Consider the following 72089-nt stretch of genomic DNA (forward strand, 5'->3'; position numbering starts at 1 on the left):
TTCCAGGGATGTCTTCTACCCTATCTTTACTTTGCTTTCTTAGTATAGGTTATTTTTATTTTTATTGTTATTTTGGATATATGGCTGCTTCCTTGGTTTTGGGTACATTTGCTCTTATAGGTGCAACAATAAGTCTCCTCGGTTCGTAGTTCAACGGAAGAATTCCTTTCACCCTTCAACGCAAGGCTTCAATCACGTGGATTCCAACGAATGAGCGCATGCGTTGTTCCATCTAAGGTCATTTCTTGTTATCTTGTATACCTTATCCTTTTGAAATTCTCTTTTATCACGTTATTCTAAGGCTAATCCATTTACAAGCTAGTAGGGGAACCTCGTGGACTAACAGATCATGGGCTCCAACGATCCGAGATTAATTGGCTAAACTCTTTACACCGAATTATCCTCTATTCGTTAACTAATGGGTCACTCCATTAAAGCCCATAGTTGCATTCCCCTCACTGTAGATATATTTTCTCTACTCGATATAACCATGATTAGTAAGTTAACCCTTCACAAGCTATTCGTAATAATGGTTGGGTCAAATGTTTGTTTTACCTCCGAGATTACCTCTTGTTTCTTAAGTCTCATTGATCCTCTAATGAACAATTGGTTTGTGATCCGATCAACAAACCGAATGCCTCTCGAGCCAATGAGAGGGTGGAGCCCCTTGTTCAAGACCCAAAGTCAGCACTTAAGGGAACAACCTCTCTACTATCCATAAAAGCGGGTAGGAGTGAATTCCATCTTGCACCCTATGTCCTTAGCTATCTACCCATTCTTACCCCTGAAATGGAGGTTTATTGAGCTTGCGCTATTGAACCAACCCTCACCTATGCAAATCTAAGTACAATCCCAAATAAACAGGAGTTCATAGTTACTTAAGATTAATGTCAAGTTACCTAGGTCATCGCTTTGGAATAGTCAGGCTTAAATAGTAAACAGCGTTATAAAGTAAGAGTGACTGATTTCGCGGTCTAATCTTGTACATAGATTATCTCATCAAGATTACCATTCAAAAAGGTAGTCTTGACATCCCTTTTCCATATTTCATAGTTATAATATGTGGCACTGAACAAGAAAGGCTTGCCCATCACCCGAATGAGAGGGATCCTGAGGACATGAAAGTTGGATTTGGAAGTTGTTCCAAACATGACCTTTTCCATCATCCTTTATTGTGATAATAGAAATGTTGTAGCAAATCCCAAGGAGCCTCGAAATCACAAACGAGGAAAACATAATGAGCACAAATACCATCTCATTAGGGAGATTATGCAACGAGGAGATGTGATTGTCACAAAGATCGCTTCGGAGCACAATATTGCTGATCCATTTATAAAGGTTCTCACGGCTAAAGTTTTTTAGAGTCACCTGGAAAGTTTGGGTCTACGGGACATAAGTCATCTAATCTAGGGCATGTTAGAAATGTCCTAGAACTCGCAGTTCGTAAATTTCGTGTTAAACATTCTATTTATCAATAAAATATTATTGAGTATCTTATTTGATAAAGTTGTTGATATTGCATTCTACTATGAAAATCCAATAAACATATTCATGGCTATAGTATGAATACTTTAACTCTATGTAGTGACATAAACAGGATCAAGTTAATAGTATATAGCCTAAATGGTTTAAAAGTATATGGATGAAATTGGATATCTCATCTTTGTAACACTATTGGATGCGGCCCATTTTGTGTAGGTAATGTAAATGATGTGATCCACAGATCATTCATGTAGAGACATGTGAGTGGGGGCATCCTATGCAATGAGTTTGCATAAAGACTAGACCACAAAATAGTCCCTTTTCTTTATAATGACCGTTTACTGTTAAAACTGACTATTTCATACTAAAGTAACCTAAGATAACACGATCTTAATCCTGAGCTAACTATGAACTCCTGTTTATTTAGGATTGTTCTTTGATTTGCATGGATGAAAGTAGTCCAACAACACTACTCAATAAACCTTCCATTTTGGGGATAAGACCAGATAGATAACTGGGGACATAGCCTTGCGAGATGAAATTCACTCCTACCCATCTTAGGGTTAGCAGATAAGTTGTTCTCTTAAGTGTTGAATCCTGATCTTGAACAATCGGGGCCCCGCCCTCTCATGATAGAGAGGGATATGATTCGTAAGTGGTATTATGAATCAGTTGTTCATTAGAAGGTCAGTGGGAGCTTAAGGAACAATATGTATTTTCAGGAGAAACGGTAATTTTGACCCAACTGTAAATATGAACAACATGTGAAGGATCGACTTACTGATTATGGTTAACATGGACAAAAATACATCTACAGTGAGGAGGGTGCAACTATCGAGTTATAGTGTGTGTCTTGATAGTTAATGAAAAGTAATTAATTCGGTTTAAATAGTTTAACTAATTGATTACAAATCGTTGGAGCTCATGATCTGTAGGTCCAGTAGGTCCCTCTTCTAGCTCATAAATTAGAATAATAAATTGAATAATTTAGTGGATGAATATTAAATTTAGGGTTATGAATTTGAAATGTTCAAATTCAGTTTTAGGGTTTTTCAATTGATTGTATATGATGCAATTAAAACATTTAATTTAATTAAAATTAAAACGAGATTGGAGAATCAATTAATATTTAAATTATGATTTAAATATTAATTACATGAATTTGAATCATATTGGTGGAATTGATGTTTTATTAATTTAATATTAAGATATTAAATTAGTTTTATTTAAATTAATTAATTTTGAATCAATTATATAAAACTAAATTTTAAATAAAATAGTTTTATTTAAATGAAAAATCAATTTTTAAATTGTTTTCGAGTTAGTGGGTTTTTCCCAAAAATTGAAAAAATCCACTAACTTCGTTTATAGTGTTTTATCACCAAAATCCACCATGAGTTCTTCAATTAATACTAAGTATGAGCTGCCCTATATTTACCCATCTTCTAATGCATGAATTAAGTCTATATAAAGAAGCTTCATGCATGGAATTTGTGAGAACTCTGAGTTCTTTATCTAAGTTGCTAAAAAACTGAAACCCTACTACACCCTCTCTCTAGTTCATCTTCAATTCAACTTGATTAGAGTGTTTCCACCACACATTCCTTCTTGATCATAGTGGAGAAGATCTTGTTGGTGGCTAGCTTAAATTTGTGGAGATTCTGCTGAAAACGTGAAGAGAACTACAAAGGTATTGTCATGTTCAAACCCTCTTATGAAAAGCTCATGAGTAGCATGTTTAAAATTCCAATTAAATGTAGTTTAAGTGCTTATTGATTATGAATTCTTCTGTTACATGTTATATTACTCCTTCAGGGAAAGTGGGAGCTTTTATTGGATATATTGCATGTCTTAGTTTATTGTATTGTATTTGATACTATACTTCTCACTCGCTTTAAGACAAGTGAGAGATTGTTAGATTTGGTGTCCTAAATCTCATATACCTTATAGTTTGTAAAAAAAAAAAAGTATATATTTAATAAAATAAGAGGTATTTTATTTGACATTTAGATTGCATTAATTCATCCAATAAACTAAGATCTGAGGTTATATGATGTCACTTGAACAGTATGTGATAGACATATAAGTGGTTCATGTTCAAGTTATAACCTAAAAGGTTTGTAGTAATGGATAAGGTTGGGTACCTTATCCTGGTAATACTACAGATACGACCCACTTTGTAATTGTTACATGAGTTATAAATGTTACAGGCAATATGAATCATATTGTTCATGTAGAGACATGAGTGGAGGTATCCTGCATAAAGAGTTTATGCAAGATCGGACTACGAAATGATTGGTTTCTCTTTATAACACCGTTACTTGAAGAAACCAACATTTCACCCGGATGACCATAGGTGACTAGACCCTAATCATGAGTGAGTTGTGAACTCCTGTCTATGAGGGAAATCCTTTGATCAGTATGGGTGAAAGTGGCCAAGTTAGCCGACCTAACAAGCCTACCAATTTAGCGATTTGTCCGAGTAAGGAGCTAGAAACACACTTACACAAGAAGAAATTCACACCTTCTTGATCATAGAGAAAGTAGATAAATTGCTCCCTTAACAGCTGATTTCGGGTCTTAAACAATTAGGTCTCAACTTCTCACTAGCTTGAGAGGTGTTAGTTTATAGTTGGACTATAAACTGTTTGCTACGTGGTTTATGATCTTTCATGTGGTCTTCCTCTAAAAATGTAGCGTTTTTCGATAAAAAAAAAAAAAAAGACACACTCTATTTTCTTAAGGGCCACACACATTCTCTTGGCCTGAGAGGTGTTCACACATAGTTGGACTATGTTGTATTATTCATTAGAAGAATCAGTGGTACTTAAGGAGTGAGATGTAACTACAAGGGCAAAACGGTAAATTGGCCCATTTGTACTTACGAGCATCTGTGAAGGATCATCATATTCATAATTGGTTATATTCAATGGACACATAAATATATATGTGGTGAGAAGAGTTCAGCTGTTGGTCTTTAATGGAATCATTGACAGTTAATGGATGGTGAATCTCATGGCTAAAGAGTTTAGTCAGCTATTCACGTACTGTTGGAGCTTCGAGCCACAGGTCCATTAGGTCACCTGGGTAGCTTGGATAAAGTCGAGGACCAGTGTTTGGATTAATTTGAAATGTTCAAATTGACAAGAGGAAGTACAATTATATATGATATAATTAGAATGGTTAATTATATATGATATAATTAGCTAAATGTATGAGATACATTATTTTGGAGGAAATTAGATATAAATATGATTTATATCAAGTAGAGGAAAAATACTATAGTAGATATATGATATCAAACTATAGGATATAAATATAATATGATTATATTTATTAAATAAATGAATTGATTAATTATTTAATAATTAACCAATTTTTTCACGTATAACGTGGGAACGTGGGCTGCGAAGGTTAAGGTAACCACGGGTTGAAATTTGAAAATCATTTTCATTTTAGTGAAGAATTCATTCGTGCAATTCGAAATCTCGCACCCCAAAAGAAACCGTGAAAGATCGATCGCCGAGAGCTTATATGATAGATTCTCTTTCGTCTAAACGATCATATAATTCACGCGTTCCCTAAACGATCGTATACTACTTTCCTAAACGATCGTCCAGTTTTCCCTAAATGATCATGTAGTTTTACTATACGATAAGCATCCCTGCAATACGATAGCAGCGTTCTTCTTGTGCGCGCTTGTCGTCTACACGATACCCTTTCCTCCATCCTCTACCAAACTCACCATAGCCCACACTTTGAGTTTTTGATGCCGAGGTTACCTGGCTTTCCCTGGTGGTGGTGTTGTCCCCGAATCCTTGTTTGTGTACATTTGGATCGTGTAGTAACAGTTGAGAGACTCATCGAGTGCTGGTAGATCGGTGGAGTTTTCCGCTGTTGTGGGTTCACACAAAAGAAGATCGTCTTCCTCTGGTATGAACCCTTTTCTCTATATTTTATCGTATTCTTAGCATGTTGTTTATAAGTTTATTATGCATAACTGTTAGTATATAATGTATATCATTTATATTCCGGTCACTATGAAATCGAAGCGATCTAAGCCCGCTCATGGAACTCTCATATTGAGATCCTTCATAACCAACAAATTGGCACAACCTTGAACGAGGTTCCAACTTCTTAGGATTTGTCACTAAAAAATGTGTAGGACAACCCCAGATTTTGAAGTAATGTAAATTCAGTTTATGCCCCCTTCATAACTCAAAAGGTATTTCAGAAACACTCTTTGAAGGAACATTGTTCAAGATGTGAACTGCAATCTCTACTGCATATCCCCAAAACGAGTTAGGCAATTGAGCCTAGCTCATCATAGAATGAACCATATCTAATAAGGTTCTATTTCTTCTTTCTGATATACTGTTATGCATAGGTGTACCAGGTACTGAGAGTTGGGATTGAATTCCATGTTCTATCAAAGTCTTGAAATTCTAAATCTATGTACTCTCCGCCCCAATCAGATCAAAGTGTTTTGATTGTTTTACCTAATAGGTTTTCAACTTCAGCCTTATACTCTTTAAATTTTTCAAAAGCTTCAGACTTGTGTTTCATTAGGTATAAGTAACCATACCTCAAATAATCATCTATAAAAGAGATGAAGTATTCTTACCCTCCTCTAGCCTTTACATTCATCGGACCACAAAGATCCAAATGTATGAGCTCTAAGGGCTTTTTGGCTCTGTAACCTTTTCCACTAAAAGACCTTTTAGTCATTTTTCCTTCGAGACAGGATTCATATGGAGGTAATAAATCATCTTCTAACTTGCTTAGAAGTCCATTTTTTTTATCAATCTCCCGATCCTATCAAGATTTATCTGGCCTAATCTTAAATTTCAAAGGTACGTATCATTGTTACTTTGAGAAATTCTTCGCCTTTTAGTTTAAGTATTAGCAATTTTAAATATCTCATGATTTAAAAGTGCTTTTGATTCAGTTGGTCTCAACACATATAAGTTGTCTTATAATTTAATTGAACAAATAGTCACACCATTTTTCATAATGAATGCTTCATTTGAATTAAAAGAAACTAAGTATGATTATTCAATTAAACAAGAAATAGAAACAAGATTCTTTTTCATCTTGGGAACAATGTATAAGTTTTCTAAGAACAAAAATATATTTCCAAAAGACAACTTAGTAGCTCCCATTGCACAAGCTGAAATAACGTCTCCCATTCCAACTTTGAGTGTCATTTCACCATTTTCTAGCTTCTGGAAGGAACTAATTCCCTGTAAAGAAGAATACACGTGATTTGTGGCTCCTGAATCAAGTATCTAGGCATCATGGTCATTTTCCACTAAACGAGTTTCCAGAATTAGTAAATCATATTTACCTTCCTTCTCTTTCTTCTTCTCAGCAAGTTATTTGGGGCAATTGTGTTTCCAATAACCATCCACATTACAGTGGAAGTGTTTGTCCTTGTCAGCCTTAGCTTTTCCCTTACCTTTGCCAGCAGCGGGACCCTTCCCCTTCCCTTCTTTCTTTTTCTGGGTCTTCTTAGTACCAGAAGTCGAAGGAATGGACTTAGTTCTAGAGGATGAACCCTTATAGAACTTTTTGGAATAGGCAACATTTGCCTCTTCTTCTACTGGTCCCTTATCTTTCATAAGAGACTAAAAAGTTTGTAAATCATTTAGAAGGGTAGTCAGATTGTATTGTATTTTGTTCATTACTACATTGTTGTGGAACTGAAGAAAACTCTTAGAGAAAGATTCCAAAATAAAGTACACCTAACTTTGCTCGTCTATGACCGCACCATTCATTTCGACAACATTGAAATGGACCATTAGATCGAGAACATATTCTTACTGATTGGTTCTTTTAAATGTGCACAATATAAATGTACTTGAAAGCCTCGTGTCGGATCTAAGCAGACGGTTGTCCAAACATCTCTTGGAAGGACTCCATGATCTAACATGCAATCATCATGGCCTTATGCTTCTTGGTAAGAACGTCAAATTGACTTTCCAAGATGTAGAGTCAAGCCTTATCATTGGCCTTCGTCCAACGGTCATAAGTATCCTTCAATGTTTGAGATGCATTTCGAGCGGGGACTGAAGGATATTCCTGTTGGGTTTTATGTCCTAAAACTCGTAGTTTGTAAACATTAGAACTTATTTTGAGAATTAAATAAAGTTGTTGTTGAATATATTGTTTTTTAGAAATCCAATAAACCTAAGTCCCTTGACAATTATATGAGTACTTGAACTTTATGTGGAGACATACAAGTGGATCAGGTTCGAATAAATAGTCAAAATGATCTATAGTATATGAAAATGTTGGTTCCTTATTCTGGTAACACTATTGGATGCGACCTACTCTGTAGTTGTTACAAAGAGTTGTAAACTGCTACATACGAAGTGATCCTAATTCGTGTATATTGAGACATAAGAAGTGGGGGTGTCCTGTGCAAATGATTTTTGTGCAAGATCGAACCATGAAACTTGTCACTCTTACTTTATAATGTTGTTTACTGTTTAAGACTAACAATTTCAAAGCGATTACCTAGGTAACTTAACCTTAATCCTGAGCTAACTATGAACTTCTGTTTGTTCGGGATTATCCTTTGATCTGCAAATGGTGAGAGTAGACCAATTGCCTCTGCTCAATAAGCTTACCATTTTGGGGATAAGACCGGATGAATAGCTGGGAATATAGGGTGCAAGAGGGAATTCACTCCTAACCAATTAGGGTTAGTAGAGAGGTTGTTCCCTTTAAGTGCTGATTTTGGGTCTTACACAAGAGGCCTCGCCCTCTCATTGGCCTGAGAGGGATTCGATTTGTTGATTAGATCACAAATCAATTGTTCATTAGGGGATCAATGGTACTTAAGGAACAAGAGGTAATTTCGGGGGTAAAACAGATATTCGACCCAACCGTTATTATGAGTAACCTGTGAAGGGTTAACTTACTAATCATGGTTATATCGAGTAGACATAATATATCTACAATGAGGGGAGTTCAGCTATGGGCTTTATTGGAATCACCCATTAGTTAACGAATGTGGGTTAGATCGGTCTAATGAGTTTAGCCGATTAATCTCGGATCGTTGGAACCCATGATCTGTAGGTCTGCGAGTTCCCCCTACTAGCTCATAAATGGGTACGCTTTGGGGTAGCTTGAGAAATTAATTTGAAATGTTCAAATTAAACGGAACAAGAGAAAAAATATTTAAATATGATTTAAATATATAAAGATGATTATTGTGCAAAAAATAATTTAATATTTGATATTAAATTAATTATTTTTTAATTGATTTATGAAATTAATTTAAGAAAATCAAATTTTAAATTAAAATGATTTAAAAGTCATTTTGTATTTTAAAAATGAAATGGAAAAATCGTTTTTGCATGGCACATAATGGAAAAAGAGTATTTTCCATTATCATCATCTTTTATGCTCACACACAAATCATGATCTTCTCTATCTTGATTATCCAAGCATGAGCTGCAAGCCATACACTTAATCTCTTTACATGTTCATCTTGATATATAAAGAAGTTTGGAGTTGTTGGAGAAGGAAAAAAAAAAGAAAAAAAAAAGAGATGAATACAGAATTTTGAGAGAAAAATCGTGGTGAAGAAGAAGCTGTCTACTTCAACATGCTGCTGTGAGCTTCCATTGTTTCTCCACATCTACAAGCTGTTCTTGAGCCCCAAACTCTGCCTAAAGCTCCAAGAGCATAATAGGGAAGGTTTGAGGTGGTTCACGTTGATATCCAGTGAAGACAATAGCTGAACAACGATTTTCTTGAAGAGTTCTTCAAAGGTATGTTCTGAAAATCCATTTTTATGAACAACATGCTTTAGTTTTTGCCAAAATTAGTGAATTAGAATGTTTATGGATTCTTGATTCTTCCACTGCATGTTGTTTAACAGTAACAATTCCTTCATTAAGACAAACCCCAAATCATCAACATTCATAATCATATTCAGGTTAGATTTCCACGTGTATAGTTTTCACCAGTTAATTTCTCATTTTTAAGCAAAGATATGATTGTGGAAGACATACTGAAACATATAACAATTAATTGACCTTATTAGTTATCTTTATCATAACTCATTACTTAATTATACAATCAATTTAGCAAAAATACATGTAATAAAAAAACCATAATTAAACTATTGACTTCAGTTTTTGCAACAATACTTCAAAGATTTAGAGCAACAGCCACCGAAGGTTGATTAGCTACTCCTCCCCTAAATTGAAACAATCTCAGTCAATCACTAATACCAGAATAATTCTTATTCCTATAGTTTTTAGCTACCTTTGTTTCAGTCAATAATTCATTAACAGACTTAACTCCTCCCATAAGTGTAACCCTCCCATTTTTGGATCCCAGAAGTACGCTTCAATAGGTTGCCGAAGGGAAGACAACTGTTGAAGATTAACCTAAGAAACCCTATCCATTACTGAAGTTTGCATTGTTTCACCCCTATGATGAGGCCCTCCGAAGGGATGGTCGCTCTAGGAATGACACGCATGCGGACCATAGGAATCTCACGATGCAACCTAATGGTAGAGACCATGGGATACGTTGACACGCGTCCCTCTCCCACTTATTATGAATACTTTCCCCATTCACCTTGTTATTGACCCATGCAAATATTCTCCGAAGGAGGCTGCTCCCAAGGCGATACAAAGCCAAGCATGAATCTCACGGTATGAACTCTTGGGGACGGTGGTGCTGAAATTTGATATATTGTATATACCAACTTCCTCCCACTAAAGTATTCTAATAGTTTATTAGGATTTGATTATACTTAGTTAAAACCCTGGCTAATGAATTTTTCTAAGTCCTTTACATTTGCTCAATATAACATTTATATTGAATGGTTTAACAATACTTGATTTCATTTATTAAACTTTTTTGATAAAATCAATCATTTATTGCATGCTTATAAAATACTTGCCCAATTCACCTTCTAGGCCGGTTCCCAGGTGGAGGTATTCCATTTCCGTCAGCTTAAATACTCCCTCCTAGACAGAACCTTCCTTAGAGAAAGGTCCCTTATGGGAAATTATTTTATAAATTTAATCTTTTATTGAAATTCATTTTAATCCTATTAAAAAAATTTAAAGATTAACCAATTTTTAATCCCATTAGAAATAACATAAGCCAATTTTAAACAATTTAAAATAAATTGGACCTATGTTTGCATGCAATCTAGATTAAGATTTAATCAATTTCGTTAATACTATAGCTATTTATAAATTAATTAATTATCAAATCTATAAAAATATTATGCATTCACATATATCATTCCATTATTTATTAGAACAGTTTTAATATATAGTATGATGCATGGACATGCTTAGGCTAATCATACATCATTAACATAACTCTTATATTATGATGCATGAGCATGCTAATTTAATCATACATCTAAAAAATATAACCTTTTATATTTAATCATGATGCATGTACAAGTTTATCCTAAGGTGGGTATTTTTAATTTATATGACATACATTATGTAATATGAATTCATATAATAAATAATTTAAAACATACATTTAATGCTTAATTAAATTAAATAGCAAAAATTGGACCGATTTTGGCACCCTAATGCAAAAAATAATTTATTAAATTAATATAATTATTATCTTAATTTAATTAATTAATATAACTATTATATTAATTTAATTAATTAATATAAAATAAAATTACAAAAAAGCAACTTAGGTTAAAAAATGCAGCAGCCAAAGGATGTCTCGCACGTGCCACAACTGCTTTGTCCATCTTTGGAGTGTTGCAACGTTGTAACGCTGCAATTGCAGTGTCGCGACGTTGTGCAATAGGTTGCTGCAATTGTCCTGTAAATTAAATTCTTAGCTCCATACACCAGCTTATAGTCCCTCGTTCTCCTAAGATACTTGAAGATGTTCTTAACCGCTGTCCAGTGGTCTAACCCTGGATTGGACTGGTACGTACTGACAATTCCCACTGCATAACAAATGTTTGATTAAAGGATTTGGAAAAGCAAATATTACTTTGCCTATAGGAACGAAATTTACAATTGACAATGCATTGTTCTCTAGTCAATCAAAGAGAAATCTACTTAGTTTTAAAGATATATATTGCAATGGTTATCATATTGAGACTGATAAAAAGAATAATATGGAGTATCTTTATATCATATTTACTCTCTCATATAAAAAACGTATATTGGAAGAGTTGTCTGCTTTATCTTCTAGATATTATACTCATGTACGAGTAATTGAAATATATGCAACAATGAACCTGAAGTTCATAAATCCAGATATATTTTCTATTTGGTATGATAGCTTAGGCCATTTAAGGTCTATAATGATAAGAAGAATTATTGAGAATTCAAATGGACATCTATTGAAGTGCCTAAAGATTCTTCAATCTAATGAATTATCATATGATGCTTGTTCTTAAAGAAAAATAATCATTAGACCATCACCAGTCAAAGTGGGGACTGAATCACCTATATTTTTAGAACGAATTCATGGTAATATATGTAGACCTATTAACCCACCAAGTGGACCATTTAAATATTTCATGGTATTAATAGACGTATCCAGCAGATACTCACACGTGTGGTTATTATCAAGTTGAAATTTTGTATTTGCAAGATTACTTGCTCAAATAATTAAGTTCATAATACAATTTTATGATTGTACAATTGAGACCATTCGTCTTAATGATGTTGGTGAATTTACATCTCAAGCTTTTGATAATTATTGTATGTTAATTGGAATAAGTATTGAACATCCTGTAGCTCATGTTCATACTAAAAATGGTTTAGCATAATCATTCATAAAATGTTTTCCATTAAATGCAAGACCATTACTTATGAGAGCTAAGCTTCCTACATCTATATGGAGACATGTTATTAAGAAGTTAGAAAAAGAAATTACATGGAATGCATCGTTATTGTCTCATTTAGATCCTCATACAGATCAATGTGAACTTGAAGTTTAGAAGATGATTCGTTTGCAAAATATAGCAAATCAGTTATCAGATGCATTTGTAGATGCAAAGAAAGTAACTAAGTCATATATACCAGTTGCAAAATTTCCATCGAAAATTGAGCGAGTTGTTACTAGTGAGTCCAGTGAAGGAAATCTTATTCAAGAGCACCGTTGAGCGGAAGCAAGATCTTTTCGAACCCATTGTGAAACAATAAACGCATTCACATACAACCACAGTTATGCATTATATAGAAAATTACAACATGCTTTCTTCTCAAATACAGAGGGAATCAAGTGACATAACTTTGAAAAACTCTTCTTCATGGATTCCCTCGATCTACACCGGTCACGCGTCCCAGCAAACTCTAAACGATCATGAATGCAACGAATAATCAGTGAAATCACGAACTGTCTGATCCTCGAACGGCAACCCACGATACTACCACTCGGTTACCTTGGTATTCTTAGAGTGGGAATCCAGGAGGTGTGGGCTCTATGTGAATTTGGTAGAGGGAATGAGGATGTATATGATCGAGTTAAACGATCGAGTAAGTGGGAGAAAGTGTAGTCTATCGTATAGACACCAGGTACTCGATCGTCTAGTAACGATGAGCAATCGTCTAACAAACTTGCTTGGTCATTTACTCTCTCAAAAGGGCTATCGTATAGCTTTCTTTCACTCGATCGATTGGTATGCAATAATGCTACGATTATTCAAAAAATGAAAACTCTTTTCATTTTATTCTTCAGTTATTAAAACTGAAAATAACCTCTCACTTGCACGGTTAATGGAGAAAAGAAAATAACCAACTAACAATTATCTCATAATTGTTTTTATTATAAATAAATATAATAACTAATTTATCATATTATATTTATAACCTATAGTTTTAATATCACATCATATGTAATATTTAAACCATAGTTCTTTTTTCCTTTATTTAATATAAATCATATTTATATTAATTCCTTCAATTAATGTATTTAATACATCAAATCAATTATATCACATATAATTGAACCAATTTAATTATATCATATATAATCAAATTCCCTCTTGTTAATTTGAACACTTCAAACTAACCTAAAAATTGATTCTCAACTTGAATCCATTGAGCTACCAAGGAGACCTTATGGACCTGTAGCTTCAAGCTCCAACGGTACGTGAATAACTGACTAAACACTTTAATCACGATATCCACCACCCGTTAATTGTCGGGCACTCCACTAAAGACCGACAGCTACACTCTTCGCACTATAGACATATTTCTATGTTCATTGGATATAACCAATCAACAGTACGATAATCCTTCACAGATCGCTCGTAAGTACAGTTGGGCCAATTTACCATTTTGCTCCTATAGTTACATCTAACTTCTTAAGTACTATTGATTCCTCTAATGAACAATACATCATAGTCCTACTATGAGTGAACACTTCTCGGGTCATGAGAAAATGTGTGACGCCACATGTTCAAGCCCCAGATCAGCCCTGAAGGGAGCAATCTATCTACTTACCCCTGCTTTGGAGAAGGAGTGAATTCCGTCTTGTGTAGCTGAGTTCCCAGCTCTCCAATAAGACGAATTCCTAAAGTGGTAGGTTTGAGTCGGTGATCTGGCCACTCGTACCCATGCAAATCAAAGGACCACTCTCATAGGCAAGAGTTCCCAACTCACTCAAGATTAAGGTCATGTTACCTATGGTCATTTCTAGTGAAATGAAAGTCTCTATCATGAATGACATTATATAACGAGACTAAACATTTCATGATCCAGTCTATACAAACTCCTTTGTATAGGATACCCCCACTCGCATGTCTCCACATGAATAATCAGGATCAGACTATTTGTAGCACTTTACAACACTTGTAACATCTACAAAGTAGGCAATATCTGTATTGTCACCAGGATAAGGTTTCCCTTCTTTATCCATATACTACAGACCATTTAGGTTATCACTTAAGGCATGATCCACTTGTATGTCTCCACATACATGCTTAAGTTATAACAATAACCAGGGATTTTAGTTTATTGGTTTGTGGTTAATGCAACTAAAATATCTCATATTTTATAGACAATAGTGAAGAAAATATCTCATATTATTACATCACAAATGTTTTTTCATACACGTGTTTACAAACTACAGGACTCTACGAGATTTAAGGCATCAACCCCAACATCTAAAATACGCCAGAAGCATGGTAGACCAACGAGTTCCAAAGATAAAAATCCTAGAAAATGAAAAATAATTAATAGTAAAAAAGACTTGGTTAAGTATATAAATACCCATGAAGAATCCTTGGCATGACTAGTGAGGAAAGTGAAATATGTAAAGATAATAATGAGATTTCAATAAACTATGTCATGACAGAAAAAAGATGGAATCAAACTAATGTAGTTATTGACAACGTTTTTGCGTATAATGTTGCTCTTAATATTATATTTGAAAGTGAGGATCTTGAACCAAAATCTGTTGAAAAATATCGACATAGAAAAGATTGGCTTCAATGGAAGGAAGTAATCGAGGCAAAATTAAACTCACTTTTAAATCGTTAAGTTTTTGGACCAACGGTCCGAACACTAGAAGTTGTCAAACTTGTGGGATACAAATGAGTATTTGTGAGAAAAAGAAATGAAAATAATCTGGTTACAAGATATAAAGTAAGACTAGTTGCACAAGGTTTCTCACAAAGACCTAATATTGATTATGAGGAGACATATTCTCCAATGGTGGATGCAATTTGTAACGATCTGACTTCTTAGGACTTATACTAGGCCGTTATTACATGAAAGCATGAATCTCAAAATGACTCTCTCATAAATTTTAACTAAAATCAAAATAATTTTATTAAATATATAGTTTTTTTAAAATCTAAACAACTGAAAATATTTGATCGAGGTCTCTTTGAAATAAAAGTTTAAAATAAATTTCATGAAACTTTATAAATAAAATTTTTAAACAATGGAACTCTAAGTTCAAACATCGAGATTGGAATTTAAAACATTAAAACATGAAAACATGAGCAAAAACATCTCTCTGATCCCAATGGAACGGTCACGGATTCCTTCTGTCACTCGCCAGTATGTCCTTTCTCTTACCTGAAAACATAACATAAGAAAGAATGAGTATAAAATACTCAGTAAGTAACCCCACTACCGGGGTCAGGTTAAGCATTTATGTCCAAAAAATGCAACATTTCTAGTGAGACATGCAAAAACCTCTACTTATCATGGTGACCATCTAGTGAATAATTTAACCCAGCCTGGTGAGATGTATACTTAAACCTCTGGTGAAATCTTGAAAGAGATCACTAACCTCTAGTGAAGTCTCGAAGAAGATCACTAACATCTGGTTAATCCCGAAGGAGAGACTAACCTCTGGGGAATCCCATAAGAAACACAAACCTCTAGTTAAATCCGGAAGGAGATTACTAACCTCTGGTAAAATCCCAAAGGAGATCACTAACCTCTAGTGTACTTAAAGGAAACATAAACCTCTAGTGAAATCTCGAAGAGATCACTAACCTCTGATGAATCTTGAAGGAAACACAAATCTCTGGTGAAATTTCAAAGGAGATCACAAACCTCTAGTGAATCCCGTAGGAAACACAAACCTCTAGGGAAATCCCGAAGGAGATCACAAACCTCTAGTGGGTACATGACTACGGATAGGAGCAACTATCACTAACATAACATAAATGTCATGCATCATAAAACATAGTCTTATACATGAATCATAACATAAATCTCATACATCCTCATACATGTCAAATAAGATCTAGCTCTTGCTCATACATTCTTGTAAAGTATCTTATAAAACAAGATCATGCTCATACTCATAACATACATCAAATAGAACAGTCATGTATTCATATATCTTCTCTAAACAGGCATCATGATTACTCAGTCTTAGAGCCATTAAAATTATCCTACTTGTAACGCCCGACACAAAGGCGGTTCTAGTAGTAAAATTACCTACCTTGGAATTAAGTCCAAAAAGCTAGCAATTTAACTTTGCAAAATCTTGAATCCTAAATAAATAAATAAAAACATAAACCAAAATTAAATCCAATGTTTAGGGCAAAATTCCAATCACAACTTAACACAAACGTCTCCATACAACTTACCCAACATGTAGTTTGACTCAAAACCACTTCGAAGTGTCAAAATCAACATGATCCAACAATTATATCACCATAATCAACCTTTTAATCTAATGGACAACAACTTTAGACCTTCTAATCCAACCTCCAAAAATTACAATTAAAACAAAAGTTAAGCCAATACTTAGTGGGTATCCAAAAAATCTCAACCAAGACCTCAAACCTTACAAAAAAGGACGCTGGACAACTTAAATCTTGTCGAAAAGCACCTTGAGAGTTTGTATAACCCAATTTCAATATCAAAATAATATAGATAAGCCAAAACTTAAACCAAAATTTGATGGGTATTCAAGATCTTCTAAGAAAACCTATAACAAACCAAATAACTTATCCAAAATATCAATTCTGGCGACAATGGCGCTAGCGACGGTGGTCAACCATAGACGGGCGATGGGCACTACTATCGTACGACACAAATTGTTTAGGCTAGTGACTGGTAGTGAGGGTCTTGCATGAGGAGGGTTTGCGAGAGTGAGAGAGAATGAGGGTTTTCAGTTTTATTGATTCTATTTAGCAACGATTACGGACAAATCAGAGCTCTAAACAACGATCCAACATTCAAATGAGACTCTATATGTCCCAAATAAACTGACAAAATTTTAGCATGATCCAATGGTTCAAGCTCCAGAAATCGGCAATTTTATGGAAGTTGTCACTAAAAATCCGAACTATTATCTTTCTCTCTGATTTTCCCTCTCTTTTCACCCTTCTTTAATTTCAAATATCCCAATTTTTTTCATTTTTTTTTCAGAATTTTAAAAGATAAATCAAATATTTTATCACAATATCTCCAAAATCTCCAAAGATTCTATCAAATTAATAAATCAATTAACTTCTCAAATTACCTTAATTTAGGCTCCAAAAATCAAAATTAAAGGGCATAAAATCCATAAATTTGATACAAATTAAATCCTTCCAAATATTTAAACCAATTTAAAACCACATAAAATTAATTATCTCCTCAATTGTTTTAAGTTGGCTCCAAAATCTAAAAATTGGAGGAAATTAAAGCCCAACAATTTAAGATAATTAACCCTAATTTATCTGGAACTCGGGATGTTACACAATTACAATAAGATATTTAATTGGTTTGATTGTGTATGAAAGTCTGGACATGCATCTTATGGATATAGTTGTAGCATATTATATGGATCCCTTGACAATGATATTTATATGAGAATCCCAGAAGAATTTAAGATACATGAATCATATAAATCAAATTCCCGGGAATTGTATTCAGTAAGTTATAGAGATCATTATATGGATTGAAATAATCAGGTCGAATGTGATACAATCGCCTGAGTGGATACTTGTTGAAAGAAGAATATTAAAATAATCCAATATACCTGTGTGTTTTTATATATAAAAAAAAATCACAATCAGGATTTGCTATTATAACTATATATGTTGACGATTTAAATATAATTGGAACTCCTGAAGAGCTTTAAAAGGCAATAGAATATCTTAACAAAAAAATTTGAGATGAAAGATCTTGGAAAAACAAAATTTTGTCTTGGCTTGCAAATTGAGCATTTAGCAGATGAGATATTTGTTCATCAGTCAACTTATACAGGAAAAATTTTGAAAAGATTTTATATGGACAAAGTACATCAATTGAACATTCTAATGGAAGTTCGTTCACTATATGTGAAGAAATATATATTTCTACCTCAAGATGATAGTGAAGAACTTCTTGGTTCTATATCTTAGTGCAATTGGTGCACATATGTATCTTGCTAATAATACAAGACCATATATTACATTTTTAGTAAATTTATTAGCAAGATATAATTCTTTTCCAACAAAAAGATATTGGAACAAAATTAAGCGTATACTCCGTTATCTTCGAGGAACAATCGACATGAGTTTGTTTTATTCCTATAAATCAAATTTTGATCTAGTTGGTTATGCAGATTTTGGATATTTATCTGATCCACACAAAGTTAGATCTCAAATAGATTATCTATTCACATGTGGAGAAACTATTGTATCATGAAGATCAGTCAAATAAACCATAATAGCCATTTCTTCGAATCATGTTGAAATCCATATAATCCACGAGGCTAATTGAGAATGTGTAGGGCTAAGATCAATGACTCAGCATACTTGTGGAACATGTGGTTTATCTTCTAATAAAAAATCTTCCAACAATATTATACGAAGACAGCACATGTTGCATAGCCCAAATCAAATGAGGATATATTAAAGGAGATAGAACAAAACATATTTCACCGAAGCTTTTCTACACTCTTAATCTTGAAGAAAATGGCAACATCACCGTATAACAAATTTGTTCAAAAGAGAACCTGGCAGAATTATTTACAAAGGCATTACCTACTACAACTTTTGAAAAAATGGTGCACAACATTGGAATGCGGTGACTCAGAGATCTCAAGTGATGTTTCCATGAGCGAGAGTAAATATACTTTTTAAAAGTATAAATTATATGAAATACGTACTTTTTTTCCCTTCACTAGGATTTTTCCCCATGGGATTTTTTCCTAGTAAGGTTTTAGTGACATATTTTTTTATATATAATAGACATCTAAGAGGGAGTATTATAAATATTATAATAATAATAGATGTCCATTAGTGTCAGAGCTTCGTGTCCTAAAAGAACAAATGATATTCTCCTACTACTCGAATGTATGTTTGAACATGCAATCCATATGTGTTATGAGCACACATTCTTAGGGCCTGTTTGGGGGCCAATATCCTATGGGTGGAGATGATATGACCTCTATATCACCATTTGCCCCACTGATATACCATCTCCCATTTTCACTTCCTTCAACATGTGTACAGTAACCCCCATTTAACAAGTCTCTCAGCTTCTCCACCCTTACTTCCTATGTCTCCTCCCTCCTCATACTTGATCGTCACCCTCGTCATTCTCTCCTTCCTTCCTATGGCCCACATACGTTTTTATTTCTTTATTCTTTTCTTGAGTTTATTTCATTATACTTCAGGTGTAATTTTTTTCCACTATATCCATTTTATTAAGAAACCATGGTATTTCAATCTAATTTCATGCACCAATTTTTTTTTACCTTCAATTTACATACATCGTTTTTTCCTCAAACGTCCTGTGATAGAGTATATTAATAATTTATTATTTATAAATTATGTCATTCAAGTTTTCATTTTTATTTGCTTAGTATATCAATTATTTATCTATATAATGCCCATTAAAAAAATCACAATATTTTGGATTAAATCTTTGTACACAATTTCTAAAAAAAAAAAAAAAAAAAAAAAAAAAATCTCTTCATATACAACATCAATATTCAAAATTTACTATTCAAAAGCTCATTAAAAAATCTCAATGGAAAACTCATCCGTGAATATATATGAGAAAAGCCTCAACGAAATCCATAAAATCAAACATAAGCAAATTTTTTTTTTTTTAAATGCCTCACTAAAATAATTAATTGACCATTCATAACCCTTAAGTTCTTATAGTTTTTAAAAATTAAATCTATAAATACTACTTTCACTAGTTTATTTTTATTTTTTATTTGTCTTACTTTTAAAAACTCTTTTCAAAGTTCAAGTCATGATTGAAAATTATGTATATATATTTAGTATTAAAAAAGTGGAAAATTTTTTTAGAAATAAAGTTGGTACATTCATCCCTGAATTAGAATTAAATTTCGTTGACTAATTACGATTAATATTAAATTTTGACTAAGTTTTTTTAAATAACAATAATAAAGAATTATTTAAAAGACAATGATTGAATACAAAAAACTAAATTATATAATAATTGAATTATAAGATTAAAAAAAACATTGTTCATATAAGCAAATAAACATATGAATTCAGACATAACAACTCTGCACACCCAACACACAAACATATGAAGTCAGACAACACAACTCTGCACCCAAACATCAGAACTCCCCAAACATCATAATTCTTAGACATCTTATATCATCTCCTCCAAACAGCCTCTTACTGTCTAACTAATTTAATCTCCTACTTACCAATTCTCCTATTACGGGTCATTTTATGGATTTTATAAGGTGGTGGAGATTGGTGAGAAATTCCAATTGTTTAGAAAGAAAATTAGAAAAAATTACATAATTTCATGATTTTCTTATTTTCTTTATTTTATTTAAGTTATTTATTTATATCATTTTATTAGTTATTTATATTATATGTTATTATTATATTATATTATATTTTATTGATATCTGTGTTTCACTGTGTCCCCATTCACAACAACTTCCATATTCTCGTCGAGATTTTTTTTCCCCGAAAGCATCGACATTAATAATTTAAGCTTTGAATTTACCCAAAAATTAAAAATAATCATAATTTATTCGAATTTGGGCCCTAGGAAAGAAGAGATCTAACAAACCCTAGATATCCCGTCTGTATATAAATGCCCACAAAACCCTAAATTTCTCTCAGTTTCTCGTTTCAGCCGGCAAAAATGTCGAAGCGAGGTAAGCACACCCTTACGCCCTTCTTCTTCTTTCTTCGCAGTTTCACCATCTAGGTTTTAGGTTTTCGTTTTCGTTTATCTCGTGTTCTCGCCGACATATCATGTACTACTTTCATTTACTTCGGAAGTATCCGTCTCTGGGCTTTTTTTAATTGAATCTGCATCGAACCCACAATTTCTAACGGAGATTTGTTAAACTTTGGGGAAAATTGATCGATTTGCTATTTGTGAAATCTGGAATTTATTTGATCGATTTGTTTCTTGTTGGTGCAGGGCGCGGAGGATCTGCAGGTAACAAGTTTAGGATGTCACTGGGTCTACCGGTGGCGGCGACGGTGAATTGTGCCGACAACACTGGAGCCAAGAACTTGTACATTATCTCAGTGAAGGGTATCAAGGGACGTTTGAACAGATTGCCATCGGCTTGTGTGGGAGACATGGTTATGGCCACTGTCAAAAAGGGAAAGCCCGATCTCAGGAAGAAGGTCCTTCCTGCTGTCATTGTCAGGCAGCGCAAGCCATGGCGCCGAAAGGATGGGGTTTTCATGTACTTCGAAGGTATACCTTTTTTTCCTTTTGGTAGTTGACTCTGCTCGGTTTACTTTGTTTGTTTTAGAAAGCTTTATGATACACATGTTTGAACTTGATCCGGATATTTGACTGTTGACGTTTGCCATCCATGACCAGAGAGATGCAATGCATAGTTTTTGTCTTTGAACTCCTGTGTTACAGGATCATTCTGTCTAGTTAAGCTTTATTTGTGTCTTTAAAGCTTTTTGTTATTACTGGTTGCCTTCCTGAATTGTGGTTGCATGCACTTGTTCAAACCTGAGAATTCCATGATTAACATGTCTGTCAGCTAGATAGTTCTGGGTAGTCAATTTATTTTGCATATCTAGTTTGTTTCTGTGAAGAATAGATATCAAACATATCCAGGTTTGAGTTCCATAGGTATTTATTTACTTTCCACAGGTTATGCACTTTACGGTGGCCTATAGTATACTAGACTTCCTTGTTTTAGAATAATTATGAAGGATGGTGTTTTTTTTTGGGGAAAAACTTAAGTGGTAAAAGTAGCAAAAAAGTTCAAAGCAATCTGTTTTCTGTTAATTTGATTAATAAGTACCTAAGTTTTCCGTTTATCCTCATCTGTTTCCCAGGCATAAGTCAGGTATCCTCCTTATTGTAATGGTTGATACAGTTACGAGTCTGGTAAATTGACAGTGTTCATCGTTGTGGATGTGTTGAAGCTTTCGTGCTCATATCTGCTCCATGTGGACAGGACATTGTTTATTTAGAAATGCTTTCATCCTTGATCTCATTCTGCCCTTTAGTATCATCTGCTTTAAACAATGGATTTCATCCGCATGGAAATTTTGCTCTAAGACTTCTCTATGTCATTTTCAGTTCTTTGTTTTGGAATGGAGCTATTAGAGTACAATTTACTAATTTTGAAATATATATTGTGCCTATGCAGATAATGCAGGAGTAATTGTGAACCCTAAAGGTGAAATGAAAGGTATGGTCCACTCGTAGGAAAAAGATGAGAATGCTGCTTTTCTTTTAATTTCACATTTCCAGATTATGAAGTATGTTTGTTGCTAATGTTACAGGTTCTGCAATTACTGGTCCTATCGGAAAGGAGTGTGCGGATTTATGGCCTAGGATCGCCAGCGCAGCCAATGCTATTGTTTAGACTGTTATTCTAGAGTTCAAATCTTCTTGCTTCTGTGGTTATAACAGCTCGTCAGTTTTGATATCTCAGTGTTATAGTACTAATTTATTACTCTTTGATTGTGAGATCTGATGGAATATTTTTGGAACAATGAATTAGATTTTGAGTTGGAGGTATTTTCTCACTTTCATATCTCATGGATGTGTCTTGATTCAGTTTATAACTAACTAGCAATCATCTCAGGTAATTTGCTCTTTAATTGCCTGCGTTTGCTTTAGTTATAGGTTACGTTCCTTCTTTACTGTAGCCAACATTTGCAATGAAATCTTCTCTCTCATTCGTTATTTTTAAAGTCTAGCAGATCCCAGTTATATATTCCATTTATATCATACATCTCACTCGAACGTATCCCAGTTTTTTTGTCTCACTGGAATGCATCTTGATTTAAAATCAGTTGGAGTTGAGCTTGTTGATTTGTCTAATTATAGAGGGCTGGGATTAAATTGATATTTAGAATTCAAATTTATAGATATATAGGCGATTATCGATGTATTTTCAATTTGTAATGAGAGATTCAATATTTTTATAAAATGCAAAGTTAATATCATAAAAAATAGAAATTGACTTGTCAATTAAAGATTAGTGACTAAACAAGTTAGAGGCCTAAGAACCCTTTGATAACCCATTGAACTATTTAAAAACAATAACCAAACATATTTTTTGTTTTTGAAAAATAGAAAAACCATAAACAACAATCAAGATGACAATCTTAATAAAATGTTGCTGTGGTGCGAACTAAATCTGTGTTTGTGTGTTGGACTTTTTTCACCTAGGCTGTGTTAGTTTTTGAATTGCACACAATGCAGTACTGTATCCAAGATTTTCCCTTATGTTGAACTTTTGGTTATGTTGATTTTTTTTTGGTTGTGTTGAAGTTTTGTTTGTGCCCGAGGTCTTTCTTCATTTATTGAAATTAAATAGTAAAAAAATCATGTTACCCGATAGGAAAGAAGAAATAGAAAAATGTATGTAGAAAGCCAGAGAAACAACAAGCCCCGTAAAAGCATCTCATACGTAATAAATCCCTAAACTCAAGACATTAGACATACACGAATGACATGAAAAGGGCAACACACAACAACGAAAGACGACGTAACGCACCGCTTTACAATTACACAACCAAAGCAGCTCTTATTTTGGTTTTTCGTCTTTGGTTGCACAATCTTATATCAGTAATTTACAGAGGCAACATAAGTAGTACTAGTATATTGCCTGAGAGTTTTGAGTTGGAGACTAATTAATGTCTTTGTCAATACATCTTGTATTGAGCACTCATATTCATCTTTGCACAATACTCAAACAAGCTCCCATCATAACATCTCCTTATAGCCTCTTTCGACAGAAACCCGTCCTCGTCCCTAGCCAGGACATACAGCACGAACCATTCGAGTTTTGATGCGATCCTACACTCCAGATTCAACATGACATTGAGCTGAAATGAATTGTATTTATAAATGAAAGAGCAAAGATTAGTATAATGGGACCAATAACCATACCATCCGTAGGGATCGAAAGCTAGACGGTTGGCTTCAGTCATATCCCATAGCTCGCCAAGGGACAGCTTGTCTGGGTGCGTTCTTGCGTACTTGCTGAATATGTTCTCAAAATTTGCCGCCACATACCTACTCATTCATAAATTCGTGTTAAATAACTCAATTTTAACTTCCAGTCTCACAACTCTACACCTCAAACACAAGTCAGACTCGATAACTCTAGTGAACGCTCCAAACAACTCAAGGTCTATTTAGTTAACAATCCCAAATAGTTGTGGAAGTTTCTATTTTTAGACTGCTTACCCTGAAAATATTAAAAATATTGAAAAAGAAGTAATTAATAATTAGAGATATTATAAGATGTAAAAATGCGTTAGATACCTTCCTTCAGTGTCATAAGTTCCAGTGTCGCTGCCATGTTTATCTTTGTGAATGTTGTAAATGTAGATTGGAAAGAAAGGTGATGGGATCCATCCCTACAAATTTAATCAAATTATCAAGTCTCTATTTGATTCCAATAATTTATAATTAAGTTAGATTAGTTACTTAAATTAATCACTTACTTGTTGAGTACGATAGCTCATGGCCATATTTATTATAACGGCCATAACTAGGGACATTATCATGTTGAATCCAATCGCTCTTAGCCCTGAAAAACAATTTCCATTTCGATTTTTTGATTTTAGAATGAAATTTTCTTTAGTCAAATTCTAAATACTCAAAAGTTCTTGTGGCTTTCACTTCTTTAAAAGATTAATTAATTTTGTAATAAAGGCCTTGGATAAGGTTTTGATTTTACTCTGCAAATTTGGGGTGATAAGGATAAATTGCAAAAACTACCCTGATGTATGGTAACAATGGTAATTACACCTTCAAACTTAAGGGTAAAAATTGACCCTCCAAACTTTCACCCTTTAATTTAAGTAGTTGCAAAAATTGGACCTCAAAATATTTAAGGATAAAAATGGAGCCCTTAAATTTATACCATTGTTAAAATTGGGCCTCCAAACTTGAAAACCTTTAGAATTTGACCCCTAAACAACATTTAATTTTAAAATAAAATAAAAATTACCCTTAAACTTATAGAAATATCAGAACGCCAAAAAAATTATCACAAGCAACTAACGCAATAGATACAAAAAAGAAAAGAGGAGAGGGGGGGGGGGAGGAATTATCATAAAAATTACTAACTTATCTCCAGCAACTGACATGATAGATACAAAGAAAATTTATGTTTTTCTGTGTGTATAATAGAGCTTATTTTATTTATTTTATTTTATTTTATTTATTTATTGCTCTTGATTTGTTTGTGTGAATTCCGCTTGATCATTTTGTGGAAGTTGTAGAAGTTGAAATTGGATTATGTGATAAGAAATCCCAATCAATTTTAACGAATCAATCGTAATTGGTCTGACCGCTCAAGTTTAATTTTTCAAATTAAATATTTAAAGGTCAAATTGCAAGTTCGGAACCCTAATTTTGAGGTTCAATTTTTATGGTCAACTTCTACAACTATCTAAGTTAGAGGGTCTAATTAACATTTAGATAAGTTTGAGGCTTAATTTACTAAATAAGAAGGTTAAAACATTCTCTCTATTTTTGACAAATTTATTTACTACATTTGGACAAATTGCAATTTAGATAGTTTCAATAAATTTGGACAAATTTATTTACTACATTTTCAATAAAGTAACAAATTTTAAAATTAATCCCACTAGTTTATGTTCTTTTTTATTAGATGAAGGTTATTATTGATTAAAAAGTTTCAATACAACTTCATTTTAAGATTTTTAATATATATATATATATATATATATATATATATATTATATGCATGCAACACTCTCAATGTTCCATCTTCTTAAATTACCTATGGAGCCACCAGGAAAGAGTTTCTGATATCATCTTAAAACAAACTATACATATATATATTAGTGTCAGAAAAAATTTACCAACATAAGTCTCCCAAGGGTAAACGATGCCATTATCATCTTGGTCGAAGAAGGCGACATGTTGCTGAAGTACGGTCATTCCATAGTGCTTATGCCCCACCGTCCCCGTCGGGTGGCTCGAGTCCGGCGCCACCAACGCCCTCGCCAAATCTTACCATCGTCATCATCACCATTATTATTTCGAAACCAAAACCAATCTAGTAAAAACATGTTTTAAGAGTGATTTTGAAGATTGACACTCACATGGCTTGGAGATTGTGGTTTCGAGGTCGTTGCGAACCCTTCGCTCTCGAGTCACCGGTGCAAACCGAGCCTCGGTGGCGTTGACTTCGTTTTCCATTGATAAAGCCATGGCGGAGAGAGATTATATAATTGCAGAGTGGCTGCAGCAGCGGCGGCGGCGATGGATGAGAGTGTGGAGGTTGTAATGTTTTGGGAGATTTTATAAATAAAGAAGGATTGAGGTGGCTTTGTGGTGTGCCAACATATTATGTTTGGTGCAGCCTCATTTCGACACGACCCATCTTTCCTTCGCCGCTCCAGCTATTATTTATTTCTCTCTCTCTCTCTCTTTTTCGATAACATCCACACCATTCCTCAACAAATATATATATATATATATATTTATTAAATTTGAGATGGTTACACCTCCCCAGACTAGTATATTATAAAATCGTTGTTGTTACTTATTACTTTTTGGCCTACTACAATATTTCTTATTTCTAATACGGGGTAGAGGTTGTGAGAGGTACCGGTGTGTCATCAGCATTCTGTATTCGAATTGGCTGACTTGTTTGTGAGCGGAAACAGAGATTATAGTCTTATTATAGTTGGGTTATAATAGTTTGTATTTGGGGCATAAGTTATTTTAGTTTTGATTATAATAGTATGTTTTTTAGGTGTAAACTATTTTAATTTGAGAAAGAAATAATAAATACTGTAGCAAAAAATAAAAAAATGATGAATGTAAAATAGTAACAAATAGTAAATACTATAGTAAATGAGAGTTTTGAAATAGTGTTAACTGTAGTTAATTGGAGAATAAAGAATATTTACTATAGTTAGAGATGATTATTATAATCTTAGGAGAGTTCTTGCTCCAAATGTGCCCTTAATCTTTAAATTTTGAATTTAATTTTAACTTAGTTCCGATTTGAGTTTTATTTCAACATGATCTATATGTTTCAAAATATTATATTTGAATCTCCAATTTTTTTTTAATTAAATATTGACTTCAGCCTTTAATGTTAATGTCTATTAATTAATTTAAAATAATTATGAAATAAAATTTTAAAATTAATTTTAATAGTGATGAAAAAATTGTAAAATTTAATTAATTGTAATTCTTTTAAATTAATTGATAAATATTAACACTAAAGACTAAACGCGAGTTTTTAGTGAGAAAAAATAACGTTAAAAGGGTAAACTTGAAACATGGAACCAAATTGAAATAAAACTCTAATCTTAAAAAGGAAAAAAAATTAAATTTGTAACATTTTGGAATTTGTAGTAAAGTTGAAACCAAAATCAAAACTTGAAAGATTAGAAGAGTAACTTTTTGGAAAAAAAAAAAAGAAGAAAATATTGTTAAATGAAAAGAAAATTAAAAAATTGTACTAAGTAAAAATATGTTATGTGATATTTTTTAAGATTAATTACTTTTTAACTCTTATTAAATAATCAATGTCAATAGTTAAGATCGACTAATTGTCAAAGAAACTTATAGACTATTTCAAATCATTCCTTAAATCTCAATGATTAGTACCTTTTGAAACTTAAGTATCAAATAGCTACTAACTTGAAAATTTAGACACCACCAATGTATCTTGTCGTTACTATTTATTTTTTGTTAAATATATCATGTATTATCAATGTCAATCGTCCTATTGTGAGTTAATTAACGGTCAAAGAAATTTATAGACTATTTAGAATCATTCCTTAAATCCCTGCAATTAAAATGTGAAATTTCAAGTACCAAATAGACATTGACTTCAAAATTTGGAGACAAATGCTGACTATTTTGTCATCGTTTATTTTTTATTTGTTCCTTTTTTTGGTAAAAATTTTACGGGCCATGGGCTTGGGTATAGGAGCTGGGTCCAAAGTTTTGGGCCTAGGGCTTTTGTCAAAAGCTGGGGTCAGTCTCCGCCTATCGAATCCGAGAAGACGAATTGCTGTACAGAAAAAAACCCAATCTACGAAGTTTGAACTTTAAAGCATAAAACTTCGTTTCTACTTTGTCCATTCATCGATAATTTCCCTTTTCTTACCCCCAATTTGTCCAAGGAAAAGGGGGTATTTTCAGCGCCCAAGATATGGCCGGTGAGGTAACGGTGGAGGGTGCTGCGGCGGCGGTCGCCACAGAATTAGCCGATTCCAATCAGCAGTCCCATAAATTGGAGAGAAAATGGACCTTTTGGTTTGATAACCAGTCCAGGCCGAAGCAAGGTGCTGCTTGGGGCACCTCTCTGCGCAAGGTCTATACCTTCGACACCGTCGAAGAATTTTGGTGGTAAGTTTTTCGATCCTCTTCTCCATCGATGTTTAAATTTGGAGGTAGGTGGCGCTAATCTATGTTTTGGTAGATTAGGGCATAGCTCCGTTGATGTTAATTTTGCCCTACTGGGTTTTGAGGAGATCTGTTTCATTCATATATATGTTTTTCTTTGAATTTTACGGTGTGGGTTGTGTTTTCGTTTTTCTTTGAAGTTGAACCCTGATTTAGTTCGAGTGAATTAGAAAAATCCCAGTAGACCAGATTCTTTATCTACGATTTGTGATTTCGGGCTTTTATGCAGTTTGTACGATCAGTTATTCAAGCCGAGCAAGTTGCCGGCTAATGCAGATTTTCACCTGTTCAAATCTGGAGTTGAACCGAAATGGGAAGATCCTGAGTGCGCTAATGGAGGAAAATGGACTGTCACCAGCAGTAGAAAGGCTAACCTCGATAGCATGTGGCTGGAAACGGTATAGAAACCTTAGATATTATTTTCATTCTATGCTGCTAAAGTTTATTGTTTGCCGCATGAACTAATTTGGTCTGAAACTGCATATCTTTGTTATGGATAGTTGATGGCTTTGATTGGGGAACAATTCGAGGAGTCTGATGAGATCTGCGGCGTAGTTGCCAGTGTGCGCCAGAGGCAGGACAAACTTGCCCTGTGGACCAAGACAGCAACAAATGAAGCTGCTCAGGTTTGGCCTTATTTCTTATTTGTACTGTGCTGCGTTTGCACATTTTGTTGATTTTGTATATAGTAGTATGTATGGCACCGTAAGCCCGCCATCGACGAGATTATTGCATCTTCTCAGCACAAACTTCATTCACTATCATCTTATCTCTGAGACTCTGGTTTGGTTCTTCTTGCCAACTATGATCCTTTATGAAATCCTATTTCATGTTCATGCATTTCTGAGATGATGTCCTGTTGTCTGCTTATATGAACTAATGAAAGTTATGGTTCTTGTCGTGAATCTTTTGATGTATGGATTACCAAATGTGATGTATGAATCTTTTATTTTAGCACCGTTTTGGGCTGTCTTTTTTGGATTGGCTTTCTTTGTTTATTCTGAAATTTGGCTTCTCTAAACATAAAGTTTTGCTCAATTTCGTACATGTGTTAAGGATTACTGTACTTAATGTTAATGCACTTTTTCTTGTTTTTTTTCGTATCGTTCATCTATTTCCTTAGATGGAGAGTCATTGCATGAATAATATGTTGCGTTTATCTTCTCAAATAATTTTATTACATGACATTTAGAACCCAAGTTTAACCTCAATCAGTAAGGGACTAGAGGGAGAATGTTCTAGGCTTTGGCTGATTCACTTTACCAGTGGTATTCCGTCTTTTTGTTGTTTTGCAAGTCGAATTTTTAAGCAGAGATGACTTCAGGAAATAGGAAATAACTAGCTTTGCTCCTTTTCTTCAGCATTTTATAACTTGTTTTAAGTAAATATCAGACACTCTGTGACTCATTCTATTACTATTCGGTGCAGATGAGCATCGGTAGGAAATGGAAGGAGATTATCGACGTCACCGACAAGATTTCCTTCAGCTTTCACGTAAGCTTTCAGTTTGATGGTCGTTGACAAATTTCTCTTCCATTCTTCCCATTTCTTCAATTAAATCTGTATTTGTTTTGCTTGGTTACAGGAGGATTTGAGAAGGGAAAAGTCAGCAAAAGCTCGATACAGTGTTTGATCAATTGATCATGTTGAGCTGCTAAATTTTGAGGAAGATGCTAAACATTATATTTTGACATACTCGTCATTGTTACATTTCTTTTTTTTGGGTTTGTTTTTTATTCCAAGACAAATCAATTAAGATCTTCCATGTTTTGAATGTTCAGATTTTTCCTTCAATGTAGTAGCCTTGTCAATTTATTATTTAGATCCATTCCTATTGAGAAATGAAGCAATATACTAATATTATGTATAATTGTATTGTATGTTTCCATAATCATCTTAAGAGAGCAGCAGCTTGTGATGGGTGTTTCATTTTGAATATTGATTACAGAAAAATGAAGCATCTCCTGTGTCTAAATGGGTGTTTCATTCTAAAGTGTGTTTTAAGAAAATAATATTACAGCTGATGAACTGAATGGAATAGAAAGCAGGAGAGGAGATAAGAAGAAGGGAAGAGATTGAAATTCCAGTTGTGATGAAATCTCAGGCAAGGAACCCAAGTCTTTCTCCATTCTTCTTGGCCAGCCTGATTAGCCCTTGTCTTTGCTTTCCATCTGCTCCAATTGATTTGCAAAATTCTGTGATTACCTGAGAAACAACACCACTTCCACATCACTACATTTAAGTTCATGTTTACCCCAAAGGTAAAGTAATAAATGAAAGGTAATCTAAAAAGTAGGATCTAATGTATTATGTTTATTGTTGTTTACCATGTTTTTGTACTTATAATGATATGTGAGGTTCATCATCCAATATGTAATAAAATATGCAAATTGATTAACTAATGGAGGGTGATCAATCAATTTGTGTTTTAAAACTATGTTAGCATTGCTGTCAGTACAAGAATGAATCTACCATATTTACTGATATCTTTATCATTAATGGTCAAATGGTAACGATAAATGTGGTACATTCATAATTGTAACCAACTACTTTTGCGATTTAAATCCATTTCGATTCCGATGAAATTCTATAACACCAATTTTTATTATGGATTGGTAAATGTGTCCTAAGAGTAATCTTAACTATGTTACTCTACTCTCAAGTTTTGGATGTGTTTTATGAAATCGTAAGACTCCAGGAGGAGTTTAACGACTCCGAATGATAGAATGGTGCGGTAGTGATCTAGAATTAATTTGTGTTCTTGTTTTTTTTCTCTTTGGGTAGGGAAATATTCTTGTAGGTTATTTAGCTTGTTGGATTTAGGCAAATAAAAAGCTAGAAAACTAACAAATTGAGCTATAGGGGGGAAAAAAAACAAAAAAGTACCTGGGAATGCAAGGCAATTGCTTTGCCTCTAAGCTGATTGAAGCGCTTCTTACCGATGATATTCCGAGTAACCACAACCAATGGCGCAAAAACCCCTTTCCCTTCATTCACGTTCTTCATCATCGGCCGGAATCTCACCGGTTTCCCCATTCCCACTTGCACCGGCCCCTGCTTAGCCACCAGCGCCGCGTAGTCCTCTCCAGCCACCGCAGACCCCCATCCTCCAAAGAAAGAAGAGGAACAGCACAATCCCGTTGCAGAAATGGAAGTCGCCGCCATTGAAACAGCTTCTTCCTCGACGTACAATTGAGTTCCAACTCCTCCTCCCTCTGTATGCTTCTCTATTTGTTATTTGGATGCGAATTGTGGGTAATGGAAATTGGAGATTGAGAGAGAAGGTTATGAGCCACACATTTGGTTAGGGTTTTGGCGTTTAGTTTCAAAAGCAGAGATGTGAATCGAATTGAATTGAAAATTGAATATGTTCGTGTAATTGATTGCTTCCTACGGTCCATAATTACTAAGAAAGAAAACCAGCGTTGTTGAATTGTATTCGAAAAGGGGCCCTGTCTTCTGGTAATCTTATCGCCGTGGCTCTTTCTCCGCCGCGAAGAAGATGACACGGCCCCATTTCAGGATTTTATTTTTATTAATTTTATTTTTAAGGTGTTCATAAATTTGAGATGGATTCTTCTATTTTGATACCTAGGTTTGGAAATTGACTCTCTCCTTAAAAAAAAAAAAAAAAAGTATAGCTCCATATATTTCGAATACAAAATTGTAATTATTATTAAAATAAAAATAATAATGAGAATTTATCATAAAAGTTGTATACAATATACATACACTATTTTTCAAAGATATATATACACTATTTAAAAAAAAAAATGTATATATACGTGGCCATTTGGCCTATCAACTTCTTAAATTGGTGTAGACAACTCAACTTTTATAGTAAACACTATTGAAGTTTACATAGTTATCGCGTAGTTTTTTTTTTTTTTTGCTACTTTTCGTATTTATCGATAAACTCTATATTCCCTTCTATTTTTATTTTTTATATTTATTGAATAACTCCATATTTTCAACAATATTTATGTACAACCTATGTTACACCTAAGTCTCATACTCTCTATTCCTCTCCACACTAAAAAATAGTATTCTATTAATTTTTTTAAAAAATAAATTGTCGCATGACATTTTTAATTGGGTGAAGTTGGGGCTTCACAATAAATGGGTACATCTTAAGCTGGCTACTTTTCACAGTTATCAAGTAACTTCATCTTAATAACTCTACACCTCAAACATAAAATTACTAACTCCAATATATTAATTTCACTCGTTGGACCAAACGACCTTTAAACATGTTTTTTAACATTGTTTTTTAATAGGTTAAAAAAAGTATCCATAAACTTTTATGAAAACAATAAATTAGTCTCTAAATTTCAATGGGTGAAAATTTAGTACTTTTACTTAAAAGTTGTAATGATATAGTTTTAATTGTGGAAAATTTGATTTTTTTAAGATTTGATGAAATATAGATCGATAAATGGGTTATAAAGAGATGATGTTTATCAATTTTCTTTACTATGTCAAAATGACTTAGTGTGTTCTATAAATCTTGAAGTCAAATGTTCAATTTCTTCACCTCACATATCGCGGAAAAAAATATATATATATCTTTACTATAATTTGACATATAATTTTGAAGATTTTTCTTTTTAAATTGGAGAAAAAATGTTATAAATTTGGAGGTGTAGAGACTCAATTATTCCATGCTAAAATTTAAGGATCAAATTGTTCCAAACTAAAGTTAAGAAATTAAGACTTTGTTTTTTTATTATTTGGTTTTTGAAAATTAAATTTATAGGCATATTTTTTTTGTGCTTTATTATATGTTTTTCATCAATATTTTAAAAAATCAAACAAAGTTTTGAAAACTAGAAAAAAAAAGTAATTTTTAGAAACATGTGTTTTTAAATTTGAAATTTGGCTAAAATTTTAAGTGGCAGATGAAAACCATAGTAGATTAAAGAAACAAATAATTAAAACAAATAGCAAACGAGCCTAAATTACTAAAATTGAGAATTTTTTGTGTTGGATTTATGATGCCCATAATTTTGGGAAAAAAAATTGAATTTTGTACTTATATACATAGGGAATTTGAATTTGAATGGGATTGTTTGTGTTGGCTCATTAACATGGCTTTATCTCTAATAAGTGGGGAGCATATATTGCGTAACCTATAATCAGAAAAGATCACATCTTAAATTTGTGTTATTCAAGTGTTTCGCTGTGGACGTGGCTTTATCTCTAATATGTAGAGAGCGTATATTGAGTAACCTACAATGAGAAAAGAACACGTCTCAAATTTGTGTTATTCAAGTGTTTCGTTGTTTTTTCCACATCTCCATTTAATGCTTCATTTTTTTTGGGACAAATTGTAAATGTTGAGAGTAATGATCATATATAAGAATTAAATACACTAGCAACCTAATTACACTTCAACTAGAAACAATGCATTCAAATATATAATATTCAAACTCAAATGTAAATCATATGGTCTAATAAAGCTTTGATATAGAAATAACCAAAGACTTGAAAAAAATATTTAAAATCTTTGGGGATTCAAAAATGTAATCAAGACACGCTTTTGATGAATGTTGTTCTGAAGATAATTATTCGCTCTGTATGGGCTATAAGTAAACTATAATGATCATCTCAATAAGATACAATGACTAACTCCGGTAGAACTCTGGTAAAACTGTAACCTTGAATTACTTGAATCTGACAGAATCTTGAATACTTACTCTCAACTCAACTCAACTCAAGATCAAAAGAAAGAAAGAATGAAATTTAATTTGGAATGAAATGCTACAAATGAAGAAACAAGTTGCTATTTATAGGCTAATAACTTAGGCCCCATTTGATAACGTTCTCGCTTCTTGTTTCTTGTTTCTGTTTCTCATTTTTTTAAGAAACTGATCTGTTTGACAATCATTTATGTTTCTTGTTTCTAAAATTTGAAAAATGTATCTAAACATAAGGCCAAAATTGAGGAACTACAAAAAGTAGTTTCTCCTATTTTGTTTCTATTTTATTTAAAGTTGTTTTTAAAATATATTAAATTGTAGACTTGGTTAATTGGTGACGAAACTTGCTCCAAATATTTTATAACTTCATGTTATTTTATTTTTCTCTTTCTTTTATATTTCATTTTTTTCTCTCTATATATATTTTATATTTCTTTTATACTTGTTTCTTTCTTTTATTTTTATTTATTTCCTTCATTATTTTATATCTATATGTTAATTTAATTTTTAATTTTTAATTTTTAAATATTTAGATTTATATATTATTTAGATTTTTTTTTTTTCAAATTTTCAAATGAGTTGTTTTCAAATATAGGAAAATGAACTAAGTATTTATAAATATAGCAAATTTAATTTTGACTTTTTAAGTATTTAGATTTATACATTATTTTGATTTTCAAAAGGGTTGTTTTCAAATATAAGAAGATGAACCAAAATATTTACAAATATAACACAATTATATTGTTTATCTGCGATAAACCGCGATAAACTAATATGTGTGTCTATCTGTGTCAGTCACAAATAATAATCTATCGCAGATAGACTATGATATTTTACTATTATTTGTAAATATTTTCAGCTGTTTTGTCGTTCAAAATAATTTCCCTTTTCAATATGTATATATAACTATTTCTTGAATTTTAAATTTTAAATTTGCAATATGAATTTATATATATATATATATATATATATTTAAATTTTATCTTTAAAAATTTCTTATATATGAAACCAATTATAATTCTACATTATCTAAATTTTGTTTATTAAGATATTCATTTAGGTTCATTTAAATATTTTTACATAATACTATAATTGAGTTAGATTTGAGACTACATCATTTAAAATTTAAAACAAATAACTTGACTGAGAAATAATATTGTAAACCAAATTTTAGCAACATATGAATGATAAACAATTGTATTATAGTTATTAATTTTACATCGGGACTTATGTATATTTGATAATTATTTTTTTATATTTTGATGCATGCTATATATATTTTATTTTATATAATTAGATTATATTTAAACTATAAAATATGAGAAAAAATGTAAAGACAAAAAAATACAAGAAACGAGAAATAAGAATAGTTATCAAACAAGTTTCCGTTTTTTTTTTTCCTTTCAAGAAACAGGAGACAAGAATAGTTATCAAACATATTTCTATTTATTATTCTAAAAAAGAAGGAAACGGGAAATAAGAAACGAGTAAATATACTTTTTAAAAGTATAAATTATATGAAAGATGTACTTTTTTCCCTCACTATGATTTTAGTTCAAGTGGGAGTTTGTTGAATTTTATGCCCTAAAACTCGTGGATAGTGAATGCAATTAAATGACCGTCATTAATAAATAGTTATTAATGTTGATATTTTATTTAATTTTGTCTTATGGACCCTAAAATCCAATAAACTAACATTCTAGGTTGTCTTATATGTCTTGAATATATGTAGAGACATATAGGAATCGATGTTCAAGATACAACCTAAAAAGTCTATAGTATAGGGGTAAGGTTGGGTACCTTATCCTGGTAATACTATGGATACGACCCACTTTGTATTTGATACAAATGCAGTGATTCAATGCGTACGTGTAGGAGACACGCGAGTGAAGGTATCTTGGGCAATGAGTTTGCACAAGACCAGACCATGAAATAGTAACCACTAGATGTAACTCCGTTGGCTAGTTAAGTTTCTATTTCAATAGGATGACCTACACAACTTAGTCTTACTCTTGGGTATATTATGAACTCTTGTTCACGAGGGATTGTCCTTTGATTTGTATAGGTGAGAGTGGCAAGTTTGCCGACTCAATAGGCCTACCATTTTGGGGATAAGACCGAGTGGGTAGCTGGGAACATAATCATACAAGATGGATTTTACTTCTTCCTGACTTTAGGGTAAGTAGACAAGTGTTCCCTTAAGTGCTGTCTCCGGACTTAAACAAAAGGCCCTACCCTTTCGCTGGCCCGAGAGGGATTTTTATTTAATGGTTGGACCATAAAAAGGTTGTTCATTAGAAGAGCATTGATACTTAAGGATGTAGAGGTAACCCAGGGGTAAAATAGTAATTTGACCTAGCTAGTGTTATGAACACTCATGAAAGACTAATTTGCTATTATATATCCGTGGACACAAAAGTATATCTGTAGTGAGAAGAGTATAGTTGTGGGTCTTTAGTGAAGTGTACCCACAGTTAATGAATATATGAGTTTAGCCAATTAATCTTACATCGTTAGAGCTTCTGATCTGCAGATCCATTAGATCCCCTTTCTAACTTGTAAATTAATCTTACATTGTTAGAGCTTCTGATTTGCAGATCCATTAGGTCCCCTTCCTAGCTTGCAAAGAGTATTGAGATAATTTGCCATTAAATTGAATTTGAAATGTTCAAATTCAGAATTGATTTTTTTTTAATGTATGTTGATATATTTTAATATAAATTTTAATTTTAGACTTTATTATTAATTTTGGATATGATTCAAAATTAATAAATGAGAGAATGAAATATTAATTTAATATGAATAAGATTCATATTGAAAACTATAGGTTAAAAATAATATGCATTGGATACACATTAAAACTATAGGTTAAATGAGAGAAATATATTTGAATATGATTCAAATGAGAAATTTATATTTAATTGGATAATTAATTAATTATTTTATTTAATTGAATTTTGAATTTAATTAAATTGATTAAATCAAAACTATAGGTTAAAATTAATGCATATTAGATGCGCATTAAAACTACAGGTTATGTGAGAAGGTACCATTTAAATATGATTTAAATGGTTATTGTTTTTATTTGTTTAATTAAACTAAATAAATAGTTTTATTTAATTAAACTAAATAAATAATTTTATTTAATCTTAATTAAATAAAATGTAACTCCCCACATAAAGGAGTTACTAGAGACATTAGATGAATTCCATGTTTCCTCACTTTCACCCTCTCTCTCCCATTCTCTTTGTATCAAACAAAAGAAAAAAAAGTAGAGAAGGTCACTTTGAAGATACAAACATTCTGACCACACTTGAAGATTGAAGTCATTTAAAGATACAAGCATTCTTCTAAGATTCCAAGCTCAAGAACATCCACATGCTCCGCTTCTATACATCAGGCGTACGCATTCAACTGAGTGAGAATCAGAGCATCAAGTCAACATCAACATCAACACCAACTCAAGTTCAACTCTACAAAACAAGTTTCTCGGAAAGCCTTGTGAGAACACTAATCCTCCAAGAAGATCATCAAACCCAAAGGTCGATCATCCAAGAAGATTAACAAGCCCAAAGGTCGATCATCCAAGAAGATCAACAAGCCAAAAGGTCGATCATCCAAGAAGATCATCAAGCCCAAAGGCCGATCATCCAAGAAAATCAACAAGCCTAAAGACCGATCATCCAACAAGATAAACCAACTTAAAAATTAAATTTTATTTTAAACGCATCAAAGAATTATATATTAGAGATTATACATGCTATACTGAAATCAAAACAAATACAAAAGTTCAATTTCCACGAAATAAGTTTCTCTGGAAGCCTCATGTGAACAAATTGGCACACCTGATATGACCTCTCTACCTTTCATTTGTCTCTCAACATCCAAACAAATCAATGGCACCAAAGAAAGGTGCATCTAAGGTAACTGCTGCAAGCGACTCCTACACGGGACCTGCCACCCGTAATCGTTCAAAGGAGGTGATGTAAAAGCAAAAGCAAAGTTCTGTCATCACGCACAACATCCTGAGGCAGATGACAAAATTTCCTAAAGGCAAGATTGTCATCAAGGAGAATCCCCTGTTTGACAACTCTACTTCTGCCTCCAGCAAGTAAAAAAGGAAATCATACCCAGATGTGATTTCTATCATGATGGTGGATGTAAAAACCGAGGTGGCCATAAGGTGACCATGAAAGAAATGAAGAAAAAAAAGATAAATTTTCTAATGAAGGTCGTTGAAGAGCGAGATCATGAGATTGCTGCCTTAAAAGAACAGATGCAGTCTTGAAAAGCTACTGAATTAAGCCAAGCTCTTACTGTTAAAGCAAATAACAAAGGAAAGACCATGCTATAGGAGAATCAATTGCAACAATCAGCTTTTGTTGGTTCTCTGTCAATCCAACAACTGCAGGATATGATCTTGACCTTCATAAGGGCTCAGTATGGAGGCCCGTCTTAGACATCTTTCATGTATTCCAAGTCATACACTCAGAAAATTGACATCTTGTGAATGCCTGCTAGTTATCAACCCTCGAAGTTCCAGCAATTCGATGGAAAGGGCAACCCAAAACAACACATTGCCTACTTTGTGGAAATATGCGAGAACGCAAGAACCAGGGGAAATCTGCTAGTTAAGCAGTTTGTCAGAACCATCGAAGGAAATGCTTCGGCTGGTACACTGACTTGAAGCTTGAGACGATTGACAGCTGGGAGTAGCTTGAAAGGGAATTCATGAACTGTTTCTACAACACTAGACACATTGTCAACATGATGGAGTTGACAAACTCCAAGTTACAGAAAGGGGAACCAGTCATCGACTACATCAACCGATGGAGAGCTTTGAGTCTGGATTGCAAAGACCGACTCATCAAACTTTCTACTGTAGAAATATGCACCCAAGGTATGCATTGGGGACTTCTCTATATTCTGTAGGGATTAAAGCCTCGTCCATTTGAAGAATGGTGACTCATGCCCATGACATAGAACTGAGCATCGAGGGGAATGAAGGATTTTTTTTATCCCTGAGGTGAAGAAGAATAAGAAAGAGATAAAGGGTGCTGAGAAGATTGTGAAAGGTGCCATGAAGGAATCAATGGTCGTTAATGTGACCCAGCTGAAGTTTTCCTTGAAAGGGAAGGAGAAGAAAATTGAAAAGATAGACGAGGTGAAAGACGTCGTCTAACTTTGAAGGAGAGGCAGGAAAAAGTTTATCCATTTCTTGACTCCGATGTTGCAGATCTGCTTGAGCAACTACTGGAAAAGCAACTTATCCAGTACCGGAATGTAAACGATCGGAATAAGAAGGGAAGGTAAACGATCCTAATTACTACAAGTATCACAGGATCATTAGCCACCCGATCGAAAAATGATTCGTGTTAAAGAGCTGATCCTGAGGTTGGCTCGGGAAAGGAAGATTGAGTTAAACCTGGACGAGGTTGCTCAAACAAATCATGCCGTGGTGGCAGTAACTCCGAGCGCTCTAACATCAATTATACGTTATGATAAAAAAGAGAGTTTGGTCCAGTTTGGGACCTTTGAGCCTATGGTTGTACGATTTCAGCAAGAGGTCAAAATCTCAAATTTTCAAAACAGAGAAGAACACGTTAACAGTGATGATGACGAAGGCTGGATTCTTGTAATGCGCCGAAGGAAGAGAAATTCGAGTCCTATCCAAAAAGATTCACGCTTCTATCAGAGTTATAGAAGAGGGAGCAAAACTCAGAAAAGGAAAGGGAAAAAAGGCTCGGAAACCCAAGCTTGTTAAGGAGGAAGAGGAGGACCTCCCTTAACCCAGGCGACAGATGACATTAGCATATTTCCTTTCGGAGAACTTCCATGGCCGTAATTCGAGGAAAGTGCCAAAGGTTGTCGCATGTCACATTGTCAGCATGATAGAAGAAGATGATACACCTCTAAGTTCATAAAAAATTAGGGAAGAATCAGAAGACTTATCGTCGTTCAGCATGAATGACTTATTGTCACTCCCTCAAGTGGCCAACACGACCCTCATCGACGCATTGTTAGAATCCAATGCATCTGATGTATCGACCTCTACAACACACGTGTATGCCTCATGTTGTACATCCATAGGTTTCTCAGATGAAGATCTGTTGGGATCAAAACTACACAACAGGCCTTTGTACATCTCGGGATACATTCGAGAACAGAGAGTTGGTCGAACTCTCATCGACAACGAATCAACTGTTAATATAATGCCTAGGACGACCATGAAACAATTGGGCATCCTCATGGAAGAATTGTCAAATAGCAAGTTCGTGATTCAAGGTTTTAACCAAGGTAGTCAAAGGGCGATAGGCATGATACACTCAGAATTCCTCATTGGCGATCTGAAGGCTGACACGTTGTTTCATGTTATAGACTCGCAGACCACCTATAAGGTGCTACTAGGACGTCCTTGGATTCATGGAAATGGTGTGATAATGTCAACGTTGCATCAATATTTCAAAGTCACTAGTAGATACAGGGAAAGAAGCGGGCGACAAGGCACGAGCCTCCAGCTCAAAAGAAAACGAGACATCCACCAACATTAGAGAGACACCTATTTTAAAGGATGAAAAGGTTCCAAGCCCTCTGATTTTGCACTATGTCCCTTTGTCGAGACTATGAAGAGTGAGTCACCTTTTACGAAATGCTCAAAATTTTTGTAGAGCGAAAATATTGAAATCTTAAAGAAGAGTTCCGTTACATCATTCACGTCGATAACGAAGCAGGAAATCCACAAACGAAAGGGGGACTTGACAAAGGTGATCTACCCGAAAAACAAACAAAAGATGGATTCAATCCTAAAGCGTACAAACTGCTGGAGAGGGCGAGTTATGACTTCAAGACCCACACCAAGTTTAAGAGCTTGAAGATTTATGAGTGACCCGAGCTTTCTTTAACCTAGAAGAAGCTTTTGCAAGAGGGGCACCTATACCTGCGTCAAGGAAGGGGCTTGGATATAAGTCGTCAGAGCCAGTTCGCATAACCAAAAAGGTGAAGGAAAAGATGGTTGACAACCATCATATAACTGCAGAGCAAGTTGACGATGTAGGAGAAAATGAGGGCAAGGATAAAAGAACCTCATCCTTTGACCGTATCAGGTCGTCTGTTGCGTGTGCTTTGGTCTTTGAGAGATTAAGCATGACAGAAGCAGAGAGAAAGTCTATGCACGACCCTCAGACCTACCCTCCGCTTGACCTTTCGAAGGTTGACTTTGCCTGATGAAGGAGAAGAGAAAATCGTCCGTCAATCTCCAGTGGTGGCGTGTGTTACTGAGGTATAGTGTATGCCCTAGTTTATTATATTTTGTACTTTATTTGTATTGTACATTAGGCTTCCTAAGTTTTAGGACAAGTGGGAGATTGTTAGGATTGGTATCCTAAATCTCTTATATTCTCATAGTTTGTAAACATTATATAAATATGTTTTTTTTATGAGCATACACTCAATCCAATAAACTAAAATCCCAGGTTATTTTATGTAATTTAAACAAGTATGTAGAGACATACAGATGGATCTTGTTTAAATAATAACCTAAACGGTCTGTAGTAAATGGATAAGGGTGGGTACCTTATCCTAGTAACACTATGGATACGACTCGCTTTGTAGATGTTACAAGTGTTATAAAGTGCTACAAATGATCTGATCCTGATCATTCATGTAGAGACATGTGAGCAAGTTATCCTATACAAAGAGTTTGTATAAGACCGAACCACAAAACAGTTAGTCTCATTATAACACCGTTAATAGTAGAACTTACATTTTACCAGGATGACCATAGGTGACATGACCTGAATCCTAAGTGAGCTGTAAACTCCTGCTCATGAAGTTGGTCCTTTGAAGAACACTTCTTCAAGTTTCCCTCGAACTAGGTCACGAAGGCTTCTCCGGTCACGACACCACCACAAAACGAACCCTTTGTATTCTTTTGAGTTGAGAATTGGTAGGAGTTGTGGGCTCTGCCAAAAAATTGGAAGAGGGAAGAAGAGATGAGAGGTGTGATTTTTCTGTAGAGAGATTTTTTCAGATCCTCAATTGGAAGAGGAAGACGATTGAACTCCACACACTGCACGTCTTTTCCTGAGAGAAATTATAGGGAGGGAGTTGACTCCCTCCCTTTAATTAAAGTAAAAAATAAAAATAATTTTTTTTTTATATATATATATAATAACTACCGTATTATATATACATATTATATGTTGTATCAAATATAACATACAACCTATAGTTTTATATTGTATCAAATACAATATAACCTATAGTTTTATTTTCTCTCAACATGCATGGTATTTAATATAAATCATATTTATACTAAATTCAATTATATGAATCTCATCCATATAATTAATATTCGAATCATATTCAAATATTTAATTTCTCTCGACTATTTATGGTATTTAATATAAATCATATTTATATTAAATTTAATTATATGAATCTCATTCATATTATTAGTATTTAAATCATATTCAAATTCCTTTTATAATACTTTATAATATAATGTATCAAATACATTATATTAATTATATCACATATATAATTAATTTAATTAATTATGTCATATATAAATAATTCCCCCAATTAATTTGAACACTTCAAATCAATCCAAAATTAATTCTCAATTAAATCTCTATTGAGCTATAGAGGGGACTTCATGGAGCTGTAGATTGAAGCTCTAGTGGTACTTGGATAATTAATTAAACTCTTTAATTAAATTACCCTATTAACTATCGGTCACTCCACTAAAGACCGACAATTGCACTCTTCACACTATAGATATATTTCTGTGTCCATTGGATATAACCAACCAACAGTGCGATGACCATTCACAAATTGCTCATAAGTACAGCTAGGTCAAAATTACCTTTTTGCCCATGTAGTTACATTTAATTCCTTAAGTACCAATGATTCCTCTAACGAACAATAAGTCATAGTCCAACTATGACCAAGTCCCTCTCGAGCCAAGAGAGGATGTGACCACATTGTTCAAGCCCCGGAATCAGCCCTCAATGGAGAAATTTATCTACTTAGCCTGACATCAGATAAGGAGTGAATTTCGTCTTGTGTAGTTGTGTTCTCAACTCCCCAATCAGACGAATCCCCAAAATGGTAGGCTTATTGAGTTGGCAATCTGGCCATTCTCACCCATATAAATCAAAGGACAACCTTCATGAGCAAGAGTTCACAGCTCACTCAGGATTCAGGTCATGTCACTATGGTCATCCTAGTGAAATGTAAGTCTCTACTATTAATGTTATATAATGAGACTACCCGTTTCGTGGTCCGATCTAATACAAACTCTTTGTATAGGATACCTCGGCACATGTCTCCACATAAATAATCAGGATCAAATCATTTGTAGCACTCTACAACACTTGTAACATCTACAAAGCATGTCGTATTCGTAGTGTCACCAAGATAAGGTACCCAGTCTTATCCATCTACTATAGATCGCTTAGGTTATTATTTAAACAAGATCCACCTGTATGTCTCTACATACTTGTTTAAATTACATAAATTAACCTAGGATCTTAGTTTATTAGATTGAGTGTATGCTCATAAAATAACAATTAGCCTTTGCCCACATCTCGTATACATCATGAACATTTTGTGTTGCATCAGGGGTTGGGACTTGAGGACAATCCTCAATCATGATAATGTTTAGGTTGTTAACCACGAAATAGGTTTTAAGTGATTCTTTCCATGTCGTATAATTAAAGTCGGTCAAACTAGAAAAGGAAACTAACGGAAAAGTACTGTTTGACATTTTTACTGAAAAATAAACAAATTGATCTACATTAGATTTTAGCATAACTCTTAAACATCCAATCAAGTTTAGCAAAATCTAAATGAACCCCAATAACATTTAATTTTACAATGATGCTTCTGTGATTTAGGACAAAAACCACCAAAGTGTAGTTAGTTGTCCTTTTATTGAATTGAGACACTCTCAACCAATCATTACATCAGAATAACTCTTATTTCTATAACAATCAGTCATCATTTATTTGGTCAAAAAATCATTAACTAGTTTAACAGTTTCCCTTTAGTGTGACCCTTCATTTTAGACCCTAGAGTTTCGCCCCAATGAGCCAACCGAAAGAAAAAATCGATTGGGGCAAAAACTAAAGTGATCCTATCCATTTCTGAAGCTTGCCTTGATATCGACCTACTGCACAAACCATCCAAAGGGGGATGCTCTTAGGACGCCTCGAGGCCATGCAAGAATTGTTTGGATTGGTGTCCTAGATCTTCTTGTAATCTCGTAGTTTGTAAACTTTGTATAACCAAATTATTGTTAATAAAATAAGTGTTATTTTATAAGCATATACTCAATCCAATAACTAAGATCATAGGTTATTTTATGTAATTTAAACAAGCATGTAGAGACATACAAGTGGATCTTGTTTAAATAATAACCTAAACGGTCTGTAGTAGATGGATAAGGTTGGGTACCTTATCCTGGTGACACTATGGATATGGTCCGCTTTGTAGGTGTTACAAGTGTTGTAAAGTGCTACAAATGATATGATCCTGATCATTCATGTAAAGTCATGTGAGCGAGGATATCCTATACAAAGAGTTTGTATAAGACCGGACCACGAAATGGTTAGCCTCTTTATATAACGCCGTTAATAATAGAGACTTACATTTCACTAGGATGACCATAGGTGACATGAACTGAATCCTGAGTTGTGAACTCCTACTCATGAAGGCGGTCCTTTGATTTGTATGGGTGAGAGTGGCCAGATTACCAACTTAACAGGTCTACCATTTTGGGCGTTCGTCTGATTGAGGAGCTAGGAACATAACTACACGAGATGGAACTTACTCCTTCCCCGATGCAGGGGTAAGTAGATAAATTGCTCCCTTAAGGACTGATTTCGAGGCTTGAACATAGTAACCACACCCTCTCCTGGCCTGAGAGAGACTTGGTCATAGTTCCACTATGACATTGTTTATTAGAGTGATCAATGGTACTTAAGAAGTTAGATGTAATTATAGGGGTAAAACGGTAATTTTGCTCAAGTTGTAATTACGAGCAATTTGTGAAGGGTCATCACACTGTAGATTGGTTATATCCAATGGACACAAAAATTTATCTGTAGTGCGTAGAGTGCAGTTGTCGGTCTTTAGTGGAATGACCAACAATTAATGAATGTTGGGTAATTTAATTAAAGAGCTTAATTAATTATCCAAGTATCGTTGGAGCTTCAATCTACAGATCCATAAGGTCCCCTCTATAGCTCAACATGGCTTTAATTTAGAATTGTTTTTGGATTAATTTGAAGTGTTCAAATTAATTGAGGAAATTAATTATATTTGATATAATTAATTAAATTAATTATATATGTGATGTAATTAATATAATGTATTTGATACATTACAATATAAGGTAATATGAGAGAAATCTTAATATGATTCAAATACTAATTATTTGAATGAGATTCATGTAATTAAATTTAATATAAATATGATTTATATTAAATACCATAAATAAGTTGAGAGGAATTAAATATTTGGATATGATTCAAATATCAATTATATGAATGAGATTATTATAAATGTGATTTAGTTTAAATTCCATGTATGGTTGAGAAAAAATACATCTATAGATTATATTGTATTTGATACAATATGTAACTATAGATTATGTGTTATATGGGATATGACATATAGTTTATATACATATAATAAGATTGTTAATATATGTATAATTATTATTAATTTAATTAACCCCCCCCCCCCCCCCCCCCCCCCCCCAAAAAAAAAAAAAAAAAATTCTCTCAGCTAAATACGAGATGAGAGGGGTTAGAGAGAAAGATTATGCTAATTCATCTTCCTCCAGGAAACACTGAGAGAATAGTTCTCTCTGAAAGAAACGAAAAGAGAAGAAAAGTTCTTCTCCTCTCCATCTCTTTCCCTCTTCCAAAACCCTCAGGCAGAGCCCACACCTCCTGTCATTCTCATTCCCTAAGGAGAATACAGTAGGCTCCATTTAGTGGTGTCTTTTTTGGAGAAGGATATTTGTTCATGGCTTGTTCGATGGATTCTTGAAGAATAATCTTCAAAAGTAAGTGTTTATGAAACCCTAAGTTTTCCTTTATTAAAGCATGCTGTAATTTATGTAAATGCATATCTTGTTCTTGATTTACTGTAAAACTTACATTCAATGAAAAATGGATTTGGAACGATTTTACTTCCACTCAAGGTTCTCTCCTCATAAAGTTCCTTCAATTGGTATCAGAGCCGGGCTACTGGTTTTCTGATCCCAAATTCCATTTTTTTATTGAATCATTTTTACAGTGTTTGTGGGTTTACTGCATTCTGTTTAAAGTTCACACAATGAATGGTTTCAATATGAATGTGGTTTTGTTGATGGATGTTTGGGATAAGATACTTAATTTTAAGGCTTTATTTGGTTTATAAATTTGGTTTGTAAAGGCCCCTGTTTTGGGCGTAATTTTTTTGCTATAGAGTATGTATTCATTGTTTGAGTCACTCATGTTGTTCTCGATAAGCTTCAAAGACGTTTTTCAGAGCATTACTTCAATGAAGAAGAGGAAGTAGTTCTGCACGATCGTGTAGCATTTACTAGAAGATCATGTAGATTTTGCTACACGATCGTATAACAAGTTTGCTATACGATCACTGCAAAGAGTTCGTTGAAGGGTGGTTCAATTTGAGCGGTTCAAGGCTTGGTTTACCTGTTTCATACTGGATGACTCTTATGCTGTAATAGTTAGCCTTTTAAATTCCTTTAAGGTGACCTATCCCTGTCCATTAACTGTTTATTTTAAATATATATATGATGTATGTTCTATATTATATGTCATATAGTTTAAAAACCCACCATAGGTTATGCATTTATATTCATGCATCATATTATATTATAAGTGTTATAATATATGTATGTGCATGATTTAAATTATAAAGCATACTCATGCATCATATAGTATAAATGTTATAGTATATGTATTCATGCATTATAGCATTTCCATGCATCATTTATATTATAATTGTTATAATATATGGTTAAATGTATGTATGGAAAGTATGCTATAATATGATTTATTACCTAGTTATATAATTGTTATATATATTAGTAATGAATGGAGATTGCATGAAGCATGACGATACCTTAGGTCAATATAAATGTTATGATTAACTGAAGTATGTCAAGCATGCAATGGATGTTTTAGTTGCTTCATTTATTTATAATAATTATAACTAAATGAAATTAGAATTAAAATCAATAATTAAGAGTTGCATGCAAACCTTAGGTTATAATCATTTTTTAGAGTTGTTTTAAAATATGATTGAGATGGATTTAAGTTCACAAATTTCTAATGAGATTAGAAATTAGATTAATCTTTTTTATCAGTTTAATAGGATTAAATTGATTTCAATAAAAGATTAAATTTGTAGCAAATGTATCTATAAGGGACCTTTTGGCTAAGGCAGGTTCTGGCTAGGTTATACTTAAGATGATGGAAATGTCACACCCCTACTTGGGAACCTACCTAGAAAGGTGAATTAGATAGATTTGCTGCAAGTATGCAATTGTTGATTATCATTTGTTAAAGTGTTTAACGAATATTAATCAAAATTGTTTAATTTTCCAAAGTAAGTGTTACTTTTGAGCAAACTTAAACAATAACTTAGTAAAAATAATTAGCCGTATTTTTCCTAAGTAAATTAAACCCTACGTTGTTAAAATACTCAGTGGGAAGAAAAGATGTATATGATACGTCATTTTTTTTCACTCACGTTTCTCCCTTAATATTTACACTGTGAGACTCATGCTTGGCCTCGAGGTGTCCTAGGAGCATCCCCCTTTGGATGTGTTTGCATGGGTCAATATCAAGGTGAATGGAGAGAGTATTTATAGTAAGTGGGAGAAGGATGTGTGTCAACATGTCCTACGGTCTCTTTCACTGGTTTGCACTATGAGATCTTCTTGCATGACCTCGAGGCACCCTGGGAGTGTCCCCCTTCAGATGGTTTGTGCAGTAGGTCAATATCAAGGGAAACTCCAGAAATGGATAGGATCGCTTTAGTTTTTGCTCCAATTGGGTTTTTCCTTCGATTGGCTCATTGGGGCGGAACTCTAGAAGTCTAAAATAGAGTGTCACACTTATGGGAAATTATTAAGCAAGTTAATGATTTCTTGACCAAATAAATAATGACTGATTGTTATAAGAATATGAGGTATTCTAGTGTAATTATTGGTTGAGAGTGTCTCAATTCAGTGAAGGAACAGCTGACTACTCTTTGGGGAATTTTGTTCTATATCACTGAAGCGTCATTGCAAAATTAATTGTTAAATGGGGTTTATTTAGATTTTGCTAAAACTGATTGGATTTTTTAAGAGTTATGCTAAAATCTAATGTAGATCAATGTGTTTATTTTCCAGCAAATATGTCAAATAGCGTTTTCCCGTTAGTTTCCTTTTCTAGTTTGATTAATTTTAATTACACGACGTGAAAAGAATCCATTAAAACATTTTTCGTGGTAAACGACCTTGAAATCATCATGACTGAGGATTGTCCTCAAGTCCCAACCCCTGATGCACCAAATGTTCGTGATACATATGAGGTGTGAACGAAGGCTAATTAACGCTCGAATTCATATTTTAGCAAGCATACCTGATGCGTTGACCAAAAGGTTTGAGAACATGGTTATTGCATATGAGATCATGGAATCAATGCGAAAATTGTTTGAACGAAAGTTTTCACAATTCAAGCAAAACGGGATTGATGACGATGAAACCAGTAGTGTCAGTTCCCAAGATAATCTCCAGTCCATATTGAATGTCAAGGGACTAATAGAGAAAGCAATTGTTGCCAACTCTGATGAAGTTGATCGACGAAGATTGTCCTCTGAAATAAAACTTGGAGTTTATGACTTGGGTTGTGGAGCTGATCCCATTACTCTCAAGAAAAGGAAGAACTCTAAAGAAAATAAATTTGATTTATTTGTTTTGGAGACGTGTGATAATGGGCAGAAATGCACGTTATCATAGTGCTAAATCCTTAAACAATGTTGGATTGTGTTGATGAAATATGTTAAATTGCGTCCATTAAGCATAAATTCTATAATATTGCAGTCGCATGCGTCCAACACATTAGAGCAGTTGATCTTTATATTTTTGCGCAGAATAATGCGTTAACGCAATGCAAAGAATGCGATCATAGGAATACATTGGTCGAGCGCAACTTCACCGCAAGACTTTGCGTTGATCGTGCTCGCAAACATTCACCCAAGAAGAATCACCGCAACATGGTGAGCGCATCTGGATGAAAGGACAATTAAGATCGATGGGATAGAAAGCTGACGGCAGTCGGATCCAAATTAAGTTGACAGTCGATAACAGTCACAAAATACATCCAGCTTTATCGGTGACAATTATCCGGCGCATCAGTCAGGAATTAAAGCCGTCCTATCTGAACAACCAGAAGAGAGAAACCGCATTTCACCTTGGATGCCCTATAAATACCAAGTACATTCTTCAGAGAAGGGGTTAAGCAGTCGATTACCTCACCACCATTACAAGTTCATACCTCTGTTCATAGTTTTCTTTTCCATTTTACGGCGGAGCAAGAGAAGAGTGGTGACGCCGAAGATCGTCCAAGGCAGCTTGAGAGAGAACCTTAGGGCGTAAGAGCAAAGAGCGGGCTGACTCTCGCGAAAACGAGAATATCTTTAGAGCACAAGTAGAAACAGTGTAACGCCTGGCAGTAAGAAATTGTTCCAGGCTCTTTCATATACTTGTATTGTTATTCTATACTTCATCTTATATTTATTCAATGGAAGTTCTATTTCTACATCTGCTTACTCTCTTAATACGCATGAGTAGCTAAACTAGCTGAATGGGTTGAGAAGAACTAAGCTAACATAATCTAGGAAGTTCATTGCTTGCGATTGTCTTGTTTTATGTTGTGCAAAATACCCTTTAGAGTTACTCGAGAGAGAATCTAAAGAAAGAACCTAATATCTCGAGAGAGCTAGGTTAGAATCTATACTCGAAAGAGCAAGATTAGGCTTGCATAAACAAGATATGGGGACTTAGAGATAAGCTCTATTTTTCAACTTGCATTGCATGCATCCTAGGAATAGGAATGATATTATGTGGTCGCATATTTGTGTGAATATCGTGTTTTCATCGCATAAATAGAAATAGAGGTTTATGTGTAAACCCTGTAGACCTATCACATATTTATCGCATGCGTTCTAGCCTTAGAAGTCGTGGCATACACGCCGAGAGGTGGTTTACTATTGTATGCATGTTGCATGATCGCAAGGCATGAACGCATCCTAGGGAGTGTTAGCCGAACCCCTTCTCAACCCGTTCATCGCATATTCATCGTATTTCCCATTTACCAACTCTTTTCGAACTCTATTGCATTCGTTATTATTTTCATTAATGCAACAACAACCCAACAGTTATTTTTTCAACTGGTTACTGCAAGTGTTCATAAAAATCTCCAACGCAACTATTTTCACAAGTCCCTGTGTTCGACCCTGGACTTACCAGAAAACTCAGAGGAATTTACACTTGGATTCCTCTGAGGAAACTTGAGTGCACAACGCAATCCATCAACGCATATCATCCATAATTTCCACATCATAAAATTCAAGCATCAACGTGCTTAGTATAGAATGATGATTCTACCTGGATAGTTGATTCAGAAGCTACTAACCACGTATGTTCTTCCCATCAAAGATTTAATTCCTGGAAATAGTTGGAAGCTGGAGAGATGACTCTTAGATCTGTACTAGTGAGGGCGTTTCAGTTGTTGCTGTAGGCAAGCTTAAGTTATTTTTGCACAAGAAATAATATATATGTTATTAGATGATGTGACGTATATGTAGTTCCTCATATCAAGAGGAACCTAATTTTTGTTTCCTATCTAATTGAAAAAAAAAAATCATATGCTTCTCTGAGAATAAAGTATTTATTTTTAAGAACGGAATGGAGTTAGGTCTTGATTCAATGAAAAATAACTGTCGTTAGTCATAAAAGTCGTGCTCAATACTTAAATGTTCAAAACGTCAACAACTGTAAAAAGATCGAGAATTTATCCTAAAGAAAATGCTCATCTTTGGCATCTAAGGTTAGGTCACATCAATCTCAATAGGATTGAGAGGTTAGTGAAAAGTGGGCTTCTAAATGGTTTAGAAGAAATTTTTTTACCAATATGTGAGACATGCCTTGGAGGCAAAATGACCAAACGAACTTTTACTGGAAAAGGTTATAGAGCCAAAGAAACCTTGAAGCTTATACATTCAGACCTCTGTGGTTCGATGAATGTAAGAGCACGAGGAGGGTACAAATATTTCATCTCTTTCATAGATGATTATTCAAGATATGAATATCTATACCTAATGCAACATAAGTTTGTAGCTCTTGAAAAGTTCAAGGAGTACAAGACTGAAGTTGAAAACTTGTTAGGTAAAAAGATAAAAACACTATGATCTGATCGTGGTGGAGAGTATATGCACTTAAGATTCTAAAACTATATGATAGAACACGGAATCACATCCCAACTCTCAGCCCTAGGTACATCTCAACAAAATGGTGTATCAGAAAGGAGAAACAAAACCTTATTAGACATGGTTCGGTCTATGATGAGCCATGCTTATCTTCCTAACTCGTTTTGGGGATATGCAGTAGTGACCACAGTTTATATTTTGAACAATGTTCCCTCTGTTTGAATTGGTGTCCTAATTCTCCAAGAGTCTCGTTGTTTTGTAAAGATACACATTGTTTAATGAATAAAATAATTGTTATTTTATTTTGGAATTTACTCATATCCAATAAACAAAGCTCGTTGGTTATCTTATGTGAACTTAAACATGTATATGTGATATACATGTGGATCATGCCTTATGTGATAACCTAAATAGGTCAGTAGTATAAGAATTAAGGTGGGATACCTGATCTTGGTGACACTATGGATATGGCCCGCTTTGTAGAGGTTTGCAAGTGTTATAAACTACTACAAATGGTAGATCCTAACCATTCATGTGAAGACGTGCGAGCTGGGGTGTCCTATTCAAAGAGTTTGTATAAGATCTGAACCACGAGATGACTAGACTCTGTATATAACGTCATTGATACTAGATACTTATAACTCACCTAAACGCCATAGGTGACATGACCTCAATCCTAAGTATTTTGGGAACTCTTGCCTTTGAGGGCGGTCCTTTGATTAGTATGGTGAGAGTGGCCAGATTGCGAACTCAACATGCCTACCTTTTTGGGGACTTGTCTTATCTGGGAGCTGGGAACGCAATCCACATGATGGAATTCACTCCTTTCTCGAAGCATGGATAAGTAGAGAGATTGCTCCCTTAGGGCTGATTTCGGGGCTTGAACATAGTGGCCATAGCTTCTCTTTGGAAGAGAGGACTCAATCATAGTAGAACCATGACTTATGTTCATTAGAGGGATCAATGGTACTTGAGGAGTTAGATGTAACTTCAAGGGCATAACTGTTATTGGCCCAACTGTACTTACGAGCAATCTGTGAAGGGTTGTTGCACTGCTGATTGGTTAAGATGGACACATAATATATCTGTGGTAAGGAGAGTTCAGTTGTCGGTCTTTAGTGGAGTGCCTGACAGTTAACGGATGGTGGATCCCGTGACTAAAGAGTTTAGTCAATCATTCACGTACCATTGGAGCTTCGAGCTACAGACCCATAATGTCCCCTTGGTAGCTCAATGGATTCAGTTGAGGATCACTTCTTGGTGTTGATTTGAAATATTCAAATTGACAAGAGGTATTTTGTTTATATATGATATGATCAGTATGATGTATGAGATACATCTAATGGAGGATTAATGTAAATGAGATTTACATTAAGTACCATGGAATAGAAAAAGAGCTATGGTTTATATGTTTCATGAGATGAAATATTAAAACTATAGGTTATAAATATAGTATGATAAGTTGGTTATCATTTATATTTATAATAATATTAATTATTGGATAATTAAATCATTTTCTCTAATAACCAGTTGAGTGGGAGGTTATTGGTGGTTCATGGTAACCATGAGATAAAAGGAAATTTTTTCCCCTAATTTTAGTAAGTTTTTGTCAAAAATTGATTTTGAGATTTCTCTCTCGGAAAAAGAATCTCACGGTGTTGAGTAATCACGGATTTACTAAGCGATAGCTTGAAAAAGGTAAACGATCGTGTAGTGTTTGTAAGCGATAGACACAGAACTAAGCGATGAGCTAAACAATTGCTTAGCTTTTGCTAGACAATCACTTAGCTTTTGCTAAACAATTGGACATCGACCTATACGATAGGTTCTGTCTTCTCCCACTTGCTCATTCATTTACATGATTGTTGATTCCTCCATTCTTCTGCCTCAATCCAAGTTCACATAGAGTCCACCCTCTGTATTCTCACATCGAGAATACCAAGGTAACCTTCTTGGTGGTGTCATATTCAACTCGACACCTTCGAGGTTTTGTGGAGGCCGTTCATGCTGTTGGGGTGTTAGCGACCGAGGCGATTGCTGAGATCGAGTGCGCGGTGTTCATGCAATGTTGCGTTCGTGTTTTTTGAGCTTTCGAGGTTGCTGTGTTCGAGCGTTCGTGAGCAAGGAGCGTGAAGACGAGTCTACAAACATGCATAGAGATTTTTCCTTGATTTCTTATTGTAAATTGTAATTTCTATAATGAATGCATAACCATTTGTTTCTATTTTGACTGTAATTTATAATGTTCATACATGATTGTAATTTGGAATGATCTTTCCGCTACTCATGGAAATCCTCGTGATCGATTTCCTTCACCCTGAAAGAGTGTTTCTGAAACATCTTTTGAGTTATAGAGAGGTCGTAAATGAAGTTTACGCCATTTCAGAATTTAGGGATGTTCAGCCCATGTGCTATTGAAAAATCCCAAAAAGTTGAAACCTTGTTCAAAAGTATGCCTATTTGTAGGTTACCCCCAAGGAAATGAGAGGTGGATACTTCTATGATCCAAGTGAGAATAAAGTGTTTGTATCGACAAACGCTACCTTCTTGGAAGAAGACCACATGAGGGCTCATAAGCCACAAAGCAAAATTGTTTTAAGTGAAATTTCTAATGAATTTACTAAGACTTCAACAAGAGTTGTTGATGGGGTTGATACATGAACAGGAGTTTTTGATGTCAGTTCATCTAATCATCCATTTCAAGAGTTGAGATTGCCTCGACGTAGTGGGAGGTTTATGAACCCATCTGTACACTACATGGGTTTAACAAAAGCCCAAAACTTCATAACTGATGATGGAGTTGAGGATCCATTATCTTATAAACAAGCAATGGAAGATATTGACAAAGATGAATGGATTAAAGCTATGAATCAAGAAATGGAGTCCATGTACTTCAATTCTGTCTGAGAGCTTAAAATCAACCTAATGAGGTAAAACCTATAGGTTGTAAATGAATCTATAAGAGGAAAAGAGGTGTGGATGGAAAGGTACAGACCTTTAAAGCTAGACTTGTGGCAAAGGGTTATACCCAGGTTGAGGGAGTGGATTATGAAGAAACTTTCTCACCTGTTGTCATGTTAATCAGGATTCTCTTGTCCATAGCTACATATTATGACTATGAAATATGGCAAATGGACGTCAAGACTGCCTTTTTTTAATGTTAATCTTGAAGAGACCATCTACATGAATCAACCAGAAGGATTCATTGAACAAGATCAAGAGCAAAATATTTGCAAGCTTAATCGGTCCATTTATAGACTGAAACAAGCATCTCGATCTTAGAATATAAGATTTGATGCTATGATCAAATCTTATAGCTTTGATCAGAATTTAGATGAGCCTTGTGTTTACAAGAAAATCATCAACAGCTCAGGAGCTTTCCTCGTGCTGTATATGGATGATATCATACTCATTGGGAATGATGTAGGTTTTCTGACTGATGTAAACAAATGACTAATCGCCCAATTCCAAATGAAAGATTTGGGAGAGGCGCAGTTTGTTCTAGGGATCCAAATTATAAGGGATCGTAAGAACAAAAGGTTGGCCTTGTCTCATGCATCATATATTGACAAGATTCTTGTTAGATATTCGATGCACAATTCTTAAAAGGGTTTATTACCTTTAAGGCATTAAATTATATTGTCTAACGAACAGTGTCCTAAGACACCTAAAAAAGTTTAGGAAATATGACAAATTCCTTATGCATCGGCTGTTGGCAACCTTATGTATGCAATGTTATGTACTAGATCTGACATTTACTATGCAGTAGGGATTGTCAGTCGATATCAGTCCAATCTAGGATTAGATCACTAGACAATGGTCAAAAGGATCCTCAAGTATCTTTGGAAAACGAGAGACTATATGCTCGTATGTGGAGATAAGGATTTGATTCTTACATGATACACTGATTCTGACTTTCAGACTGATCGGGATTCTCAAAAATCCATATCAGAATCAGTGTTTACTCTGAATGGAGGAGCTATAGTATGAAAAAGCATGAGAACTCAGGAGTCGTGGGCTCTGACTATTTTGGTTAAGAGGGGAAGGTTAATGTGGAGGAAGAAGAAGATTGAGAACTTTTCACACGAACACTCAAAGATACAAAACACTTATGTTTTTTCTCAATCGTCCAACACCAATGTCAATCGTGAAGAAGAAAACATTTTTCTTTTTAACTTCTTGCCATAAAATATAACCTCCACCCAAAAAGATGGGGAAAGGAGTTGTAACTCCCTTCCTTATTATCAAAATAATAATAATAATAATAATAATAATAATATAAATATGATATATATTATATTATATGGCATATCAAATATAACATATAACCTATAATTTTGATATTATATCACATACAATATAAACTATAGTTTCTTTTCTCTTTTATATGACATTTAATATAAATCAATTTTATATTAAATTTAACAACTATGAATCCAATTCATAGAAAATATATTTGAATCTCATTCAAATATTTATTTCTTCCCATTAAGCTATAATGTATCAAATACATTATGACAATTATACCACATATAATTGAAATAACTTAATTATATCATATATAATTAAATCCCCCTATTAATTTGAACAATTCAAATGAATCCAAAAATTGATTCTCAACTAAATCCTATTGAGCTACAAGGGGACCTCATGAACCTATAGCTTGATGCTCCAACGGTACATGAATAATTAATTGAACTCTTTAATTACATTATTCTGTTGGATTCAAGAAGCATGCAGAACAGGATCATTAAACATTCTGATTCATTAATTTTGGCTTCAAACTAAGCATGCTCATAAACTAAAACCAGAGTTTCAACACTAACCTTTTGAAGTACCTTTGATTCACGATCTTCAACTGCAACCTCCTTGATTTTTGCTTGAACCACCACAAGGCCTTCCCTACTATCCTCTTGGTGCCTTGGATTGAGTTGTGAGAATCAAAATAAGCTTGGAATAAGGGAATAAGAAGAGGAGGACTAGTTTATGGGCTGGTTGAAGAATGGTTCTTCAAACACTATTTTTCAGCAAATTTTCAACTGATTGCATGCTCAATTTCCACTCAGATTTCAAGCTTATATTGCATGACTTTCATGCAAAGAGAAAGCATGCATGGATTACAACAGCTGCTTGAGAATCTGAGCTAAAATAAAATGGAATTATGTGTGAGCTACTTTGAAAGAAAGTGGGAAAACCCCTCTTTTGGGATTTTTCAATTTTCTTAATTCTTCCAATTTTGAAACAAATTTCAAAAATACTATAATTTCAATTTTTAGTTTTACATTTAAAATTGAAATTATATTAATTTTACAAAAATTCTTTCAAAATTATTTTTTCTAATAAAATTAATAATTAATTAAACAATTTAATTAATTCTAATTAATTTAATATCAAATATTAAATTAATTAATTACCAATTCCACTATCATCATGAATCCTTATTCATGAATTTAATATTTAAATATTAATTGATTCTCCAATTATTTTTAATTCCAAAATTAAACATGTAATTATATCACATATAATTACTAATTCCCTTTAATTCTAATTTGAACGTTTCAAATCAATTTATCACGCTACTCTAAGGCTAATCCATTTATGAGCTAGTAGGGGGACCTAGTGGACCTAGATCATGGGCTCCAATGATCCGAGATTAATTGGCTAAACTCTTTACACTGAATTAACCCGCATTCGTTAACTACTGGGTCACTCTACTAAAGCCAGTAGTTGTACTCCCCTCACTGTAGATATATTGTGTCCACTCGATATGACTATGATTAGTAAGTTAACCCTTCACTGGTTGTTCGTTATAATGGCTGGGTCAAAAGGCTGGTTTACCCCCGAGATTACCTCTTGTTCCTTAAGTTCCACTGATCCTCTAATGAACAATTGGTTTGTGATCCGATCATCAAATCAAGTCACTCTCAGGCCAATGAGAGGGTGGGGCCCCTTGTTCAAGACCCTAAGTCAGTACTTAAGGGTAGGGATGGCAACGGGGTCGGGGCAGGGCAGAGATGCATTCCCTATCCCCATCCCCGTGAGGATTTTTAATCCCCGTCTTCGCCTCATTCCCTATTTTGGGGGGTCGAGGTCGGGGTCGAGGATTTGGGTCCCCGCTGGGAAAAATCCCCATTTTTTGTTTTATTATTTAAAATTAACTTAAATTAGTATTTATATTGAAATTGTGAATTTTAGATAATAAATTAATATTATTTTTAGATATATTTATTTAAATTAACAATTAAAAAAGTATTTTTAATTTTTTTTATTAAAAAAATTTAAAAACTAACTAAAATAATAGCTTGAAGCTACTGTTTTAGTGGTTTATATATATATATATATATATATAATAATTTAAAATTAGAAAAAATTATAATTAAAAGTAGCTTTTATATTGTTTCAATTTTTTATTACTTTTAATTATTATTATTATTATATTATTATATATTATATAGATGTTAGTAATTAAAAAAATCAGGGTGGGGGTGGGGATCGGGTTCGGGGTTGGGGACGGGGCGGGGATCCTCTCCCCGCCCCGTCCCCGACTGGGGATCCAATTTAAATCCCCAGTTTGACCCCCATAATCGATCAAATCGGGGATTTCGCACCCCTACTTAAGGGAACAACCTCTCTACTATCCTTGAAAGTGGGTAGGAGTGGATTCCATCTTGCACCCTATGTCACCAGCTATCTACCTAGTCTTACCCCTGACATGGGAGGCTTATTGAGCCGATGCTGTTGAGCCAACCCTCACCTATGCAAATCTAAGGATCCCGGATAAATAGGAGTTCATAGTTAGCTCAGGATTAAGGTCAAGTTACTTAGGCCATCGCTTTGAAATAGTCAGTCTTAAATAGTAAACATCATTGTAAAGTAAGAGTGACTGATTTTGTAGTCCGATCTTGTACAAACCCATTGAACAGGACACCCACACTCTTCATGTCATAACATATACGAATTAGGATCACATTGTCTGTAGCACTTCATAACTCTTTGTAACAACTACAGAGTGGGCCGTATCCGATAATGTTACCAGAATAAAGCACCCAACCTCATTCATATACTATAGATCATTTTGACTATGTACTCGAACCTGATACAATTTTATGTCTCCACATAAAGTTCAAGTACTCATGTAATAGTCATGGATCTTTTAATTTATTGGATTTATTTCTAAAACAAAATAAGCAATTCATATATTCAATAACAACTTATTGAATTTTCAGAATAAGTTTATTGTTTACAAACCATGAGTTTTAGGACATAAAACCCAATATATTCACCATCCGTTAACTGTCGGACACTCTACTAAAGACTTATAGCTGCACTATTCGCACTACAAATATATTTCTGTGTCCATTGGATATAACCAATCAACAATATGATGACTCTTCACAAATCGCTCGTAATTACAGCTGGACCAAATGACCATTTTCTCCCTGTAGTTACATCTAACTCCTTAAGTACCACTGATCCCTCTAATGAACAATAGATCATAGTCTTACTATGACTAAACCCCTCTCGGGCCAAGAGATAGTGTGTCGACATATTATTCAAAACCCGGAATCAGCCCTTAAGGAAACATCATCTACTTAACCCTGCCTTGGGGAAGAAGTAAATTCCATCTTGTGTAGTTGTGTTCTCAACTCCCCAATTAGACGAATCCCCAAAATGATAGGCTTGTTGAGTCGATGATCTGGCCACTCTCACCCACACAAATCAAAGAACCGTCCTCACAAGCAAAAGTTCACAACTTACACAAGATTCGGGTCATGTTACCTATGGTCATCCTGGTGAAATGTAAGTCTCTATTATGAACGACGTTATATAATGAGACTAAACATTTCGTGGTCCGGTCTTATACAAACTTCTTTGTATAGAATATCCCCACTCGCATGTCTATTCATGAATGATCAGGATCAGATCATTTGTAGCACTTTATAACAATTGTAACACCTACAAAACGGGTCATACTCGTAGTGTCACTAGGATAAGGCACCCAGCCTTATCCATCTTATAGGAGTATATCAGCATGCAGCGGAAGCAACAAGGATCAATAAGCATTCTAATTCATTAATTTTGACTATAAATACAACATGCTCATACAATAATAAAAGACTTTCAAGATATACCTTTGTAGAACCTCTTGAAACTCGAATTCAGCTGTAAATCTTCTCCAAATCTTCTTGTGAACCACCTCAAGGCCTTCCCTACTATTCTCTTGGAGCCTTAGATTGAGTTGAGGGACTCAAAATAAGCTTGAATAAAGGGAATTTGGAGAAGAAGCTCATTGATGCACCATGGAAGAACACCTTCTTCAACCTCACAAGTTTTCAACAAAACTTTAGCAAGTTCATCAAATTTTGTATACCCGATTTCCACTTCAATCTTCTCTATTTATTGTAGGACAATCATGCAATGAAGAAGGCTTCATGAAGAGCACCTCATACTTGGAAGATTGAATCAAGATTCAAGTGAGCATTGAGTGAGCTACTAAGTTGTGAAAGTGGATTTCTCCCACTTTTCGTTTGTTGTGTTTTTCAATTTTTTTCCAATTTCAAAATGATTTCCAAAATCAATTTTGATTTCACAATTTAAAACTTTATTATTTTACAAAATTAATTTCATAAATTAATTTTCTAATAAAATTAATAATATATAATTAATTAAACAATTTAATTCATTCTAATTAATTTAATATCAAATATTAAATTAATTTTACACAAATTCCACCTCATGAATCCATATTCATGAATTTAATATTTAAATCATATTTAAATATTAATTAATTCTCCAATTCCGTTTAATTCTAAAATTAAACACGTAATTATAACACATATAATTATTAGTTCCCTTAATTCTAATTTGACCGTTTCAAATTAACTTATCACGCTACTCTAAGGCTAATCCATTTACGAGCTAGTAGGGGGACCTCGTGGACTTGCAGATCATGGGCTCCAACAATCCGAGATTTATTGGCTAAACTCTTTACACCAAATTAACCCCCTTCGTTAACTAATGGGTCGTTCCACTAAAGCCCATAGTTGCACTCCCCTCACTGTAGATATATTATGTCCACTCGATGTAACCATGATTAGTAAGTTAACCCTTCACAGGTTGTTCGTAATAACGGTTGAGTCAAATGTCTATTTTACCCCTGAGATTACCTTTTGTTCCTTAAGTCTCACTAATCCTCTAATGAACAATTGGTTTGTGATCCAATCAACAAACTGAGTCCCTCTCGAGCCAATGAGAGGGGTGGGACCCCTTGTTCAAGACCTGGAGTCAGCACTTAAGGGAACAACCTCTCTACTATTCCTGAAAGCGGGTAGGAGCAAATTTCATCTTACACCCTATGTCCCCAGCTATCTACCCAGTCTTACCCTTGGAATGGAGGTTTATTGAGCCAACGATGTTGAGTCAACCCTCACCTATGCAAATCTAAGGATAATCTCAAATAAATAGGAGTTCACAGGTAGCTCAGAATTAAGGTCAAGTTACCTAGGTCATCACTGTGAAATAGTTAGTCTTAAACAGTAAACAACGCTATAAAGTAAGAATGCTAATTTCGTGGTTCGATCTTGTACAAACTCATTGCACAAGACGCCCCCACTCCTCATGTCATAACATGTACGAATTAGAATCACATCGTCTATAGCACTTTACAACTCTTTGTAACAACTACAGATTAGGTCGCATCCAATAGTGTACGAGAATAAGATACCCAACCTTATCCATATACTATAGATCATTTTGACTATTTACTCAAACCTGATCCACTTTTATGTCTCTACATGAAGTTCAAGTACTCATGTAATAATCATGGATCTATTTGGTTTATTGGATTTATTTCTAAAACGAAATAAGCAATTCATATATTCAATAACAACTTATGGAATTTTCAGAATAAGTTTGACTATTTACAAACCACGAGTTTTAGGACATAAAACCGAACACATTTACCACAGACCATTTAGGTTATCACTTAAACATGATCCACCCGTATGTCTCCACATACATGTTTAAGTTACAAAGATAACCTTGGATGTTAGTTTATTGGGTTATGGTTAATGCAACTAAAATATCATATATTTTATAGACAATGAATAAAATATCAAATATTTTATTAATTACATAAAGAGTTTGTTCAACAATGTTTATAAACTATAGGACCCTACGAGATTTAGGGCATCAACCCCAACAAAGAGAAAATACATCTATAGGTTATATTGTATTTGATACAATATGTAACTATAGATTATGTGTTACATGTGATATAACATATAGTTTATATACATATAATAAGGTTGTTATTATATGTATAATTATTATTAGTTTATTTTTATTAAATTAATATTAATTAATTAAACTCCCTCCCTCTAATTTCTCTCAACCAAATATGTGATAAGAGAGGTCAGAGAGAGGGATGGTGCTAATTCATCTTCCTCTAGGAAATACCGAGAGAATAGTTCTCTCTGAAAAAAATGAAAAGAGAAGAAAAGTTCTTCTCCTCCCTCTCCCCCTCTCCCTCTCCTTCCCTCTTCCAAAACCTTAAGGAGGAGCCCACACCTCTTGCCATTCTTAATCTCTAAGGAGAATACAGGAGGCTCCGTTTGGTGGTTTACATTTTGTAGAAGGAGATCTGTTCGTGACTTATTCGAGGGATTCTTGAAGAATAGCCTTCAAAGGTAAGGGTTTCTAAAACCCCAAGTTTTTCTTTATTAAAGCATGCTGTAATTTATGTAAATGCATGTCTTATACTTGATTTACTGTAAAACTTACATTCAATGAAAAATGGATTTGGGACAATCTTGCTTCCACTCAAGGTTCTCTCCTCATAGAGTTCCTTCAAGAAGATCTCATGGTGCAAACCACGAAGGAGACCATAGGACATGTTGACACATATCCCCCTCCCATTTACTATAAATACTCTCTACATTCACCTTGATATTGACTCATGCAAATACCATCCAAAGGGGGATGCTCACAGGACGCCTTAAGACCAAGCATGAGTCTCACGGTGTGAACATTAAAGGAGAAATGTGAGTGAAAAAATTGACGTATCATATAGATCTTCTTCCTCCCACTGATTATTTCAATAACCTAGGGTTTATTTTACTTAGCAAAAATACGACTAATTATTTTTAATAAGTGATTGTTTAAGTTTGCCAAAAAGTAATATTTACTTTGGGTAGTTAAATAATTTTGTTTAATGTTTGTTAAACACTTTAACAAATCTTAATTAGTAATTGCATGCTTGTAGCAAATCTCTCTAATTCACCTTTCTAGTTTAGTTCTCAAGTAAGGGTGTTACGTTTTCATCAACTTAAATACCCCAGCCTCGACAGAACTAGCCTTAGATAAAAGGTCCCTTATAGATACATTTGCTACAAATTTAGTCTTTTATTAAAACCAATTTAATCCTATTAAACTGATTAGAAAGATTAATCTAATTTCTAATCTCATTAGATCTTTGTGAACTTAGGTCTATGTGAATCAAATTTTAAAACTATTTTAAAAAATGATTTTACCTAAGCTTCAATGCAATTCTAAATTATTGATTTTAATTTTTTATTTCATTTCGTCATAAAGATTATAAAATGAAACAAATTAAAACCAAAATTTGCATTGAATGACATACTTTTTAAAATTGTAATGTTTATAAAATTATTTAAAATAATATCATGCATCATGCAATTCCCATTTCATTACTATATACATATAACACTTATATTCTAAAGTAATGAAATAAATAACATACATTGCATCCATACATCCAAACTATATATTATAACTATTATAATATAAATGATGCACGACTATGTTATTTATGCACGCAAGAATATAGTATAACACTTATATTATATGATACATGTGTTAGGATTGGTGTCCTAATTCTCCCGAAGACTCGTAGTTTGTAAATTATACACATTGTTATGAATAAAATAAGAGTTACTTAATTTGGCATTACTCATATCCAATAAACAAAGCTCCATGGTTATTATATGTAAACTTAAGCATGTATATGAGATATACAAGTGGATCATGCCTTAAGTGATAACCTAAATAGGTATGTAGTATAAGGATTAAGGGATACCTGATCCTGATGATACTATGGATACGACCCGCTTTTTAGAGTTTTGCAAGTATTGTGAACTATTACAGATGGTAGATCTTGACCATTCATGTGGAGACATATGAGCGGGGGTGTCCTATACAAAGAGTTTGTATAAGATTGGACCACGAGATGACTAGTCTCTTTATATAACACCGTTGATACTTGAGACTTGCATCTCACCTAAACAACCATAGGTGACATGACCTCAATCTTGAGTGTTTTAGAAACTCCTGCCTTTGAGAGCAGCCCTTTGATTAGTATGGGTGAGAGTGGCCAGATTGCCAACTCAACATGCCTACCTTTTTGGAGATTTATCTGATTTGGGAGCTGGGAACTCAGTTACACAAGATGAAATTCACTCTTTCCTTGAAGCAGGGGTAAGTAGATAGATTGCTCCCTTAAGGGCTGATTTCGGGTCTTGAACATAGTGGCCACAACTTCTCTTTGGAAGAGAGGTCATAGTAGAACTATGACTTATGTTCATTAGAGGGATCAGTGGTATTTAAAGAGTTAAATGTAACTATAGAGGCATAACTGTCATTGGCTCAATTATACTTACGAGCGATCTGTGAAGGGTTATCGCACTATTGATTGGTTGATATAGACACAAAATATATCTATAGTAAGAAGAGTTCATCTGTCTGTTTTTTGTGGAGTGCCTGGTAGTTAACGGATGGTGGATCTCGTGTCTAAAGAGTTTACTCAGTTATTCACGTACCGTTGGAGCTTCAAGCTACAGGTCTATAAGGTCCCCTTAGTAGCTCAATGGATTCAAGTTAAGAATCAGTTCTTGGTGTTGATTTGAATTGTTCAAATTCATGAGAGGAAATTCGATTATATTTGATATGATCGGTGTGATGTATGATATACATCAAGTGGAGGATTAATGTACATGAGATTTACATTAAGTACCATGAAATAGAAAAAGAACTATGGTTTATATGTTTCATGAGATGAAATATTAAAACTATAGGTTATAAATATAATATGGTAAGTTGGTTAGCATATTTATTATAATAGTATTAATTATTGGATAATTATATTTTTTTCTCTTAAAACCAATTTAATGGGAGGTTTTTGGTGGTTTTCATGGTAACCATGAGATAAAAGGAAAAATATTTTCCTAAATTAAGTAAGATTTGAGATTTGTAAGAGTTTCCAATCTCGGAAAAACTCATGGAATTGTTGTCAAGTGAATTGGATTCACTAAATGATAGCTAAAGAGGGACTAAACGATTATGAAGTGACACTACAGGATAGTTCACTCAGCTGGTCATCATCTAAACAATCGTGGGGCTTTTATTAGATGATAACTTTCCTTCTTCTAAACGTTGAGCATCGTCTATACGATAAACTCTTCTTATCTCCCACTTTCTCAATCGTCTACACGATTGTTATTCCTTCAGTCTCTTCCTCTAACCAAGTCCACACAGAGCCCACACTTCTGGATTCTCACACCGAGAATACCAAGGTAGCCATTGTGGTGGTGTCTTACTTAACTCGACTGAGATCGAGGTTTTTGGAGGTCGTTCACTGTGTTCGTGATCTTGGAGATCGTTGAGTTCGTGTTTATTAATCGATCGTGTTGTGTTGCGGTCGTAGTGTTCGAGCGTTCGTGTGTTTCTGTCTTGAAGGCTGAACAAGTGTTCATGATCAAGGGATTTTGAAGATGAGTCCTCAAATGTATGTATAATCTTACCCTTGATCTTATTGAAAAACATGTTGTAATTTCGTATTGTGCGTGGCCTGTAAGTTTCCGTTTCTTGACTGTAATTGTCAAAGTTCAATTTTGAATGGAATTTGGAACGATCATTCCGCTACTCATGGAAATCCTCATGTCTGATTTCCTTCAATTAGTATCCGACCCAGGTTGTTCTGATATTCCAAATTTCACTTCTGTTTTGAACTTCTTTTACAGACGTGGTGGATTTTCTGTATTGCATTTAATTGTTAAATGCGTTTATGGATGGCGTTGATGAATGTTTATGAGTTAATTGCCTATGTTTAAAGCTTTCTTTGGATTAAAAAGTGTTAATTTGTGAGGGCCCCTATGTTTTTAGGCATAATTAAAATGCAATCGAGTCTGCAATTCAAAGTGTATGAGTTTTTCGAGTCGTTCGTGATGAAGTTTCAAAGCATGAAGATGCGGTTCTCAACGAGGAAGAAAACCAAGAGTTGGTCGTATTGTGTAACCTCAGGTAAACGATCGTTGGGATTTGGCTAAACGATTGTGTAGATTTTTCTATACGAACGTGTAGTATTTACTAAACGATCGTTTAGCTAGTACTAAATGATGGGGAAAAGTGTTTGCTCTATCGCGTAGTGTTGGTTGCCTGATCGCGTAGACACTAGAGGTAAACGATCGAGTGGGAGCATATAATGCTCATCATTTAATAAAAGACGCGCGCACTAAATGATCATGTAGTTAGCAGGCCTCATCATATAGTCACTAACTACACGATCACGCAGTATACGACAATTAGGCACTTGCTCAGCAATCGTTTAGACGATTGTGCTTCACTGCAGCGTTGTCGTTTAGATGATCATTTAAGGTTTACGTTGTGCGTTGCGCGCTGCACGATCACGTACCTTATGCTTCATCGCATAGTAAAAGGTACACGATCATTGCTAAATAATCGTTTAGCTCTGGAAGCATTGGTAAACGATTGAGTAAAGTGTTTACTCTTCCACGTTGACGATCGCATGGGTTTGGTACAGAATCAGTGGAGACACGGACTTCGATCGGATGGTTCAAGACCCAGTTCTCCTGTTTGAACCGAAGACTCTTTGTTTTTGTAATAGTTAGCTATAGTTTTGAGGATTTGAGGCAAATTATCCCAGTTCATCAATTTTTTTTTAATATACATGAGATGTATGCAGTTTATATGGCATAATATATGACATATAGATTTGAAACCCACTCTAGATTGTGCAATTTGCATCATGTATTATAAGTGTTATAATATAGCATGATGAAATTAAAAGAGAGCATGCGCATGATCATGAAATATAAGAGTTATATTTATGCATGTAGTGAGCATATTCATGCATCATCTTTATATTATAAGCATTATAATATAAGGGTGAATGGAAGCATGTTTTGCTTGGTTCGTTGCTTATTTGTATAAGTGTTATATATAAAAGTAGCAATGAATGAACAATGCATGGAGCATGACACTTAGGTTGTTTGTAAAAGTTATGAATGCCTTGTATGTTTTTGCTTTGCATTGTGAATGGTTTGGTTGTTTCTGTTATAAACGTTAAAATAAAAATTAGAACTAAAATCGATAAGAAAGAGTTGCATGCGAACTTAGGCGAACTCATGTTTTAAAAAGGTTTTAAAATTGGATTGAGATAGACCTAAGTTCAAGGTTCTAATGGGATTAGCAACCTAGTTTAATCTTTTTAAATCGGTTTAATGGGATTAAATTGATTGGCATAAAAGATTAAAATTGTATTAAATTTATCTATAAGTGACCTTTTGTCTAAGGTGGGTTTTGTCTAGGCTGGGGTACTTAAGCTGACGAAAACGGAACACCCCTACTCGAGAACCTACCTAGAAAGGTGAATTAGATAGATTTTCTGCAAGCATGCGACAGTTGGTCAAATACTTCGTTAAAGAGTTTAATAGATGATGATCAAAAGTTGTTCAATTATCCAAGGTAAAAGTTATTCTTTGGCAAACCTAATAAGTCACTTAGTTAAAATTCTTAGCCATATTTTTTCTAAGTAAACTAAACCTTAGGTTATAAAATATTCACTATGAGCAAGAGATATATATGATATGTCAACGATTCCAATCACGTTTCTCCCTGAATGTTGTGAAGCGTGATTTGTATGTATGATATTCAATGCTCATGATGATGCGATACTACTACTATTTATGCGTTAATTAGAGATGCTCAAGTAGTATGCCCTGCGTTGTCACAAGTTTCCTTACGATGGAACGAAGTGTAATTCCACCATAAGTTTCTCGATGTCCGAGGTCGAACACGGGGAAGTGGTGCCGGTTATTGCGGTATGTTCATTGTATATGCGACCAGGTTTTTCAATTCTTTATAAAAGTGTGTACAGTATGTAAATTACAGTAAAATAAAGGAAAGCAGTGGAATGCGATAAAACATGGAAATACAATAAACCTAAACTAAATGTTACAAGATACAGGCTTTATGTGCAAGATACTAGGATTGGCTGTGAAGATTGTGCAAAGATGCGGAATGTGACGACAAGTCTTGTGAAAAGATTAGAAAAAGAAAGATAAGTATTACAAACAATACAAGTTCTTAATTGAATTGAAGGTATAAATATTGTTCTGCTCTTCTCTTGACATACACCTTTCAATGATCGGCAGCGTTTCCCACATATCTATGGTGAAATAGAGTTTAACGTAACGAATGCAAGGTTGCTTCCATGTCTAGAAGTACTACTCGCTTTAGTTAACGCACTCTTCTGACCTTCTCTCGATAGATCAGAATGACATCTTCACTTCTGCTCTCACAGGTGAAGATGTCGTCTAGCATGCTTTAGCTAAATGTATTCTATAACTTTAATACATATTAAGTTCTTGGTGATTCATATTGCTCATCAAGGGATTAAGAAAACATCATGAAGAAAATTGGGTGAACGGAAACAGACAGAGAATGGTAAATGAAATCTATCGAAACATTCATATTTCTACTAAGTGTTTGATACATGATGTGTGAATGAAGAGATAAAGAAAATATGGAATACAATGAAAGAGAGATAGAACAAATACAATTCAGTGCCAATGTCTTGGCACAGATTCAATGGAGATCTGCTTGCCGGATCGGATGGTTTCAATGACAGGAAGAGCTTCCTTTCGTTATATGCCAGTTTATTTTCCTCTCTTCCTACCTCAAGTTGACGAGATTAATTTATCCAACATTTACAAAAACATGTGCCCAATGCTACTACATGTAATGTAAGGAAACATATGCGACATGAAACTCTTAGAGCATTAACGACTACTTCTACTAAATAACAATTACAACATGAAAAAAATGATAAAAGAAAGCTGTAAAGAAGGCAAGTAAACATAGATGGGAAGGCTGACTGAAAGAAGTTCTCAGAGTTACCGCAATCACTTTCCCTGCAGGCATTTTAATCCTGCTTTCCCAAATCAATGGTGTCCATGCGCCGATCGAAGTCACCTCCATAATAGGGTTTGATCCGCTGACCATTGACTTTGAATGCATTGCTCCCATCTAAAGTTGTTAATTCCACTGCGCCATGGGGAAAGATGGTCTTGATCTAGAATGGCTCGGACCAATGAGACTTCAGCTTCCCAGGAAATAGTCGCAGACATGCATTGAATAGCACTACCTGCTGACCTTCGGTGAATGTCCGGTCGTTGATCTGTTTATCATGCCATTTCTTCATTTTCTCCTTATATATCTTGGCATTCTCATAGGCATCCCTTCGCCATTCGATCAACTGATTCAATTGTAACTTCCGGATTTCCCCCGCACTAGCTAAATCGAACTTCGGCTTCTTGCATGCCCACATTGCCTTGTGTTCTAACTCAAGCGGCAGATGACAAGCTTTTCCAAAGACCAAGGCGTACGGGGACATGCCATTGGTGTTTTGTAGGTAGTCCGGTAAGCCCATAATGCTTCGTCAAGCTTGGTTGACCAATCCCTCCTGGTAGTATTAACTACCTTCTCCAAGATAGTTTTGATCTCTATGTTGGAAATTTCTGCCTGCCCATTAGTCTGTGGGTGGTATGTGGTTGCCACTCGATGGCTAATGTTGAATTTAGTCAGTAGGTTAGCAATTATACGATTGATGAAATGAGAGCCCTCATCACTGATTAAGGCACGTGGCGTTCCATAGCACACAAAAATATTCTTCTTCAAAAACTTTGCCACAGTGGTTGCGTTGTTCTTGGCACATGCGATGGCCTCAACCCATTTTGAAACATAGTCAACCGCAACCAGAATATATTGATGACCTTCAGATGGTAGAAACGGGCCCATGAAGTTAATTCCGCATATGTCAAATAATTCAACTTCTAAGATTGACGTCAATGACATTTCATTTCTTTTGGACAAATTCCCTGTCCTTTGGCACTTATCGCATTTTATAACATGGGCATGGGCATCTTTGAACAGAGTTGGCTAAAAGTAGCCGCACTGTAAGACTTTTGTTGCAGTCCTTTGCCCCCCAAAATGTCCTCCATGTGGGGACTCATGACAGAGTTCTAAAATGCTCTTGGCTTCGTGCTCAGGGACACATCGACGTATGATATGATCAGGTCCTTGTCGATACAGGAATGGATCATCCCAAAAATAGAATTTTACATCATGTCTTAGCTTCTTCTTCTGCCGGTAGGTATAATCATCCGATAATTGACCGTAAACTATAAAGTTTACTATGCCCGCATACCAAGGGACATTAATGCCTACTGCCATCAGCAGCTCATCAGGGAATCTTTCCTCAATGTCTTTTTCTGTCCCTTAAACCTCGCCGTTTTCTAGTCTTGACAAATGATCTGTGACTTGGTTCTCGGTGCCCTTCCTATATTTAATTTCCAGGTCAAACTCTTGCAGGAGCAACACCCACCGTATCAATCTTGGTTTTGCATCCTTCTTCATCATTAAATACTTAATTTCAGAGTGATCTGTATACACCACCACATTTGTTTCGATCAGGTACTGTCGAAACTTCTCCAGTGCAAATACCACTGCAAGCATTCTTTTTCTGTGGTCGTATAGTTCTCTTGTGCGTCGTTCAGTGTTTTACTCGCATAATAAATGGGATGCAAAACCTTCTCCCGGCGCTGACTTAAAACGTTGCCCACAGCATATCCGCTAGCATCACACATCAATGCAAAGGGTTACGTCCAATCTGGGGCAATCAAATTTGGAGTGGAGATAAGTGCATCTTTTAATGTGTTAAATGCTTTAGTGCAGGCAGCATCAAACTTATACTCGCGGTCAACTTCAAGAAGTGCACTAAGGGGTCTTACGATCTGAGAGAAGTTGCGAATAAATCTTCTATAAAATCCCGCGTGGTCCAGAAAGCTCCTTAGTGTCTTTACATTCACTGGTGGGGGTAATTTAGAAATTGCGTCGATTTTTGCTTGATCAACTTCCAATCCTGCCTTGGAGATTTTGTGACCCAGAACTATTCCTTCCTCCACCATGAAGTGGCATTTTTCCCAATTCAGTACAAGAATTTTTTCTACGCATCTCTTCAAGACTTTTTCAAGGTTGGTCAAATAGGAGTCATAGTTACTGCCAAAAACTGAGAAATCATCCATGAAAACTTCGACTGACTCTTCCAAGTAATCCGAAAATATTGCCATCATGCATCTTTGAAAAGTGCCTGGTGCATTACAGAGTCCAAGTGGCATGCATCGAAATGCGAACGTACCAAATGGGCACGTGAAAGTTGTCTTATCCTGATCCTCCGGCGCAATTACTATTTGGTTATACCCTGAATAGCCATCAAGAAAGCAGAAAAATTCGTTCCCCGCAAGTCTGTCCAACATTTGGGCAATGAACGGGAGTGGAAAGTGGTCCTTTTTAGTGGCCAAATTTAGCTTGCAATAGTCCATGCAGATTATCCACCCCGTAGTTGTGGGAACCTATTCATTCTTGACATTGGTGATGACTGTCATCCCCCCTTTCTTTGGAACACACTGCACTAGGCTTACCCAGCTGCTATCGGATATTGGGTAGATGACACCAGCGTCCAGCCACTTCATTATTTCTTTTTTTACAACCTCCTTCATGGAAGGGTTTAAGCGACGCTGCCTTTCTACTGATCCATTCTTTCCTTCCTTTAGACGAATCTTGTGCATGAAATTCGAGGGGCTGATTCCTCGAATATTTGCCAAGGTCCATCCTAAGGCTTTTGCGTTGTTTATTAGGATCCGTATGAGAGCATTTTCTTTCTCTTTACTTAGTGATGTAGAGATGATAACAGGTAACATGTCGTTACTTCCTAAGTAAG

General features: G+C 34.4%; 5 protein-coding genes across 5 annotated transcripts; 2 read left to right on the forward strand and 3 right to left on the reverse strand.

Annotated features, from left to right (window-relative positions):
- Positions 1 to 20862: 20862 nt before the first annotated feature.
- On the forward strand, positions 20863 to 22906 carry LOC120092493 (Ribosomal protein L14p/L23e family protein). Its single transcript, XM_039050591.2, has 4 exons — positions 20863 to 21048; positions 21321 to 21605; positions 22525 to 22566; positions 22661 to 22906. The coding sequence occupies exons 1-4, from the start codon at positions 21036 to 21038 to the stop codon at positions 22741 to 22743; spliced, it is 423 nt and encodes a 140-aa protein (XP_038906519.1). The 5' UTR covers positions 20863 to 21035; the 3' UTR covers positions 22744 to 22906.
- Positions 22907 to 23853: 947 nt separating this feature from the next.
- Positions 23854 to 26650, reverse strand: LOC120068493 (peroxygenase-like). Its single transcript, XM_039020278.2, has 6 exons — positions 26471 to 26650; positions 26228 to 26377; positions 24839 to 24924; positions 24657 to 24751; positions 24279 to 24404; positions 23854 to 24185 (listed from the first exon to the last, which is right to left on the reverse strand). The coding sequence occupies exons 1-6, from the start codon at positions 26577 to 26579 to the stop codon at positions 24032 to 24034; spliced, it is 720 nt and encodes a 239-aa protein (XP_038876206.1). The 5' UTR covers positions 26580 to 26650; the 3' UTR covers positions 23854 to 24031.
- A 1646-nt stretch (positions 26651 to 28296) lies between these two features.
- LSP1 (Eukaryotic initiation factor 4E protein) lies at positions 28297 to 30666 on the forward strand. The gene is made up of 5 exons (XM_039019924.2): positions 28297 to 28739; positions 29026 to 29194; positions 29297 to 29422; positions 30225 to 30290; positions 30382 to 30666. The coding sequence occupies exons 1-5, from the start codon at positions 28543 to 28545 to the stop codon at positions 30427 to 30429; spliced, it is 606 nt and encodes a 201-aa protein (XP_038875852.1). The 5' UTR covers positions 28297 to 28542; the 3' UTR covers positions 30430 to 30666.
- A 97-nt stretch (positions 30667 to 30763) lies between these two features.
- Positions 30764 to 32426, reverse strand: LOC120068217 (protein PROTON GRADIENT REGULATION 5, chloroplastic-like). Its single transcript, XM_039019925.2, has 2 exons — positions 31683 to 32426; positions 30764 to 31001 (listed from the first exon to the last, which is right to left on the reverse strand). The coding sequence occupies exons 1-2, from the start codon at positions 31959 to 31961 to the stop codon at positions 30897 to 30899; spliced, it is 384 nt and encodes a 127-aa protein (XP_038875853.1). The 5' UTR covers positions 31962 to 32426; the 3' UTR covers positions 30764 to 30896.
- Positions 32427 to 69383: 36957 nt separating this feature from the next.
- Positions 69384 to 69740, reverse strand: LOC150032074 (uncharacterized). The gene has a single exon (XM_090308376.1). The coding sequence runs from the start codon at positions 69738 to 69740 to the stop codon at positions 69384 to 69386; it is 357 nt and encodes a 118-aa protein (XP_090164502.1).
- Between the last annotated feature and the right edge of the window lie 2349 nt (positions 69741 to 72089).

This window comes from Benincasa hispida, chromosome 12 (genome assembly GCF_027475165.1).
Source record: "Benincasa hispida cultivar pf3 chromosome 12, pf3_genome.v1.1, whole genome shotgun sequence".
Classification (NCBI taxonomy): Eukaryota; Viridiplantae; Streptophyta; class Magnoliopsida; order Cucurbitales; family Cucurbitaceae; genus Benincasa; species Benincasa hispida.

Bases quoted from the DNA above. Each gene is read 5' to 3' on its own strand.
- LOC120092493 (XM_039050591.2), top strand. The intron at 21,606-22,524 runs GTATACCTTTTT...GTGCCTATGCAG, and splicing joins GGTTTTCATGTACTTCGAAG to ATAATGCAGGAGTAATTGTG. The intron at 22,567-22,660 runs GTATGGTCCACT...CTAATGTTACAG, and splicing joins CCCTAAAGGTGAAATGAAAG to GTTCTGCAATTACTGGTCCT.
- LOC120068493 (XM_039020278.2), bottom strand. From the start codon at position 26,579: ATGGCTTTATCAATGGAAAACGAAGTCAACGCCACCGAGGCTCGGTTT. The intron at 24,925-26,227 runs GTAAATTTTTTC...ATTGTTTTTCAG, and splicing joins CCCTTGGGAGACTTATGTTG to GGCTAAGAGCGATTGGATTC. The intron at 24,186-24,278 runs GTATGGTTATTG...TCTGGAGTGTAG, and splicing joins GCTTTCGATCCCTACGGATG to GATCGCATCAAAACTCGAAT.
- LSP1 (XM_039019924.2), top strand. From the start codon at position 28,543: ATGGCCGGTGAGGTAACGGTGGAGGGTGCTGCGGCGGCGGTCGCCACA. The intron at 29,423-30,224 runs GTTTGGCCTTAT...TATTCGGTGCAG, and splicing joins CAACAAATGAAGCTGCTCAG to ATGAGCATCGGTAGGAAATG. The intron at 30,291-30,381 runs GTAAGCTTTCAG...GCTTGGTTACAG, and splicing joins AGATTTCCTTCAGCTTTCAC to GAGGATTTGAGAAGGGAAAA.
- LOC120068217 (XM_039019925.2), bottom strand. From the start codon at position 31,961: ATGGCGGCGACTTCCATTTCTGCAACGGGATTGTGCTGTTCCTCTTCT. The intron at 31,002-31,682 runs GTACTTTTTTGT...GTTGTTTCTCAG, and splicing joins CAATTGCCTTGCATTCCCAG to GTAATCACAGAATTTTGCAA.
- LOC150032074 (XM_090308376.1), bottom strand. From the start codon at position 69,740: ATGGGCTTACCGGACTACCTACAAAACACCAATGGCATGTCCCCGTAC.